The sequence below is a fragment of the Chenopodium quinoa genome, unplaced genomic scaffold, assembly GCF_001683475.1.
Source record: "Chenopodium quinoa cultivar QQ74 unplaced genomic scaffold, ASM168347v1, whole genome shotgun sequence".
Classification (NCBI taxonomy): domain Eukaryota; kingdom Viridiplantae; phylum Streptophyta; class Magnoliopsida; order Caryophyllales; family Amaranthaceae; genus Chenopodium; species Chenopodium quinoa.
Genome location: NW_018742808.1, coordinates 188,414 through 260,502, shown reverse-complemented (window position 1 = coordinate 260,502; position 72,089 = coordinate 188,414). Strand labels below are relative to the sequence as shown.

Genomic DNA, 72,089 nt, shown 5'->3' with positions numbered 1-72,089 from the left:
ACCTCCAAGAAAAGTACTCCAAGCATCTTAAGTATCAAAACGATTTGCATACCTTTAAGGCCGTTTATGACATTGGAATTAACATTGAAGACGACCTTGCTAAACAAAAAGCTGCTAATAATAATAACTCCAATAGTGGCCGGAAAGGTAAGAAGAACGACAATCCTTCTTCTTCTAAAACCACCAACTCAAACAATGTTAGCACCTTTAATTTAAGTGAAGTCATTGCCATGAACAATCAAGGACAAAAGAAACCATTTAGGAGAAACTTTACTCCTATTGGTATGAGTTATAACACCGCATTTGACAGACTACATGCAAAAGGTCTTATAACTCCCATTGGACCATTTGGGGATCCACCTGTCAAAAAGAGGACAACTAACTGGAATCCCAATGCACAGTGTAAATATCATCAAGGTAGGGGCCACCTCACTGAGAACTGTTGGAAGTTTAAGGAAGCTATCCAAGACTTAATTGATAACAATAAACTTCCATTGCCCCCTGCAAGTAAAAAGCCAAGTATCAATAATGCACTACTTTCTGATTCTTTGGCTATTTCTGATGAGGAAGACCATGGTGATCTCTCATCCCTCATCAAACCAGTTGAACAGATTCATGCTATCTAAGAAGAGGAGGAAACCTTTTTCGATGCCATGAGTGATTTCCCTCCCAGACAAGAACCTGCAACTAGAGAAGAAGTATGGATCCTCATACGATCAATGTGGGAAGGAATATACTTGTTGCGTGAGGCTTTCGAGTTTGCAAAGAAATAAGAAAAGGTGGTCCAAAGCAAACATGTCAAAGTTCACCCATGGAGAAGAAGCCATTTTCTCTCCAAGTAATTGACACACCCAAGAAGAGTAATAAGCTTTACACTCCAATTGGGACTTCCTATGCTAATGTGTTCAAAATTCTCTCTGAGATTGGTAAGATTAAACCTCTCGAACTGAGACCGTTTGAATCATTAAAGAGGACAGATAGGTTTTACTGTCCATATCATCAATCAGGAGGACATACCATTGAGCATTGCTTTAAATTTGAAGATTTAATCCAAAAACTGATTGTTGACAAGAAACTAGTCCAAATTCCACAAGAACAAGATGCTAACATCAATGGGATTTGGGACAGTGATGACGAGGACGTCTATCTTAAGGATATGGAAGAACCTCCACTTTCAATTAAATATCCAGTAAGTGACTTTTGAGATGTAGAAGATTCACACATAGACGTTCTCACAAGATCTGGGAGAATGCAACCTCCAATAACCACACAACCTATTCCCACTACTCAATAAGTTCCCATTCCGATTATAAAGGACAACGATGTTGTCAAACAATTCAAAAAGACCAAGGTCGAGATGAAGGTATGGAAACTTCTAGCTACATCCCGAGAACATAGGTTGGCGGTAATGAATGCCTTGGACAAGATAGGGATAGACTACGAAACTACTCCTGAGGGGTTAGCTAACTTTCTCATGAGTGATCTCCCTAGTCCCATCAACCTAATCACTTTTTCCGACAAGGATCTACCTCCAGAAGGTGACAAACATTACAAGGATCTAAACCTCAGAGTAGTCTGTAAGAGAATGAATGTCCAAATGACTCTTGTAGATAATGAATCGGCAATCAATGTTTGTCCACTTAGAACTGCGAGGATGCTAGAAATAAAGGATGAAGAATTAACCCCGTCAATGCAAGGAATAAGAGCCTACGACAATACTCGTCGCCAAGCTCTTGGAAAGATTACCATGAATGTAACGGCGGGAGCAATAGAACATGCCACTACCTTTCAAGTATTGGATATTAAAGCTTCCTTTAATTTATAGTTGGGACTCCCTTGGCTTCATGACCTTAAGGGCGTCCCTTCATCCCTTCATCAACAATTAAAGGCTATAGTTGGAGGGATCCCTATTACAATCAATTCTTCACCTATGAGGATTAAAGCTGTTGAAAATCAAATTATTAATGTGGAGCACGACGAGAATGATGAAGATTTGTGGGGCTTTAATGAAGAGGTCTCCTTAATCGAGGAAGATGAAAGGACCCCTCTTTGCTACGACCTCCACTCCAATATGACGGTAAATGCTATTCTTAGAAAACTAGGACACTTTCCTGGAATGACTCTTGGAAAGAAAAAGAAGATAGCAAAACAAATGGAACTAGTTGGCCTCCCTAAATTAGATAATTTTGGAATTGGTTTCGAACCGATTCTAGAAGATCTAAAGCGAGCCTAAGAAAAGTCCATGGCGCGAAAGAACGCTCGTACCCAAAAGAAAGCAATCCCAATGGACCAATATCCTCTTATTCTCAATGTACAATTTATAAGAGAAGGAGAGGACTATCCATGCCACGAATTTCCCGAACCCTTTGTTGTAAATGGCATAAGGCAACTTGGGTTTGAAATCTTTCTGGATTTCTGCTTTTTAGATGAGATCCCAACTCCTATTCACAAGGAGAAAGTACCCCCATGCTTTGACTTTAACATCATAGGAATCCTCTTTGGACGCGAGAAGAATGAGCAAAAATATACAGAGGACAACTCCTCGCTCATTCAAACGGTCTTACAAAGTGAAAACTTTAACCCCTCGAAGCTCATCACTCCAACAGAGGGTTTAGTGCAAGGATGGCGCAAGACAGTCAAAGTGACTACTCCAACTGGAAGAAAGATCTCCATAACAGTAGGGAATATTTCAAGCATTACCCATAGCTTGAACCCCACTGTGATCATACACTAAAGTACGGTGGCATCCAAAGGGAAAGAAGATATAGCAAAAGAGTCGCCAACAATTTTTAGGAACTTGTAAACCGTTCATAGGGTGAAGGTTACACCCCTTAACGATCCAAGAGATCGTTAACTCCAATAGGTCTTGAACCATGACTGATAGTTCGGGGATGAAGTCCAACCTAAAAGATATTCAACCTGCCCTAATAATAGGCCTCTACTTTATTCTGATCGTATTCATGTGCGCTTTCTGACTAACATGCAATCAATAGGATTAACCCTAAACTTGTTTATCTATGTTGGTTGAATATTAATGCACAAATAAAACTATTATTGGCGACCACTTGAATTATAATCAAATTAACCCTAAACAAGATTATTAATTATCTTATTAAGCGTGATTACAAGTACCAATTCCCTTTAAACACGCATAAAAGGTGTGATCAAGCAATAACAATAAATATATAGCAACATAATAAATAATCAAAATAATAATAATTATAACAATAATCATGATAAAGCATAATAGCAAGATCCTAGGCATGATACTAACAAGATTAATAACAAACCCTAGCATGTCACTAAACATCAAAGATCAAAGCTTTAGCCCTAACATGATACTAACAATTATAAATATTAGGAAGAACATAGGAAGCATCATACTTTTCATCATACTTGATATTAAAGTTACCATTAGACATGATACTAGGAATCAAAATAACAATCTAAACATGATAACATCAATAAAAACCATTAAAGTACTTACTTGGATGCCTCGTACCTCTTTCTAATAACAAAATACACACATTAGTAACTTCAAGAAAAATAATAAAATCAAAGAATTAAATTAAATAATTAAAAGAGAGATTTGGGACCAAACCCTCATAAATTAAAACCTTTCACGTCTAGGGTGAAGGCAACTTCGAATTTGGCTAGGTATCTCTAGGTCTTGTGAATGAGGAATTTTGTTTGTAAAAAGCTAAGCTTAGAAAGAGAGAGAGAAAGTAATCAAGAGATTCTTGAAGAGAATTGGTGAAAACTGATGAATCAAAATGGAGTTTTTAGAAGGCTATTTATAGAGAAAATCAGCCAAAAAGATAGAAAATCGAAACAGAGTTCTGACGCGCAAAAATAAGGTTAGCGCCAGACGCTAACATTAGCGCCAGGCGCTAACACTAGCGCCAGGCACCAGGCGCTAATAACTGGCGTTTGGCGCTGATTAAATTTTTAATGCGTTTTCTAAAATCAGATAAAAATTAACCGTACAGGAGGATAAAATCGTATTTTCCTCAAAAACATTCTTTTATTCTAATTAAAACTCTAAAAAGTCAACAAAAGTCAATTTATCAATGCTAATTGAATTAGGAATGAAAAGAACCTTCTAGAAGAAGCTAGAAGACTAAAACCATTCCTAATTGCATTAGGAATGATAAATCTATATTAGGCCCTCCCCTAGATCATTTGGCCGCACATAAGGCTCAAACTGGGCCCAGTTTAGTAATTTGGCCATAACTTCCTCAATATTCATCGGAATTGGGCTTATAATATATCGTTGGAGAGCTCTTTTCAAACCCTATCCAACTACAATACTATTGGACCCATATCATGGACCAACCAAACTGGATTGGCTGTTTTCTTAAAATAGATTTTCAAAAATAGAGAGAAGAGAAAATAAATTAAAACTATCCGCAACACTAGACTTTCCACACTTTCACTTCATTCGATTGTGATTCGATGTGAAAGGTACTCATCACCGGGTTTGGTTTTGGGGAGACACAAATGGGTGTCTACAGAAGCCCCCACTTTGACTAAGTTTGGAGAAACACAGGTTTCGAAAACAAAAGTCAAAGTATCGATAGGGACAGAGAATGATTCAGAACGTTCTGCGATCCTAAATCACTCTTGTATAGCCGATACCTGCAAACTAGAGTTAGTTAAACAGATAAAAGAGTTAAGAAACGTGTATCTTGCACCGTCGAGCACACGTCTCCGGAGGTAACCGATTTGCTACTATATTGTTGTTGTGACAACTTTCCACAATCTAGGGAACGCCCTCTTGCTGTTTGTTTTGACGATCTTCCGCAATCTAGGGAACGCCGTCGATCAATGCTGCTACATCTCGAGCCTCTTTCTGAATCATAGTGACAACCTTTTCAATCATAGCAAAGTCGTCGAAGACCGCCTCATCACGAACCGTCCTTCTCAAATCTCGGTGACAACCTCCACAATCTTAGCGAATGCTGTCTAAGACCGCCCATCTCGTGCTATCTTCTCAAATCTTGATGACAACCTCCACAATCTTAGCGAATGCTGTCGAAAATAACCTCTCTTGAAGTCATCCTCAGTTGTTGCGATAATATTCCAAAGAAAACTACCAAAGACCAACGCTCGTCGATCTTAAAGCTCGCTTGAACTTTGCTTTAGCCGGTGCGTTGGCACTTCTTCTTCTTGTAACTAGTATGTCAGTACTTTGAATTGTGAACCTGTGTGTCGGTGTTGTGAACCATTACGTCGGTGCTTCTAAACCAGTATGTTGGTGCCTTTGTGATGAGCCAATGTTTAGGCGCTTTAAGATAAGTGAGACGATGTTTCATCAGGTCGATCACTTATTTGCGGTCGTAATCAAATCGACTACTCAATCATGTCAAATTGCTTATAGGGGCTAACTGGCGTACTAAGGAACCCGAAATTGCTGTTTTGAGAGGCTTCGAGCTCTGTCGCTGCTGAAATATGTCCGGCACCGCGATTTTGCTCTGTCGCCAGACGGTGGGATCTAGCGCCAGGCGCTGAAATCTATTGCCAGACGCTGGATGTTGTCGTCTGGCGCTGGAGTCGGGCCTTCCCTATTCTGCTTTTTCTGCCGTTGTTCATTGCTCAATTTCGCTTCGAACTTTGAACTTGGTCGTTTCCTTTCAACCAAATCCGCTCAAGTCTTTTGCAAATTAAAGCTCTTCATCTCCAATTTACCGATCAATGTAATTCCTCTTATCTTCGAAAAAATCCGGGAATGTCCCCGCTTGCTAGGATGCACCTGCATTTATATCTTTGACTATAGGACTTTGCTTATCTTTCTTTAGGGTTGACCTAAGAATTATTGTTGCTTGACTTATTCACTAGACATGACTCAAGGTATAAACTTGACTCACTATGATTGATTCGAGGTTGACTCGACTCGATGTGACTCGTGTGTGCGTAGTGTTGACTCATGAAACTCGATATGTACATGATCCAAAAATCAAAATGAAGAAAAACAAAAATATCCGTCATTTTTGTGGAGGGTACCGACTTTCTCTCGAAAAAGAAAGACACGAAAAAGTAAAAAGCAAAGTTTTTGAAGGTGCATATTGAATGAGCTTAGTCAAATGTTTTTTTTCACGATACAAGGATTGTAACATCTTAGACTATCCTAGTTGACTTGATAATGAAAGTATTTAGGTAACTTAGGCGCGGAGGCTAAGTACTTTATACTTTGTGATGCAATGATGATTTTTATTGATGAGTGATTTGGATAAGGCATGCTTCAACGTTGTGTTAAGATTTCATGACAAAGGGTTCCTAAGGGAAGTATATTTAGTCATGTATTTGTGCAGTGTGTGAAAGTGACACTAAAGTTAGGCCGCAAGGGCTAAGTGTGTAAGAAAAATATTATTTTTTAAAAGAGTCAAATGGTGGTGACTCTTAGGTTAGGTAAGCTAATGATGTAGGGATCAAGCCCCCAAGTCTAGCTCTAAGTAGGTAAGGATGAGAATAGGAGATCCTTTGATATGATCATGATGTGTAAATGTGAATGTGAATATGAATTCATGTTTATTACGGTCGCACCTCGATGCGAGGTTGCCTACGTATCCGTTAGGAATCAGGCCGAACGTAGCTCTAGTCGAACCTCGCACAAGTGTATGTATACCTCAAAAAGGTCTTTTTAAGGGTTGTAACGTGGTTAGGCTAAAGGCTTGAAGAAGAGGGGGATAAAGGCTCAAGAACCTAGATAAGCCCCCAAGGTATTCAACCTCGCTTTTGAATCTTTATATTTTTATGCTTGAGGATTTTTACTCTTTTTTAGCTCTCTCTTTTATTTTAGCATTTTTTTTATAAGTGTGGGCAATCCCAATCATGCGGTCTATCACTCACTTGGCATTCATGTTTCTCAGGCACGGTACCGAGCACTCGATAAGAAACGCAATCTGAGACGTGTTCATATCAAAGACATGTTTTCATATCAAAGACATTGGAACACTTGTCCTTTTGTACACTTTTATTTATTTTTGCTATTTTGTTCTTTTGAAATTACTCAAGCTTTTAAAATTGAATAAGTTACACACCATCCCATCCAAAGGTTAGGTAGATATGGGTTGAAAAATGAAAGGGTCTATCGTTAGACGAGGCTCAAAGTGGTTTACCAACAAAGGATTGCATATTTGAAGGGTGAAAAGTGATATGATGTGGTTACAAGGGGTGCCTCAAATCATTGGTATACCTTGTGCTTAGTTCGACATGGATTTTTTTTTATTTTTTATTTTTTTTAATGCAATGTAATGAAATGATCATACGCAAGAAAATAAATGCTCATTTTATTAAAAGGAAAAAAGAAAGAATCTACAAAATTAATCTAAGGGGAATAAAAAGGTGCCTATGCTAGACTTATAGGGGAAAGGGTAAAAAAGAAATAGAAAAAAAGAGGTCACCAAATCTTGTCGTTGAAGCTCGCCTCTTATCTTGTGTTGTTTGCTTTATCATCACTCGCTCTTCTTGTTAACTGGAGGCATGGGAAGCTTGTTATTATCAATCAAATGTTAGATAGCCTCCTTTAGCTTCAAACAGCTCTCAGTAGCATGACCCCTACCTTGATGGTACTTGCAGTGTTTATCTGGATTCCAACTAGGAAATCTCTTTTCAGGTGCGGGATCTTGAATAGGTCCAATGGGAGTAATGAGTCCTTTAGCATGGAGTCGATCGTAGGCAGTATCGTAGCTCATCCCAATGGGGGTGAAGTCATTCCTTAGTTGCTTCTTAAATCCTTGGTTATCCACGGCTAAAACTTCACTGAGATCAAAGGTACTAACATTGTTACTAGAGTGGGCGTTTTCGGAAGAAGAAGGATTGTCGTTCTTTTTTCCTTTCCAGCCACCGTGGTTACTATTTTTAGTAGCTTTTTGCTTTGCAAGGTTGTCTTCGATCTCGATACCTATGTCATAGATGGCTCTGAAGGTATTCAAATTGTGTTGATATTTTAAGTGCTTTGAATACTTTTCTTAGAGATTCTTGATAAACATCCTCACAGACTCTTTTTCGGTGGGGACCTCAATCATCTTAGCGGAAGTTTACCTCCACTTATTGAAGAAAGAAGTAAAGCCTTCATTCTCTTTTTGTCTTAGCATTTCAAGTTGTCTATAATCAGTTTTGACTTAGATATTGCATTTATACCTATCAATGAAAGCGTTTACCATCGATTCCCAGGTAGAGGTTTTCTCATTGTCCAGGGAGAAGAACCATTGTTGACAAACGATTTCAAGAGATAAGGAAAACAAGGAATGAAAGACTTTCTTATCAATCCCCTTAATGTTCATCATAGTTTCAAAGGCTCTTAAGTGAAGGTAAGGATTATCTGTCGCCTTGAATTTTGGGATGTTGTTGGTATTGAACTTATGCGGAAGAAGTTCTTTGCCCACCAAGACCCCTTGTTAACTAATGCCTTGAAACTTGTAATCACTAGATAGCTTGCTCAAGCTTTCTTGCATGAGGTCTATCTGTTGTTGCTTCATAGGGTCATTGATTTTGAGAATTAAAACCTTCAATGCCTCAGTCACGGTAGTCAATTGATTCTTGAGTTCGTTGACTTCTTCTTGAGTTGCCATTATCTTTTTAGCTTTCCTCTTTTGACGAATCGATTTATCAAAAAGTAAGACTTGAATAAAGAGGTTGTCCTTGATTAATCGCCCTTCTCTCCTCGACCAAGTACTGTGGAAAAGGAATTTGGGGATATTCATTGTTAATTATTTGACTCAAACTCTATTCATTATGCAATGGATGGAGGAAGTGAAGAAAGATGATTGTGATGTGAAGAAAAATGATGTAGATGGAGAGATATGAAGAAATTAGGAATAGAATGTACCCCCAACTCGAACGACGGAAAAAACTGACTCTTGCATGAACCTAAGACATGGTCATGGTGACATATACTCAAAGTGTGTGCTAAGACTAGTGAGTGTAGATGACATGTTAAGACTCTTGTCATGACCATGTGGCTAGACTATGTGACTAGATTCAAGCAAATACTTAACGAGGCATTATTATTACTAAAAATAATCGAATTAATTAGCAAACTGTTCAATTAGACACAAAGTGATGACTCGAGCAATATACTGAATTGTCGCCAAGAAGACAGGACTAGCGCCGCACTATGTAGTGTAGCGCCAAAAGACAGAGCTGTTGCCAGGCGATACACTCCACATAGTGGCGCTGCGGTCCAAATCTCGGTGCCAGTGCTGGAACGTTGATCTGGAACTGCTTTCGGTATTATTACTCTACAGGATATGCCTAAAGTCGTACTAAGTCAACTCTGATTAAATTATTAGAATCTATTTACCAAAATTAATTAATTAATTAATTAATTAAGCAAATTCCTTTTAGCCATTAAGAAGTTTATTTTGTCTTAACACAAGTCAAACAAACGAATAGGAAAAAAGACATAGAGAATGCACAATAAAAAATGCATAATTAGTCAAGTAGGCACAGCATGATGCAATGAGTTTGCAACCTAACCATGGCTCTAGTTCTCTAAAGTTCGGGACATGGGTTAGTCAATAGAGGGTCCATGGTTAATTGTCGAGATGCACCGCGCGGAAGCCTAACCGTGAAGGGTTGGCGCGAGTGGATAGGACACCGCAAATTTAGAAAAACTCGCTTCCATGGTTTGGTAAATTCAACATTCTCGGATGTACCCTTTGTTTCTCAGAGCGTTCAATCAGGTAGATGGAGCATAAATTCCCAGAGGGTTATGTCCATATGTAGAACACATATGGGTTTCAGAAAAGTGAGAAAAACTCAATCAGGAAGTAGGACCGAGCAAACAGTGCTAAAAACTGGTCGAAATTAGAACGCATATTTCTGGCTCAGTATTGGAAGAACTTGGCGCCAACAAACAGAGGCCAGCGCCACTTTTTGGCTTAAGCGCCTGGCGACAGAAGTTTTCGCCTGGCGTTAAGGTCAAATAATTGGCGCTAGAATTTGTACCCTGACGCTAGTTCCTACATGCCTAAGCAGCTTTCTGTGCTCGATAAAATTTTCCAGTTTTGCGTAGCATTATTTCGATCCTAGTTGTGAAAGATATTCCTCAAATTTCCTACGTGTAAAAATCCTATGTTTTAACTCATTACGGATGGTCTTTCCAATGAGATCTTTTTTATGCATATGACAATAATGTTAATCAAAATTACGCACATGAAGTACTTAGAACTTTTCGAGTCTCATCCACTCAATCTAAATCATTGCCGAAATAAATTTCAGGAATTAAAATAGAAATCCTCCCCAGTGGAGTCGCCAAAAACTGTAGGGAATATTTCAAGCATTACCCCTAGCTTGAACCCCACTGTGATCATACACTAAAGTACGGTGGCATCCAAAGGGAAAGAAGATATAGCAAAAGAGTCGCCAACAAGTTTTAGGAACTTGTAAACCGTTCATAGGGTGAAGGTTACACCCCTTAACGATCCAAGAGATCGTTAACTCCAATAGGTCTTGAACCATGACTGATAGTTCGGGGATGAAGTCCAACCTAAAAGATATTCAACCTGCCCTAATAATAGGCCTCTACTTTATTCTGATCGTATTCATGTGCGCTTTCTGACTAACATGCAATCAATAGGATTAACCCTAAACTTGTTTATCTATGTTGGTTGAATATTAATGCACAAATAAAACTATTATTGGCGACCACTTGAATTATAATCAAATTAACCCTAAACAAGATTATTAATTATCTTATTAAGCGTGATTACAAGTACCAATTCCCTTTAAACACGCATAAAAGGTGTGATCAAGCAATAACAATAAATATATAGCAACATAATAAATAATCAAAATAATAATAATTATAACAATAATCATGATAAAGCATAATAGCAAGATCCTAGGCATGATACTAACAAGATTAATAACAAACCCTAGCATGTCACTAAACATCAAAGATCAAAGCTTTAGCCCTAACATGATACTAACAATTATAAATATTAGGAAGAACATAGGAAGCATCATACTTTTCATCATACTTGATATTAAAGTTACCATTAGACATGATACTAGGAATCAAAATAACAATCTAAACATGATAACATCAATAAAAACCATTAAAGTACTTACTTGGATGCCTCGTACCTCTTTCTAATAACAAAATACACACATTAGTAACTTCAAGAAAAATAATAAAATCAAAGAATTAAATTAAATAATTAAAAGAGAGATTTGGGACCAAACCCTCATAAATTAAAACCTTTCACGTCTAGGGTGAAGGCAACTTCGAATTTGGCTAGGTATCTCTAGGTCTTGTGAATGAGGAATTTTGTTTGTAAAAAGCTAAGCTTAGAAAGAGAGAGAGAAAGTAATCAAGAGATTCTTGAAGAGAATTGGTGAAAACTGATGAATCAAAATGGAGTTTTTAGAAGGCTATTTATAGAGAAAATCAGCCAAAAAGATAGAAAATCGAAACAGAGTTCTGACGCGCAAAAATAAGGTTAGCGCCAGACGCTAACATTAGCGCCAGGCGCTAACACTAGCGCCAGGCACCAGGCGCTAATAACTGGCGTTTGGCGCTGATTAAATTTTTAATGCGTTTTCTAAAATCAGATAAAAATTAACCGTACAGGAGGATAAAATCGTATTTTCCTCAAAAACATTCTTTTATTCTAATTAAAACTCTAAAAAGTCAACAAAAGTCAATTTATCAATGCTAATTGAATTAGGAATGAAAAGAACCTTCTAGAAGAAGCTAGAAGACTAAAACCATTCCTAATTGCATTAGGAATGATAAATCTATATTAGGCCCTCCCCTAGATCATTTGGCCGCACATAAGGCTCAAACTGGGCCCAGTTTAGTAATTTGGCCATAACTTCCTCAATATTCATCGGAATTGGGCTTATAATATATCGTTGGAGAGCTCTTTTCAAACCCTATCCAACTACAATACTATTGGACCCATATCATGGACCAACCAAACTGGATTGGCTGTTTTCTTAAAATAGATTTTCAAAAATAGAGAGAAGAGAAAATAAATTAAAACTATCCGCAACACTAGACTTTCCACACTTTCACTTCATTCGATTGTGATTCGATGTGAAAGGTACTCATCACCGGGTTTGGTTTTGGGGAGACACAAATGGGTGTCTACAGAAGCCCCCACTTTGACTAAGTTTGGAGAAACACAGGTTTCGAAAACAAAAGTCAAAGTATCGATAGGGACAGAGAATGATTCAGAACGTTCTGCGATCCTAAATCACTCTTGTATAGCCGATACCTGCAAACTAGAGTTAGTTAAACAGATAAAAGAGTTAAGAAACGTGTATCTTGCACCGTCGAGCACACGTCTCCGGAGGTAACCGATTTGCTACTATATTGTTGTTGTGACAACTTTCCACAATCTAGGGAACGCCCTCTTGCTGTTTGTTTTGACGATCTTCCGCAATCTAGGGAACGCCGTCGATCAATGCTGCTACATCTCGAGCCTCTTTCTGAATCATAGTGACAACCTTTTCAATCATAGCAAAGTCGTCGAAGACCGCCTCATCACGAACCGTCCTTCTCAAATCTTGGTGACAACCTCCACAATCTTAGCGAATGTCGTCGAAGACCGCCCATCTCGTGCTATCTTCTCAAATCTCGGTGACAACCTCCACAATCTTAGCGAATGCTGTCTAAGACCGCCCATCTCGTGCTATCTTCTCAAATCTTGATGACAACCTCCACAATCTTAGCGAATGCTGTCAAAAATAACCTCTCTTGAAGTCATCCTCAGTTGTTGCGATAATATTCCAAAGAAAACTACCAAAGACCAACGCTCGTCGATCTTAAAGCTCGCTTGAACTTTGCTTTAGCCGGTGCGTTGGCACTTCTTCTTCTTGTAACTAGTATGTCAGTACTTTGAATTGTGAACCTGTGTGTCGGTGTTGTGAACCATTACGTCGGTGCTTCTAAACCAGTATGTTGGTGCCTTTGTGATGAGCCAATGTTTAGGCGCTTTAAGATAAGTGAGACGATGTTTCATCAGGTCGATCACTTATTTGCGGTCGTAATCAAATCGACTACTCAATCATGTCAAATTGCTTATAGGGGCTAACTGGCGTACTAAGGAACCCGAAATTGCTGTTTTGAGAGGCTTCGAGCTCTGTCGCTGCTGAAATATGTCCGGCACCGCGATTTTGCTCTGTCGCCAGACGGTGGGATCTAGCGCCAGGCGCTGAAATCTATTGCCAGACGCTGGATGTTGTCGTCTGGCGCTGGAGTCGGGCCTTCCCTATTCTGCTTTTTCTGCCGCTGTTCATTGCTCAATTTCGCTTCGAACTTTGAACTTGGTCGTTTCCTTTCAACCAAATCCGCTCAAGTCTTTTGCAAATTAAAGCTCTTCATCTCCAATTTACCGATCAATGTAATTCCTCTTATCTTCGAAAAAATCCGGGAATGTCCCCGCTTGCTAGGATGCACCTGCATTTATATCTTTGACTATAGGACTTTGCTTATCTTTCTTTAGGGTTGACCTAAGAATTATTGTTGCTTGACTTATTCACTAGACATGACTCAAGGTATAAACTTGACTCACTATGATTGATTCGAGGTTGACTCGACTCGATGTGACTCGTGTGTGCGTAGTGTTGACTCATGAAACTCGATATGTACATGATCCAAAAATCAAAATGCAGAAAAACAAAAATATCCGTCATTTTTGTGGAGGGCACCGACTTTCTCTCGAAAAAGAAAGACACGAAAAAGTAAAAAGCAAAGTTTTTGAAGGTGCATATTGAATGAGCTTAGTCAAATGTTGTTTTTCACGATACAAGGATTGTAACATCTTAGACTATCCTAGTTGACTTGATAATGAAAGTATTTAGGTAACTTAGGCGCGGAGGCTAAGTACTTTATACTTTGTGATGCAATGATGATTTTTATTGATGAGTGATTTTGATAAGGCATGCTTCAACGTTGTGTTAAGATTTCATGACAAAGGGTTCCTAAGGGAAGTATATTTAGTCATGTATTTGTGCAGTGTGTGAAAGTGACACTAAAGTTAGGCCGCAAGGGCTAAGTGTGTAAGAAAAATATTATTTTTTAAAAGAGTCAAATGGTGGTGACTCTTAGGTTAGGTAAGCTAATGATGTAGGGATCAAGCCCCCAAGTCTAGCTCTAAGTAGGTAAGGATGAGAATAGGAGATCCTTTGATATGATCATGATGTGTAAATGTGAATGTGAATATGAATGCATGTTTATTACGGTCGCACCTCGATGCGAGGTTGCCTACGTATCCGTTAGGAATCAGGCCGAACGTAGCTCTAGTCGAACCTCGCACAAGTGTATGTATACCTCAAAAAGGTCTTTTTAAGGGTTGTAACGTGGTTAGGCTAAAGGCTTGAAGAAGAGGGGGATAAAGGCTCAAGAACCTAGATAAGCCCCCAAGGTATTCAACCTCGCTTTTGAATCTTTATATTTTTATGCTTGAGGATTTTTACTCTTTTTTAGCTCTCTCTTTTATTTTAGCATTTTTTTTATAAGTGTGGGCAATCCCAATCATGCGGTCTATCACTCACTTGGCATTCATGTTTCTCAGGCACGGTACCGAGCACTCGATAAGAAACGCAATCTGAGACGTGTTCATATCAAAGACATGTTTTCATATCAAAGACATTGGAACACTTGCCCTTTTGTACACTTTTATTTATTTTTGCTATTTTGTTCTTTTGAAATTACTCAAGCTTTTAAAATTGAATAAGTTACACACCATCCCATCCAAAGGTTAGGTAGATATGGGTTGAAAAATGAAAGGGTCTATCGTTAGACGAGGCTCAAAGTGGTTTACCAACAAAGGATTGCATATTTGAAGGGTGAAAAGTGATATGATGTGGTTACAAGGGGTGCCTCAAATCATTGGTATACCTTGTGCTTAGTTCGACATGGATTTTTTTTTATTTTTTATTTTTTTTAATGCAATGTAATGAAATGATCATACGCAAGAAAATAAATGCTCATTTTATTAAAAGGAAAAAAGAAAGAATCTACAAAATTAATCTAAGGGGAATAAAAAGGTGCCTATGCTAGACTTATAGGGGAAAGGGTAAAAAAGAAATAGAAAAAAAGAGGTCACCAAATCTTGTCGTTGAAGCTCGCCTCTTATCTTGTGTTGTTTGCTTTATCATCACTCGCTCTTCTTGTTAACTGGAGGCATGGGAAGCTTGTTATTATCAATCAAATGTTAGATAGCCTCCTTTAGCTTCAAACAGCTCTCAGTAGCATGACCCCTACCTTGATGGTACTTGCAGTGTTTATCTGGATTCCAACTAGGAAATCTCTTTTCAGGTGCGGGATCTTGAATAGGTCCAATGGGAGTAATGAGTCCTTTAGCATGGAGTCGATCGTAGGCAGTATCGTAGCTCATCCCAATGGGGGTGAAGTCATTCCTTAGTTGCTTCTTAAATCCTTGGTTATCCACGGCTAAAACTTCACTGAGATCAAAGGTACTAACATTGTTACTAGAGTGGGCGTTTTCGGAAGAAGAAGGATTGTCGTTCTTTTTTCCTTTCCAGCCACCGTGGTTACTATTTTTAGTAGCTTTTTGCTTTGCAAGGTTGTCTTTGATCTCGATACCTATGTCATAGATGGCTCTGAAGGTATTCAAATTGTGTTGATATTTTAAGTGCTTTGAATACTTTTCTTAGAGATTCTTGATAAACATCCTCACAGACTCTTTTTCGGTGGGGACCTCAATCATCTTAGCGGAAGTTTACCTCCACTTATTGAAGAAAGAAGTAAAGCCTTCATTCTCTTTTTGTCTTAGCATTTCAAGTTGTCTATAATCAGTTTTGACTTAGATATTGCATTTATACCTATCAATGAAAGCGTTTACCATCGATTCCCAGGTAGAGGTTTTCTCATTGTCCAGGGAGAAGAACCATTGTTGACAAACGATTTCAAGAGATAAGGAAAACAAGGAATGAAAGACTTTCTTATCAATCCCCTTAATGTTCATCATAGTTTCAAAGGCTCTTAAGTGAAGGTAAGGATTATCTGTCGCCTTGAATTTTGGGATGTTGTTGGTATTGAACTTATGCGGAAGAAGTTCTTTGCCCACCAAGACCCCTTGTTAACTAATGCCTTGAAACTTGTAATCACTAGATAGCTTGCTCAAGCTTTCTTGCATGAGGTCTATCTGTTGTTGCTTCATAGGGTCATTGATTTTGAGAATTAAAACCTTCAATGCCTCAGTCACGGTAGTCAATTGATTCTTGAGTTCGTTGACTTCTTCTTGAGTTGCCATTATCTTTTTAGCTTTCCTCTTTTGACGAATCGATTTATCAAAAAGTAAGACTTGAATAAAGAGGTTGTCCTTGATTAATCGCCCTTCTCTCCTCGACCAAGTACTGTGGAAAAGGAATTTGGGGATATTCATTGTTAATTATTTGACTCAAACTCTATTCATTATGCAATGGATGGAGGAAGTGAAGAAAGATGATTGTGATGTGAAGAAAAATGATGTAGATGGAGAGATATGAAGAAATTAGGAATAGAATGTACCCCCAACTCGAACGACGGAAAAAACTGACTCTTGCATGAACCTAAGACATGGTCATGGTGACATATACTCAAAGTGTGTGCTAAGACTAGTGAGTGTAGATGACATGTTAAGACTCTTGTCATGACCATGTGGCTAGACTATGTGACTAGATTCAAGCAAAGACTTAACGAGGCATTATTATTACTAAAAATAATCGAATTAATTAGCAAACTGTTCAATTAGACACAAAGTGATGACTCGAGCAATATACCGAATTGTCGCCAAGAAGACAGGACTAGCGCCGCACTATGTAGTGTAGCGCCAAAAGACAGAGCTGTTGCCAGGCGATACACTCCACATAGTGGCGCTGCGGTCCAAATCTCGGTGCCAGTGCTGGAACGTTGATCTGGAACTGCTTTCGGTATTATTACTCTACAGGATATGCCTAAAGTCGTACTAAGTCAACTCTGATTAAATTATTAGAATCTATTTACCAAAATTAATTAATTAATTAATTAATTAAGCAAATTCCTTTTAGCCATTAAGAAGTTTATTTTGTCTTAACACAAGTCAAACAAACGAATAGGAAAAAAGACATAGAGAATGCACAATAAAAAATGCATAATTAGTCAAGTAGGCACAGCATGATGCAATGAGTTTGCAACCTAACCATGGCTCTAGTTCTCTAAAGTTCGGGACATGGGTTAGTCAATAGAGGGTCCATGGTTAATTGTCGAGATGCACCGCGCGGAAGCCTAACCGTGAAGGGTTGGCGCGAGTGGATAGGACACCGCAAATTTAGAAAAACTCGCTTCCATGGTTTGGTAAATTCAACATTCTCGGATGTACCCTTTGTTTCTCAGAGCGTTCAATCAGGTAGATGGAGCATAAATTCCCAGAGGGTTATGTCCATATGTAGAACACATATGGGTTTCAGAAAAGTGAGAAAAACTCAATCAGGAAGTAGGATCGAGCAAACAGTGCTAAAAACTGGTCGAAATTAGAACGCATATTTCTGGCTCAGTATTGGAAGAACTTGGCGCCAACAAACAGAGGCCAGCGCCACTTTTTGGCTTAAGCGCCTGGCGACAGAAGTTTTCGCCTGGCGTTAAGGTCAAATAATTGGCGCTAGAATTTGTACCCTGACGCTAGTTCCTACATGCCTAAGCAGCTTTCTGTGCTCGATAAAATTTTCCAGTTTTGCGTAGCATTATTTCGATCCTAGTTGTGAAAGATATTCCTCAAATTTCCTACGTGTAAAAATCCTATGTTTTAACTCATTACGGATGGTCTTTCCAATGAGATCTTTTTTATGCATATGACAATAATGTTAATCAAAATTACGCACATGAAGTACTTAGAACTTTTCGAGTCTCATCCACTCAATCTAAATCATTGCCGAAATAAATTTCAGGAATTAAAATAGAAATCCTCCCCAGTGGAGTCGCCAAAAACTGTAGGGAATATTTCAAGCATTACCCCTAGCTTGAACCCCACTGTGATCATACACTAAAGTACGGTGGCATCCAAAGGGAAAGAAGATATAGCAAAAGAGTCGCCAACAAGTTTTAGGAACTTGTAAACCGTTCATAGGGTGAAGGTTACACCCCTTAACGATCCAAGAGATCGTTAACTCCAATAGGTCTTGAACCATGACTGATAGTTCGGGGATGAAGTCCAACCTAAAAGATATTCAACCTGCCCTAATAATAGGCCTCTACTTTATTCTGATCGTATTCATGTGCGCTTTCTGACTAACATGCAATCAATAGGATTAACCCTAAACTTGTTTATCTATGTTGGTTGAATATTAATGCACAAATAAAACTATTATTGGCGACCACTTGAATTATAATCAAATTAACCCTAAACAAGATTATTAATTATCTTATTAAGCGTGATTACAAGTACCAATTCCCTTTAAACACGCATAAAAGGTGTGATCAAGCAATAACAATAAATATATAGCAACATAATAAATAATCAAAATTGTTATAATTTATATATATATATATATATATATATATATATATATATATATATATATATATATATATATATATATATATATATATATATATATATATATATATATATATATATAGAGTGAGAGAGAGAGAGAGCAAAGGAAGTATTTTACTATCTGTAATATTATTGCACTACAGATGAAAATGAGAAAATGGGGGGAATATGCAAATGCATTTCACCGTGTATTTATAGTAGAAGCATGCTACTTATACTAGATATGCACAAGTCATACATAGATTACTAGGTTTGGAAAATATTGCCTATGCATTTAATGGTGTTGTCTAAAAGATCAATAATTGTGTGGCATTCACACAATGATACAAGTTACTTCATAACACTCCCCCTTGAATGTCCACACAAAGTTGAGTAAATGTTTTATTATTAAAATCTTGCTAGGGAAAAGAAAAACAATATTCTATTATATGTTGTAGTTTACTGCCTCATTAAAAACCTTGTCATGAAAAACCCATTGGGATAAAAACCTGATCGAAGGGAAAAAGAGTGCAGTGCATATAATACTCCCCTTGATTTTAATGTAACTTATGAAGATGACGCATTCCAATCTTGTGAACCAACCGCTCAAAACTCTTTGAAGGTAAGGACTTTGTAAAAAAGTCAGCAAAATTATCACATGATTGGATATGTTGGACATTTATCTTCCCTTCCTTCTGTAAATCGTGTGAAGAACAATTTTGGTGATAGATGTTTTGTCCTATCACCTTTGATGTACTCGTCGATCACTTGCGCGATGCATGCAGTATTGTCTTCGTAAATGATGGTTGGATTTTCAGTTACTTCTTTCATCCCACATTCTTTTTGAATATTGCCGATCATTAACCTTAGCCATACACACTCACTTCCTGCTTCATAAAGGGCAATCAACTCAACATGATTTGATGATGTCGCAGTCAAGGTTTGCTTTGTTGATTTCCAAGAAACTGCAGTTCCACCATAGCCAGATATCCAGTTTGTGAGTTGGCATTTTGTGGGTCTGATAGATATCCAGCATCTGCATATCTGATGAGGGTGACATCTTGCCTTGATTGATAAAACAAACCAATATCTTTCGTTCCTCGTAGATATCGCAATAAGTGTTTTACTCCTTTCCAGTGTCTCTTCGTTGGTGCGTTGCTAAACTTGGCTAACAAATTCACATAAAAAGCTATGTCTGGTCTAGTATTGTTAGCTAGATACATTAGAGCCCCAATTGCACTTAGATATGGTACTTCAGGACCAAGGACATCCTCGTTTTCTTCTCGAGGTCTAAATGGATCATATTTCATATTCAAAGACCGAACAATCATCGGGGTGTTTGTTGAGGTCTTTTTGTCCATGAAAAAACGTTTTAACACTCTTTCAGTGTAACGTAGTTAGGCTGATGGACAAAAATACCATTATTTAAGTGCTCAATTTTCAATCCAAGACAAAATTTAGTTTGTCCAAGGTCTTTCATCTCTGATTCTTTCATCAAGTATTTTGCAGTTCTTTCAAGTTCATTTGGAGTTCCAATGATATTCAAGTCATCAACATAAACTGCAACAATTGCAAACCCTGATTATGATCTCTTAATGAAATCACAAGGACTAATTTGATTATTCTTGAACTCTTCTTTCATAAGGTATTCACTAAGACGATTATACCACATCCTTCCAGACTATTTTAATCCATAAAGTGACCTTTTTAATTTTATGGAAAGCAAATGTCTAGGCTTATGGTTTTCTGGTAATTTTAGTCCATTTGGGACTTTCATATAAATGTATGTGTCGAGTGACCCATATAAATATGCGGTCACTACATCCATTAATCGCATCTTTAGTCCTTCTAAGACTGTCAAGCTTACCAGAAATCTTAACGTAGTTGCATCAACTACAGGAGAATATGTCTCCTCATAATCAATCCCTGGAATTTGAGAAAAACCTTGGGCCACAAGTCTTGCCTTGTACCTAACAATTTCATTTTTCTCATTTCGTTTTCTCACAAATACCCATTTGTATCCAACTGGCTTTACACCTTCTGGTGTAAGGGTTATTTTGCCAAATACTTCTCGTTTTTCGAGTGACTTTAACTTTACCTGCATTGCCTCTTTCCACTTTGGCTAATCATGCCTGCAATGACATTCTTCCACTGTTCCTGGTTCACTATCATTTTCATCAGATGCCATTTCAATTGCAATGGAATATGCAAATATATCATTTACGATAACATCATATCTATTCCAATAATTCCTGGTAGAAACAAAATTTATTGAAGTTTCATTGTTATCGATGTCATGGTCATCTTGTTCATCCCCTTTCAGATTATCATCTTTTTCTTTATTCTCATCTGTATTTTGTCTTTCTTGATCTTTCGTAAGGAGAATATTGTTGATCTCATCAGATCTTTTAAGTTTTCTTGATTTAGTATCTTTTGAACCAAGTGGTCTTCCACGCTTTCGGCGTGCAAGAGATTCATTTTCAGTGATCTTATCACCAGATGGAATTTCGATTCCTGCAGGGGCATTTTCAGCTGGTATATGTGATTTTGTCACTTTCTTTGTATCTATAAATGCACCAGGCAACTGATTTGCAATGCTTTGTAAATGAACAATTTTCTGAACTTCTTGTTCACACATATTTGTTCGTGGATCAAACATTGACAATTGTGTTGCATTCCAAATGAGTTCTATTTCTTTCTTTTGTGGGTCCACTTTCTCTCCCCCTAAGGCTAGGAATAGTGTCTCATTGAAATGGCAGTAGGCAAATCTAGCCGTAAATAAATCACCGGTCATTGGTTCAAGATATTTAATTATGGAGGGTGATTCAAACCCAACATAAATTCCCAGCCTTCTTTGTGGACCCATCTTCGTTCGTTGGGGTGGAGCAATAGGAACATACACCGTAGAACCAAAAAATTTTAGATGTTAGACATTAGGTTCACGACTAAAAACAAATTGTAGTGGTGAGAACTTATGATAAGCAGTTGGTCTCAATCTAATTAGAGTTGCCGCATGTATTATGGCATGACCCCAAGCAGATGAAGGCAATTTTGATCTCATCAATAATGGCCTTGCAATCAATTGTAGCCTCTTAATTAACAACTCAGCAAGGCCATTTTGTGTATGAACATGAGCTACTGGATGTTCTACAACAATTCCAATTGACATATAATAATCATTAAATGTTTGGGATGTGAATTCCCCAGCATTGTCAAGCCTTATTCTTTTTATTGTATGGTCTGGAAATTGTGCCCTTAATTTAATAATTTGAGCAATAAGTTTTGCAAAAGCAACATTTCTACTGGAAAAAAGACTTACATGTGACCATCGAGTTGAGGCATCAATTAATACCATAAAATATCGGAATGGTCCACATGCAGGATTAATTGGTCCACAAATGTCTCCTTGAATCCTCTCTAAAAATGTTGGAGATTCAGTAGCAATTTTGTTCATAGATGGCCTTATTATTAATTTGCCAAGTGAACATGCAGAGCATGTTAATTCATCTGATCGAGGGATTTTGACATTCCTAATTGAATGTCCTAATGAATTTGCTATTATCTTGTGCATCATCCCTGTACCAGGATGACCCAAACGATCATGCCATAAAGTTAGCAGATTCTTATTATCTAAATTCTGGTTAGATATCGAATTTATTTCAACTGGTCGTATATCTATATGATATAACCCTGAAGAATATGCTGGCAATTTTTTATACACATGTTTCTTGCCATGTTTTTCTGCCGTGAGGCATAAATATTCCTTTTGATCCACTATCATTGTTTCTAAATGAAAACCATTTTGACGCACATCTTTAAAGCTTAGGAAAAATTAGAAAAAATAATCCCAACTTTCATCAATTTTGGTGGAATAATCCCAACTTTAATTTATTCTGGAATAATCCGAATTTTGGAGGGTCTTTTTTTTCTTCAATCCCAAATACCGGTTACCGGTTGAATGGGTTATTTATTTTTTTTAATTAAAGTGACACGTGTCACGAACCAATTGGCTAAAAAAATTTAAAAAAAATTAAAAAAATAACAAAAAAAAACCAAATTAAGAACAAAACCCACCAGCCAAAGCCCAACCACCTAGCCAATCCGGCAACCGCCCATGCTAGCCACCTACATTGCCGGACCTCCGGCCTTCCCCCACCCCTAGAGTCGTCGCTCCGAGCCAAACCACCATCCCCTCCCCCGAAACTCCAACGCCACCAATCAAACCCCAAAAAACCACCACCCCACTCTCGAAAACCTCAAAAACCACCCATCCCAACTCTCGAAATTCCCTCAAAGACACCAGCCCACTCCCGAAAACTACCAAAAACTACCCCCTTCGCCGTTGATTCCCCCTCCCCCTTGCGCTGCTGATTCCCCCTTCATCTCTTTTTCGTTTTCCGGTGACACTTGAAACCCTTGAAATCTCTTCCTCCACTCGAAACACCCTTAAAACCACCTCCCTCACTCTCGAAAACCACCAAAAACGCCTCCACCACCATTGAAAACCCTATCCGCAAGGGTTTCTAAGTGGTGGGAGGAGCGATCTGGGATTTTTGAAAGTGGGGAGGGATTTCATAGGTGGTTTCGTGGAGGAATGGGGGTGGAGGTGGAGGTGGGTCGCAACAACACCAGGGGTTTGGGGGGTAATGGCGCACTGTTGGGGCAAGGGAAGGGATGGGTACGCGCGGCCGGAAGTGGCAGGTGGTGGTGGTGGGGGGGTTATGGTGTTCAGATAGATATAAGGGTTTTCTGGGTTTTTTTTTAAAAATATTGTTTTTCATTTTTCTTTTTTAGGACCAATTGCATCTTGACACGTGGCACATGACCTGCTATAACAATTCATTGACTGGTTTGGGATTGAAGAAAAATAAGACCCCCTAAAGTTGGGATTATTCCAGAATAAATGAAAGTTGGGATTATTCCACCAAAATTGATGAAAGTTAAGATTATTTTTTCTGATTTTTCCTAAAGCTTATAAGATTTCTTCGAGATTTACTCGAATATAAAGCGTCATTAATGATTAATTTTGTTCCATTTGGGAGTATTACACAAGCTTTTCCAGAACCTTCTATTAGCTTGGCTGACCCAGAAATGGTATTAACACTTGCTTGAAACAATATTAACTTTAAAAAATATTTTCTATCCTTCAGAATAGTGTGTGTTGTTCCACTGTCCAAAAGGCATTGAAATTTGGAACTAACTTCGGGCAGATCCATATCTTCATAAAATAATAAGTATAAGATTAGTTTAAGATAATTAAACTGGACTTACTTTATTAATAATGAAAAGTTAAAAGTACATAACTCGAACATGAAGAACATAAAAGAAAAGTACATAAAGAAAACATAATACATATCATAGTAATTGATGAATTATCTAAACATGATTATTCTCTCCAAAGGTAAATTCACCACCAGATTCACCATTGTTTATGAGGAAATCAGACACATCAAGGCTAGTTCCAAGGACATTTTCTTCATTAACGTAATTTGCTTCGGCATGTTTTTATTTCCCTTTAATGGAAGCCTGGTAAAGTTCTACCAACTTTTTGGCCGTACGACAAGTACGTCCCCAATGTCCAGTCATGCCACATCTATAACATGTGTCCTTTCCTTTTGTAGTGGCTTGATTTTTGTTTCCTTGTTGATGCCCCCTTTGAGTGTTGTTTCTGGGGGAGAAATGGCCTCTACCACGGCCATGACCACATCCACGGCCACGTCCGCGGAAATTTCCATGACCTCTGCCACGGTTATTATATTTTCCACGTCCACCTCTATGAGCAACATTTGTCTCGGGTGGATTTGAGCTTTCTACAGCATTTGTCTCATTGAATGCTTGAGACCCAGTTGGTCTTAGGTTGTGATTCTTCAACAGAAGATCATTATTCTTTTCAACAACCAATAATGTAGAAATAATCTCTTAATATTTTACAAAGCCTCTTTCACGGTATTGCTGTTGCAATACAATGTTGTTAGCATGGAATGTAGAGAGTGTTTTCTCTATCATTTGCACTTCAGTGACTGGTTGATCACAGTATCTCAATATTGATACAATTTTATATAGTGATGAATTATAATCACTGACAGATTTAAAATCCTGAAATCTCAAGTTTGTCCACTCAAACTGTGCTGAAGGAAGTAGTACCCTTTTGTGGTGGTCATATCTTCCTTTCAGGCTATCCCATAGTTCTTTGGGATTTTCCACCATTAAATACTCAGTTTTTAAACTGTTATGTAAATGATGCCTGAGAACTATAGCTTTTGCTTTCTCTTGATCAGTAGGAACTTTAACTTGAGCAGGGACATCTTTTTCGTTTCCTGGGATGGTAATTTCTTTGATTGTATGTTCCAATTCCTGAGCCTTTAAATTCATTTGGGCATCAACTGTCCATTCAAGATAATTATGTCCAGACAAGTCTAATACGTCAAATTGTCTTTTCATCAAGTCTCCCATTTTAACTGCAATCAAATAGATAATTATTATTAAGCCAATTAAGCAAGTGATAAGTAGAGTAATCATATTATAATCATAATAATAAGCCATTTAAAACATATTTTGCTTCTCCCCCTTGGGTTATTATTATGATCTACATAAAATTAAGCTAAAATAAAGCATGATAATTACGTTAGTTAAACAACAACAACAATAATAACAATAATAAAGATAATATTAACAACAAATACTACTACTATTCCTACCTCACCGACAACAATAACGACAATAATAATAATAATAATAATAATAATAATAATAATAATAATAACAATAATATTAATGACATACATTAATTATAAGACAAAAGGAACATTTATTATAACAAAATGCACTTATAATCTACCTAGAAGACAAAAAACTTGAAGTACTACGGAGATTACATGCATTAATTCCCTTTGTCGAAAAACCGAGCGCTACTTATGTAAAATGATGAAAATCATCATTGCCATTAATAAAACTACTAGGGCCATAATTAAAACTAAGTATAGCTTTAATTTCCTTAAATCTTCTTCAAAGGTAAAGGGGTGTGGTGGTTGTCGGTTGTCAACGGGGAACATGGGTCGTGGCCGGAGTGAATGTAGGAAGAAGAAGAGGAAATAATCTGGGTAAAGTTTAAGGAGGGGATAAGGTTTGTATGGTGAAATAAGGAGGGTGTAATCCGCTTTTATAGGAGGGTGAATTATCCATTGTAGTTTTACACAACTGTAAAAAATATCACACAATGTTCTAGTAGACTGGTAAAATAATTGTAATCAAACTATTAATATTTATAAACGGAATTAAGTATCACACTGGGATGCAAGCCGTAGTGGTCCAAGAACCCTAATATATTCATGAGATCAAGGGTTCGAAACTGAAAGAAACATAAAAAGTGTGTAATCTAAAATTAAATAAATACTTCGTATAAAGGCTGCATCATTTTTTTCATTTTAGTAATTATGCATAAGTATGTAAGTATGAACATGATTTGTGTGGCCATCAAATTTACTCTATTAACATGCATACAACAATTATTTCCACATGCAAAAGTAATTATATGTTACATTCTATAACCATGCATGAGAGTTACCAACCTAAATATCATAAATACAGTATGTATTGATATCCTCATTTTTATCAACATGGTTAATTATGTAAAGTAATTTTGTGGAGAAATATATTGTGAGTTTCTAGTATAGAGGATCCCATATGGGCAACTATAAAGCATACTCCTCAAAATATATTTTGTGAAAGAAATTGAAATCTTTCTAAAATTGGATAATCGGTATAAGTATACCTGATTGAAGATCGTGCTGATAACGTGTTATAACTTTTATATATATATATATATATATATATATATATATATATATATAGAGAGAGAGAGAGAGAGAGAGAGAGAGAGAGAGAGCAAAGGAAGTATTTTACTATCTGTAATATTATTGCACTACAGATGAAAATGAGAAAATGGGGGTGAACATGCAAATGCATTTCACCGTGTATTTATAGTAGAAGCATGCTACTTCTACTAGATATACACAAGTCATACATAGATTACTAGGTTTGGAAAATATTGCCTATGCATTTAATGGTGTTGTCTAAAAGATCAATAATTGTGTGGCATTCACACAATGATACAAGTTACTTTGTAACAAAAAAAATAATAATTATAACAATAATCATAATAAAGCATAATAGCAAGATCCTAGGCATGATACTAACAAGATTAATAACAAACCCTAGCATGTCACTAAACATCAAAGATCAAATCTTTAGCCCTAACATGATACTAACAATCATAAATATTAGGAAGAACATAGGAAGCATCATACTTTTAATCATACTTGATATTAAAGTTACCCTAAACATGATACTAGGAATCAAAATATCAATCTAAGCATGATAACATCAATAAAAACCATTAAAGTACTTACTTGGATGCCTCGTACCTCTTTCTAATAACAAAATATACACGTTAGTAACTTCAAGGAAAATAATAAAATCAAAGAATTAAATTAAATAATTAAAAGAGAGATTTGGGACCAAACCCTCAGAAATTAAAACCTTTCACGTCTAGGGCAAAGTCAACTTCGAATTTTGCTAGGTGTCTCTAGGTCTTGTGAATTCGGAATTTTGTTTGTAAAAAGCTAGGCTTAGAAAGAGAGAAAGAAAGTAATCAAGAGATTCTTTATGAGAATTGGTGAGAATTGGTGAAAACAGATGAATCAAAACGGAGTTTTTAGAAGGCTATTTATAGAGAAAATCAGCCAAAAAGATAGAAAATCAAAACAGAGTTCTGACGCGGAAAAACAAGGTTAGCGCCAGACGCTGACATTAGCGCCAGGCGCTAACACTAGCGTTAGGCGCCAGGCTTAGCGCCAGGCGCTAATAACTGGCGTTTGGCGCTGATTAACTTTCTAATGCGTTTTCTAAAATCAGATAAAAATTAACCGTACAGGAGGATAAAAACGTATTTTCCTCAAAAACATTCTTTTATTCTGATTAAAACTGTAAAAAGTCAACAAAAGTCAATTTATCAATGCTAATTGAATTAGGAATGAAAAGAACCTTTTAGAAGAATCTAGAAGCGTAAAACCATTCCTAATTGCATTAGGAATGATAAATCTATATTAGGCCTTCCCCTATATCATTGGGCCGCACAAAAGGCTCAAACCGGGCCCAGTTTAGTAATTTGGCCATAACTTCCTCAATATTCATCGAAATTGAGCTTATAATATATCATTGGAGAGCTCTTTTCAAACCCTATCCAACTACACTACTATTGGACCCATATCATGGACCAACCAAACTGGATTAGCTTTTTTCTTAAAATAGATTTTCAAAATCAAAGAGAAGAGAAAAGAAATTAAAACTATCCGCAACACTAGACTTTCCACACTTTCACTTCATTCGATTATGATTCGATGTGAAAGGTACTCATCATCGGGTTTGGTTTTTGGGAGACAAAAATGGGTGTCTACAATAACAAATGGACAAGGACCAATGTTTGAAGAGTCGTTTGACTCTGAGTCAGACTCAGAGTCTTCCCCTATAGAGTCTTCTAAGTCTTTAGTTGTAGCACCTCCTCCCTCTTCTATTTCAGCATCTACTCCTAGGATAGTTAGTAATCAAGTCCCAAAGGACATTTCCTCATTTGATGTAATGATTTTCGAGTTCAATAATATGTCTTCTTCCTCTTACTCCTTGTGTTATTCTCTAACCCAAGATGACGAACATTGCTTAACTAACAATGAAAATGAAAAAGAAATCATTAAAGCAATGGAAACACTTGAAAATAAAACACCGGTAATTGAGGATACTGAAACGGTTGATATCTCAAACGCTCCAACCATTAAAAGAAAAGTTAAAATCGGACTAACACTTAATGAAGATGAAAGAACCGATTTAATTAATCTACTTAAAGAATTTATCGATGTATTTGCTTGGTCATACGAAGATATGCCAGGCATTAACAGAGAAATACCTCAACACACTATACCACTAATTCTAGGAATGAAAACTGTAAAACAAAAGTTGCGTCGAATGAAACCCAACGTAGCTCTTAAAAAAAAGAAGAAGTTCAAAAGAAAATAACTGCAGGTTTTATCAGGGTATCCAAATACCCCGAATGGGTCGCAAATGTGGTCCTAGTTCCGAAGAAGGATGGAAGGGTAAGAATGTGTGTCGACTATCGAGACGTAAATAAGGCAAGTCCAAAGGACAACTTCCCTTTACCACACATCGACATCTTTATAGATAATACACCGAATCACGTGCTTCTCTCGTTTATGGATGGGTACGCAAGGTACAACCAGATACTCATGGCGGAAGAAGACATGGAGAAAACAGCAATCATAACACCTTGGGGTACTTACTGTTACACGGTAATGCCATTCGGGTTAAAAAATGCGGGTGCCACTTACCAACGAGCAGCAACTTCCCTACTCCATGACATGATGCACAAAGAAGTTGAGGTCTACGTAGATGATATGATTGTAAAATCAAAAGATCGCCCAGGACATCAAGTTGCCTTAAGAAAATTCTATGAAAGGCTAAGGAAATACAACATGAGGTTGAATCCATCCAAGTGTGCTTTTGGAGTCACCTCAGGCAAACTCTTGGGATATGTCATAAGCTCTAGAGGAATAAAGATAGACATAACCAAGATCAAAGCAATTATGTTAATGCCACTGCCCAAAACCGAGAAACAAATTTGAGGATTTATTGGCCACATAAGTAGGTTTATATCAGAGCTAACAACAATATGTGAACCAATATTCAAGAAACTCAAAAAGAATGTCCCTGTAATATGGGATGATGAGTGTCAAAAATCCTTTGAAAAGATCAAATCCTATCTCGCAAATCCTCCCGCATTAGCACTAGCGCTTCCAGGGATTCCTCTTAGGTTGTACTTAACAGTCACCAAAGAGACAATGGGGGCTATGCTCGCACAAGAAGTAGAAGGAAAAGAAGACGCAATATACTATCTAAGCAAGAAGATGCTCGAGTATGAAGTACGCTACACACCACTTGAGAAATTGTGTCTCGCATTAGTGTGGGCCACAACCAAGTTGAGACATTACATGCTCGTGCATACAATCTTTGTAGTATCCCGAATGGATCCACTGAAATACTTATTTGAAAAATCTACACTTAATGGGCGCATATCAAGGAGGATAGTCAACCTAGCCCAATTTGATGTAAGGTTCATGCCTCAAAAGGCTATAAAAGGATCCTTGGTATCGGACTTCTTAGCGGATTTTCCAATAGAAGATTCGACGCCAATACATGATAACGAATTTCCAGATGAAGGCTTGATGGTCATAGAAGATGATACTTGGACTTTATACTTCGACGAAGCCTCAAACCAAAAAGGATGTGGCATTGGAGTACTATTAGTATCACCTAAAGAAGAACATGTTCCAATCTCCATAAAGTTAGATTTCTACATTACCAACAACGCTGCAGAATACGAAACATGCGTGGTAGGCCTCGAAAAAGCTTTGGCATTGGGAGTAAAGAAACTTCGAATATTCAGAGATTCTTCTTTGAACATCAACCAAATCTCTAAAAGATGGAAAGTAAGGAGTGAAATTTTAGCCCCTTACCAAACTTATCTGGAAACTCTCACCAACCAGTTGGAAAAGGTGGAATACACATATCTACCTAGAGAGGAAAACCAATTTGCTGATTGATTCGGGATGAGGTAGGTCGTTAAACTACTACCCTAATCAAATTAATCATTTATAATCCTAAACTACCTTAATACATGTATAGGGGCATGTAAAGGGTCAAACCACTAAGGAAGCTCACTCATTCAACATCAATTCATTAATGCAAGAGTAAAAAGGGGAGTGTTTTTGTTGGTTTTTGAATAAAGAGCACTAAAACTACAAATAAGCAAAGATAATGATGATTAAAATCAAGAGAGAACGACGCTAGGGATGCGGGGGTGTCAAACATGATTAGAAAGAGGGGAACAATAATGGTTATCATGATGAACATGCCAATAAACACAAGATTCCACCTAAACAATTCATTCTCATGCAATAGTCTAGGCAAATCAATGAAAAAGGTCTACACTAATTAGGATCATTCTCATGCATCCAATTAGTTACAATCAAATCAAGAGAATAAAGAAGCACAATCCATAAAACTCCACTTTAATACCTCATTCTCATGCAATCATTAAAATAGAGATGATCTTAATGTAGTTCAAATCACTTTCATGCATTTAAACTAGAAAACATCAAATAAAGTGCTACAATAATCTCAAGCTATCAAAAATCATGTATTTCATCAATTTATGGCATGAGTTCAATCCAACCATCATCATTCATCCAATATCAACACATATTTTCCACCCCTTCCCCTAGCTAAGAAAGTAGCCTAGAGAAGGGAGATTAAACATAATAGCAAAACTAAACATGAATTCAAGAAGCACAAAACTAAGCATGATTAAGAACAATAAAACAATACCAATATCAACTAGTTCAACTAAAAGATGAATGAAAATAATCAACAATAAAGCAAATAAATAAAGCTAAAAGAAGGGATTATAAATTACTAAAGATGAACTTGATTAAAGATGAAAACTTGGAAGAATTGCTTGATTAAAGATTAAACTTGACCAAAGTTGAATACAATAAAGGAAACTTGAGTAATAATCTACTTTCTCTTTCTAAAATTATCTGATCTAATCCTAAGAGAGAGAAGCTCTCCTCAAACTCATTATGAAAATAGAATAGTAGATCCTTTCCTAATTACCCCCAAAAGATGGGTATTTATACTAACTTAATAAAATAAAAGAGAAAAAGAAAAAAAATAAAGAAATCAAAAAAGGGAAAAAAAATAATAAAAGGAAAAGGAAAATAATCAACCCATAAATTTCCAAACCGTCAGCCTCCTAATCTTCTTCTATTTCGATTTGGCTGCTCTTGAATCATCATCACCACCGCACATCAACAACATCAATGGCTATGATCGACCAGCTTCTTTGATCTCCAATCACCACCGTTCGATCTCACTAAATGTCATGCGCGAAGCCCGTGAAGTGTTTCGATCGAACCGAGGGTGGGTTCGACCAAACTTTGGGATGGTTCGATCGAACAATGGGTGGTTCGACCACACCTCTTCAAATGAGAAAACTTCGAACAATTCTGACTGTTTTTGCAGTTTTACTTCGACCGAACTTTTCAACGATTTGCCCGAACCCGATTGAAATTGGATTTGCTCTAATTTAGGGTTGTTGCTGTGCAATTTGTTGTGAAGCTGGAGATGGGAGGTTGTTTCAGGTACGGCGCGATGAAGGGCAACTACAATTGAGGGTGATTGGTGGTGATTGGAGACAGTAGCGGTGGCTAGAGAAGTGGAGATGCGGGCTGCTCTAGTTTTGGTGGTGTTGCTTTGCACGAAAGGTGATTGGCGTGGGTTTTGGGTGCGAAGGTGGAGTTGCGGGAGGAGGCGTTGCGGCTGGTCAGCGGGAAAATGGCTGCTATTGAGAGGTGGTAAGGGGTGCGGTTATGATTGGTGGTGTTTTGGTGGAATATGGGAGCAGGGGAGCTATTGTTGATGCGGTTTGCGTGAATTGTTGGGAAAGGTGAATTGGTAGGCTAATTTGGGGTTATTGGTGGGCTGCTGATGCGAATTGGCGAAGGGGAATTTGCTGGTGTTGTTGTGGTGAAGGATAAGGGAAAGGTAGGGTGGTAAATAATGGTGGCAGCAAGGTGTTTGGTGGCTGCGGGAGTTTGAGGGGCTTGATGACAGTTTTCGGTTGTAATTGGATGGCTCGGCTTGAACCTTGAACTCAAACCTACACACAAACAAACCCGAGGATGAAACCGAGACGAATAAAACAAAATAAAACGAAGTAAAATAAAATGCTGAACTAAAATAAATAAGAAAAAGAGAGAAGCTAGAAATTTATTATATAACAAGAACTAAAAATTTAAAATATAAATTTAGAAAATAAGAGAATTTAAATAAATTAAGAAAATAAGCTAAAAACGAGTTAAAACTACTAAAATACATGAAATAAAGATCAAATAAGGAAACCAAGAAAAAGAGAGAAATAAAGCGTAAAACAAGAGAAATAATTAGAAACTAAACTGGAAAATAAGCATAAAAATACCCTAAAAGTGACATAAAAGTCACTTATCACTGATGCCTTTTCAAGACTAGCCTCATTGGTTAGAATTCCCACAGAAATCGAGCAAATGCCTTTAACCATAGAAAACAGGCATAAACCGGCTTACATTCAAGCCATAGAAGACGATGAAGTGGTCCAAGATGAAGAAGAAGAAGAAGAAGAAGAACCATGGTATAATGATATAATCAACTATGTCACCAAAAGAGAATTGAGCCCCAAGTTGGGTTCGGTTGGGCCACTTTCTTTTGGCCCGTGTCCATGACCCGTCACCCGAGTCCACGACCCCCTTGCTACCATGGCTCGCTGCCAACGTGGCCGCAGCACGCTGCCACATGGCGTGCTGCCACTTGGTAGCAGCCACCAAGTGGCTGCCACGTGTGCTGCCATGTGTGCTGCCACATGGCAAGCTCCTATTTGGCGTGCTTCCCTTGTTTTTGAGTGGCTAGGGTTTTTGCTTGTTACTTGAAGCATTTTTCCGTCTCACCAATTCCTAAATTTTGGCTCGACATTTGAGATTCTCCAACGCTCGGTTTTGACACTCCAAGCTTGAATTTCCGACGTCTAAATATATTACTCGGTCGATTCATTAATTCCTTCCGAATTAATTTGTCGCTTCAGTTCGTTGACTGCTTAGGTGTGACCCGAAGGGTTCAGTCAAGATTAAGCTGTAATATTAATTATGCATTAATATTACTGATCGGAAGCGGCCTCCACCCAGGCATTCCGAAAACTTGACCTTACTGAATATATTAGCTTTCTAATAATTCTGAACCCACTATCAGAATAATACATTTGTTCGAAGGACACTTGTTCGATGATGCTCTAAATCTTTTTAACATGACTGTGGAGACTGACCTTATGAGTAACCCTATGTGAGATCGCTGCCCCCAAGCTCCTGAAAAGACTGGCACATATGTATTTCACGAAGGTCACTGCATCTGCAGATTCCACTTTCTCATTATCTCCAAGTCAAGTTGCATTATGGAATTCCCAACAGGGGGATCACCCTTCGGCCTGGTTGCGAACGGTCCCGATATCAGGTTTGGGTCAGACTATGAATGGTAAGACTTACCGTAGTGTTCTTTGCTACCGGTTGGGTATTCCTTAGTTCTCCGTTTCAACACCGTGTTCTGTTTGCTCAAGGGTTTTTGATGGAGATATTTATGGGGATCATGTAGTGTCTTGTGCTGGGATGGTGGATATTAAACATCGACACAACGTTGTTCGTGACACCCTTGTTAATATTTGTTTTCGGTCTAGGATTTCTCCTCGAAAGGAGGTTAACGTTGGGTTGACTGGAGGGAACGACGGGGCTCTTCGACCAGCATATGTGTTGCTTTATTCCTAGGATAGAGGCCTTGATGTATGTGTTGACTTGACGGGGTCTTCACCTTTGACACAATCGGGGTTGTTTGACTTCGTTCCTGGTCGTGTTGTGTCGGCGGCGGCTCAACGGAAGCGGAACAAGTATGGGGCACGTTGTAGGGGCTATTGGCTATGGTTTTCTTTCTTTCTCCTTTTCTTCGTTGGAGGAATTAGAGAAGGATGCTATTGCATTAATGAAGCAGGTCCAGGCATTCACGAAGACTCAAGATATTGGTGCTCGGATTCGCTATAGTTAGAGGGGTGGGGGCCCAGATTGTATCTCGGCTCCTAGCAATTTCTTGTAAATTGATTGACTTTGTAGGTTTTTTTAATAATAATAATTATTATTATTACTATTATTATTATTATTATTATTATTATAAAAATTACAAAAAACCTACAAAGTCAATCAATTTACAAGAAATTGGTGGGGAGCCGAGAGACAATCTGGGCCCCCACCCCTCTAGCTATAGCAAACCCGATCCTGCTGAAAATGTGAGCAGCTGCACGATAACCAATATCCTGAGTCTTAGCGAACACCTGTACCCGCTTCAGCAACGCAATAACATCCTTCTCTAATTCCCCCAACAAAGAAAAGGAGAAAGGATGAAAACCATAGCCAATAGCCCTGCAATGCGCCCCATACTTGTCCCGCTTCCGCTAAACCGCCAACGACACAATACGACCAAGAACGAAATCAGACAACCCCGATTGCGTCAAAGGTGAAGACCCCGTCAAATCAACACATACATCAAGGCCTCTATCCCAGGAATAAAGCAGCACATTTGCTGGTCGTAGAGCCCCGTCGTTCCTTCCAGACAACCCAACGTTAACCTCCTTTCGAGCAGAAATCCCAGACCAAAAACAAATATCAACAAGGGTGTCACGAACAACGTTGTGCCGATAGTTAATACCCCCAATCCCAGCACAAGACACTGCATGAGCCCCAAAAATATCCCCATCAAAAACCCTTCAGCAAGCAGAGCACGGTGTTTAAACGGAGAATAAAGGAACACCCAGCCAGTAGCAAAGAACATTGCGGTAAGTCTTATCATTCATAGTCTAACCCAAACCCGATATCGGGACCGTCCGCAACATGGCCGAAGAGTGATCCCCCTGTTGGAACTTCCATAAGGCAACCTGACACGAAGATAAGGAGAAAGTGGATTCCACAAATGCAGTGACCTACGTGAAATATATATCTGTCAATTTTTTCATAAGGCTAGGGGCATCGATCTCACTAGGGTTACTCATAAGATCAGCCTCCACAGTCCTATTATAAAGACTAAGAGTATTTACGAAGAGTTGGGTACCAACCTTTACGAGTAGTCAACTACTCGGCCCATGACCCGACCTGCGAAGTCCAGGTACCCGTCTATCGGGTACTCGGATTTCACAGGTCGGGTCATCGGGTACCCGTTTAAAATCAAATTAAAATTTATTTCTTTTGTAGAAAAATTTAAATTAAAATAATGTTGTTATTATTATTATTATTACTACGAAGAGTTGGGTACCAGCCTTTGCAGGTAGTCAACTACTCGGCCCATGACCCGATCTGCGAAGTCCAGGTACCCACCTATCGGGTACTCGGATTTCACGGGTCAGGTCATTGGGTACCCGTTTAAAATCAAATTAAAATTTATTTCTTTTATAGAAAAAATTAAATTAAAATAATAATATATTAACATAGATTATGGATAAAATTATACATTATACTGAATGTTTTTTTTTTTTTTTGAGAAAAAACAGGAAGGGGGGGATCTTTATTAAAATAAAAACCAATATTCCCATTTCTCTTGATATGAGCAGAAGAACAAGTCTCAAGCTCCTTCATTTTCTCACGGATGTCATCACTCATCAGCTTCACAACGGAAAAGGAATTGAACCCCAGCCTTGCTGCCATAGCTTCCGCCAACTGGACATCCATCTGCCTAGGAACCCTTTGAACAACAACCGCAAGAACCTCACCATCTACACCTCGAACCACCGCTCCATATTGAAATTATTACAAATCATGTACTAAAATACGTAGATTTCGCCGTGAAAGCCTGAGAAATTAGAGTTGAGAGATGCGGAGGCCGCTTGGCTGGTGTATCTTTGAGTGTTTGGGAATTGGGAGTTTGGTGAGATGAATGAGAGAGAAAACTTTTGTGTGTAAATTGTGTTATGCGGCTACTGCTTGAGTATTTTGTTATTGTGTAAACCCTAAAGGAGTAATGGGGTTTTTTAGAAAAAAAAAAAAAAAACTAGAAATAAATAAATAACCGGGTATTTAACGAGTACCCGAGGAGCTGATAGTGCGGCCCATTACTCGACCCGAGATTTGAATTTTTTGACGGGTTGGGTACCCGACCCGCAAGATTGGGAAAAAAAATTAAAATTACCCGTCAGGTACTTTGCGGGTAATCGGGTCGAGTCAACCGGGTCGGGTTTTTTTTACAGCCCTACCGACAATCCCCCTCCCCTTTGCCCCGCAGGCCGGTGACCCCACTCTGACACCCTAGACATACATTCCGCCACCTTTGCTTTCTTCTCCCTCACACATTAGTTGTGCTTTTCCGAAGATAAACTTTCATCACTCTATACTTACTCTAAAACTATACCCCTCTTCATTTTCTCTCTCTTCCATTGTCGTTCACCATTTCTGCTTCTTCAACTTTCATTTCCCAAATTCACTGTTGATTACAAATTAATAGACCTAACATGTAGAAGCTGCCATTTATGTTAACTAAGTGTGCATGTCCTAAGGATGATTGTGGGGTTAGTGGGTGATATTCTAGTATAATACTGCAGATAATGGTAAATTGGTCCATAAGTAAATAGTGAAAATTTATAGCACCTTCAAAAAATTTATACAGAAGAGTAAGGACATTGCAGATGGTTTGAGAAGGTAGCAGCTGTTCATGTTACAACAAGCAATCAAAATTACATAGTGAGGATAACTAGTACGTGTTTTGTGGGTCAAATCTTCTCCTCCTTTCACGCGTGTAGTACGGAGTTTGATCTATTGTTCTCCTCACATAATCGATGAAGGGCTGTGGAGTCTGAGGGGATCGTTCAGTTTCAGAATCATGGCTTCTACGTTCAGGAGTCTGAGGCGTGGTAACATTTTGGGCCGGGGGAGCAATAGATGAGCGAGTACTTTTAGGTTTGTCAAGGAAAAATATAAAGATGACAACAGATAGTATCAATAATATGAGCCCGGTTACCCCTGCCCATAGTGTTATATCAGAAGTTGATGTCTTTTCCTCGCCTACTTCATAGTTGACATATAGTTCTACTTTCTGTCCTGTTAAATCAGAATCAAATATTAATAAGTTGGACAAAATGCAAAAACTAGAAGAAAGATTAACTCTTCAGATTATGTGCAAGATATGGAGGCATATGAAAACCATAGACATGCTTACCATTGGCTGGAAGAGAAAATGTAAGCTTGTCCTTAAAAGGCTTCGATTTTAGAATTTCGACCTGAATGTAAGCAAAGAGGCAGAACAATAACATTATTAACAGAATTTAACAGCATATCTTCTACACTATGTTCAGCAATCTAGATGTCAAAACAAATCTGTAAGTTTCATTGTTATCACTGTCATGTTTTTTCAATTTTGCTAATTTTTTTCACCATCTCCAATTCTCCACTACGTACAAAATATTGCTGAAAATTGGTAGAGGTTTCTATTACCTCATATTGTGCACGCCCACCAATGCCATAACCTTCTTTAAACAATGTCTTAACCATCAACAGATCTCGGTTGAACCAGTGGATGCTTACATCTGTTAAATTTACAGACTGGTTCATCAGTACCCATAAAAACTTGCAAAGGAAAAAAAAAACACGCACACATACGATTATTATGCACATACACATATCATAAATTAATCTATGCAAAAAAGTTTGAAGAAAACTAAGCAGAGCTGTGGGGTTGAAACAAACAAAATTCTTATTATCACTTTACATTTGTATATAAAAAAGTACATAATACATTACTAGATTAGAGTATTGTGTTCACCTTATTTAAGACTTGCTTTTGCAAATGATCAATGGCAAGGGTCACAAGTTGACAAGCAATAACAGACTTAGAATGATTAAAAGAGTAAACAGAATGATAGTGTCTCAGATTCTGACCTCTCTTTGATCTTACAGATGAGAAATACTATGACGACTAGGAAAAAACCTACGGAAGTTGGAAGTATATATATTATGCTTAAAAAAACACACACATAATGAGCCAAGGCCCAAACATAAAATTGAAGCCCACGACAAATAGTCACTTCATTACTCAACAAGCTTGTCTCTGCCACAAGAACCTTGAAGCCGAGTTATAGCTCACTAGCCCAACCTATGTCTATATTTCACGCAAGAGTTAAAGCTCACTCGTCTGGAGCTATAGCTCCACCACTGCGATTCTCCGACGGCCTTCAGAAATTAGCTCACTCTTCCACAAGCTATTCCTCAAACCCTTCCGTGCATTGTTCCCCTAACAGCTACACACCTGCTCGTTCACGACTATAACATATTCAAGGAATATTTCAACATTATTATTACATCTTGGAGTGTTCATTGTCCCTGAATGTTCTTTCAACTTTAAGAGACTTGTCTCTTTAGAAGCACTCTTTTTTTTTTAAAGCTCTTTCGAAGTACTTCTTGTACAACTCAAAACTCCTATAAATTTGAGCAACCATGCTATCAACTTATGTTAAATTAACCCATAAGTGTTTGAGTACCAATATACGCATTCTAATACATGTGTTCCCAATACACAATTTGTGTGGGGCAACCTCTTGAGGCTCCTTAATCCTTACAATCATCGCTATTCAAAAAAAAAAAAAAAAATCCTTACATCCATCCTGATCCTCCATACCCTATCCACCAAGTTTTAGGCTCAACAAGGCCCATTTTTACATAGCAAACAAATAGCTGTTCACTAAAAATGCTTAGAGTTTCCAAAAAAAAATAATAAATAAAAACTCCAATGGGAAAACCAGAAAAGGATATGCAAGGTACCCACCTATGTCACCACTATGCCCACACAAACATTGATACTAGCATTGGAGACCAAATGGTTAAATACACTATGAGGAAGGTTAAGAGGTTAAAGAAGAGAGAAATTTTAATCACACTTTATTTTCCACGTTTCAAACCTACAGGTGTAATTTACCATACATGCCATACACTAATTAATCATCATAGTCCTGATCATAGTGAACAATAATTGTGGTACTGTCGCCTTAGCTTAAATTATTTTCTAATTTGGTCCTACCCCACACAAGCACAGACAAACAAACATGTAATATTAATTCACATATAGCATGTGGAATATTTTAAGGCATATGTTCAGGGAAGAGCAACACTTGATTGTATTTTATTCTTTTCCTCAGCATACACATATCTCAATAATTTCAGTATTGTTTCCTGGCCTTCACTTTTCAAGTTTCTTTCCGTTTTTCTTTAGCTTTACAATAGAATTTGTATATTCAAACATTAAAAAATTTCTATCCTCACATATATTAACAATCCCCTCCACCTAAATATAAAATTCATCTATGATATTCGAAGATGACCGGAAATATTACCATTTTATACAAAATAGAAAGAGATACCATAGAACTTCCAAATATACCCCAACTTAAATTGACTTGTAGGGAAAAAAAAAATTAAAACAAAAAGAATAGGAAAATTACCTGTATTGCCCACTACTGTGATAATGCTTCTATTGAAGTTTCGCGTCAAATTTAACTGCAAAGATTCCTGATCTCATTAAGGTTAGTATATTTTGTATTACTTTTGAAGAAAACTTAGTAAAGATGCACAAAAAAGCTAGAAAAAACAAAATTTAGAGGGCACTGCTGACATTTTTCTTCCTGGGATTACAATGAGCCAGATCAAAAGTTTCAAAACAGTCTCTGATCTTCTCTATTAGGAAACTTAGCTTCTAGCTCAAGAGTCAAATGGAAAGACACTAATTGCAATGGTAGGAGAAGGGATAGAAGTGCCTTCATTGCATGGGTAGCAATGTATACCTTTTAATTTCCTTAACCCATCTTTAGAAGGAACCCTTACCCATTCAATGCAACATTGCTATTAATCAAGACAAGAAGGCACTGCTTTTGGTCCTTATCTTTCTCCTCCATATGCACAATACAATATAAAATTTCAACTGACAAAACTAATTACCTTATCCATATCCAATATTGAAAATCCACCAAGAAATAGTGCAGATGCAGAGCTTGACACATCAGCTACATCTCTCAGTTTAGCGAAGATTGAGATGGATATATCTCGTCTCTTATCCTTCAATTTGGGTGCCGTATGCATCAAATGTTCAGGAGAGTAAGGGAAGAAAAGACAATATGTATCACCAGTATCAAGATCCTTCCATGGCTTAGCATGCCTGCAAGAATTTTATTTATTTCTTTTAATTTAAAGAGAAGGAGCTTTGAAAGTGACGAAGTCCATCAGGGTGGGAGAGGGGGGGGGGGGGGGAAGGGCGAAGAAGGATCAGGATCATACCCTATAAAAGTAGGCTCCACTTCACATTCAAAAGGAAGGTCCACATTTTTGCTAGGACCTCCCAATCCATTGTTACTGCAATATTACATGTTAGAAAAATTAAAACTATACACAATAGTCATTAGACATTCTAAAGTCACGTGAAGGAAATATTATAACACAGCAACAAGTACCATAACAAAATCCCAATCTAGGTAAAGGGCTAACAAGCCTCGGCAAAGAGTGCAGATGATGCAATTCTTTTAATTCTAAAGTTGAGGCGTTGACTTTCTCTCTTCTCTCTTCTCCATGGTTCTTCATCTTCGATTGGTTTCTTTATCAATTTTGGATTTCAATGGCTAAGAAGAAGCAGGCTATTTCTACACCTCAAGTAGCGCAACAAAAGACTGCTCATGAAGCTTTTGATTCGATATTGCAGAATTTGAGAAACTCAGGCACATCTTTCGTTCCTAGTCCGATTCAAGAGGTGGATGAATTGGTTACTCCGGCGCCGGCGTTAATGCATCCAGCTTGTGGAGCTATTCCCAGAAGTGATGCTGAGACCATTGCTCTCTTTGCTAAAGCTACTGCTAGGCCGGATTTAAGACAATCCAATGGAACAGTACCTAGGGTTTCTGGGTTTACTGTTCCATTGGATGCTGGTGGATTTGAGCATCGTGCTGAGCCAGGAAGTCATCCTCGCCATTCCTCACCCTCTCTGGAGCAGAACGCGCACAAGAATAGTGAGGATCGGGCTGCTTCTTCCCTGCTCTGGAGCTGAGTTCGCGCAAGATCAATGAGGATCGAGCTGCTCCTTTTACTGGAAAATTGGCTGCTAAAGGGGCTTCTTTATCCTTTGTTGCTCCAAAAGTGCAGGAAGGGAAACAAATTGCTGAGCTACAGGCAGCCGAGCTTGAGGCAGGTAATCAAAAATGGGCTAATGCTTTAGTTTTCTATGTGGTTGGCTTTTACCCCACTATTGCTGCTGTTCTTCGTTTTTTTGCTCAACAATGGAATGATATGCAAAAACCAGATGTTTATTGGCATGATGATGGGTACTTTATCGTTAATCTCTATTCTAGTGATGATAAAGATACTATACTTTGTTCTGGTCCTCATATGTTCCTTGGAAAACCAGCGATAGTGAAGCCTTGGTGTCCTAATTTTGATTTTAATGCTGAAATTCTTAGAACTGTTCCTCTCTGGGTTAAGTTCCCTAATCTCCCACTTAATTGTTGGGGATCTGACACTCTTAGCCGCATTGGTAGTTTGCTTGGAGTGCCAATTTGTGCTGATGAATGTACTACTAGACAACTTAGAGTGTCTTTTGCTAGGGTTCCAATTGAAATTGATGTTACAAAGCCTATGCCTAATTCTGTATGGGTTGAGAGTCCTTCAAAGGAACTATTGGAGCTCAAGGTAGTGTATGAGTGGGCCCCTCCTTTTTGTTCTAAGTGCAACAAGGTTGGTCATGATTGCTCTGTTGCCTGCTATGTCTAAGCAGGCTCCTAAGCAGCCGGCTCCTGTTCCTCCTAAGCAAAAGCAGGTCTGGGTTCCTAAGCCTAGCCAAGCCCGTGCTCCTGCTGTTGATGTTGGTGCTTCTGTTCATGGACAATCTATTATTACTCCACAGGTTCATACTTCTCAGAATTCAGATGAGGGGTGGAGAATAGTTGGAAGGAAGACAAAAAGCCAACAAACTAGACTTCTACCTCTAATGCTTTTGTTGCTTTATTTGCAAATGGAATGGATGATGCAGGTGGTTTCACTATAAATCCAAGCGGGGGTGAGGTTAATCCCCCTTTGGTGTCATGATTTACTCTATTTGGAATGTCAGGGGGTCATCCCTGGCAAAGTTGCCTCTGTAAAGAGGTTGCTTCATTCTCATTCAGTTGATGTTGTTGGTTTGCTTGAAACAAAAATCAAATTGAAAAATGTTCTCACTTATCAAAGGAAGTTTGGCTCTTCTTGGCTTTGGTTGTGTAATTATGACCATTCTCCCAAAGGGATGATTTGGCTTGGTTGGAATGCAGATAGAGTAACTGTTAATGTCTTGAAGGTTCATGAACAGTTCATTCATTGTAGTGTTTCTTCTAAGGACCTCTCTACTCAAATTCATCTTACTGTTGTTTATGGGCTTCACTCCATTCATGATAGGCTTCCTTTGTGGAAAGGTCTTAGAAGCATCTCTATTCAGCATTCTCCTTGGCTTTGTGCTAGTGACTATAACTCTGTCCTTCATACTTCAGATAAGCTTCATGGTACTGATGTTACTGATTATGAGACTAGAGATTTTCAGAGTCTGGTTGATGATTTGGACCTCTCTGAGATTAAGAGCAAAGGAGCTTTCTACTCTTGGTCAAATAAGGCTCACACTGGTCCTATAACTCTTTCTAGGATTGATAGAGTCTTTGGTAACCAAGCTTGGCTGGCCTCTCATGGGCATGTTGAGACTGTCTATCTCCTCTCCTCCTTATCTGATCATAGTCCAGTCCAGTTCTGTTGGATGTTTGTTCTGGGAGAGGTAGGCCTTTCAGGTTTCTAAACTGTATTGCTGATCACCCTGATTTTCTTGATACTGTTTCTCATTGGGGTTTTGGTTGTTTTGTTTGGCAGAAGCTTAATTCTGTGAAGGCTAGTATTAAGTCTCTTAATAGCAAGCAGTTTGGAAACATTGAGGAAAAGATTGATCAAGCTAATATTGAGCTTTCTGGAATTCAGAACTTAATGGCTCAGAATCCTGATGATTTGGATCTTTATGTTAAAGAATCTGATGCTATTAAGGTTGTCAAACACTGGAATGATATTCAAGAAAGCATCTTCAAATAAAAATCAAGGATCAATTGGATTAAGCTTGGAGATGGAAACTCTCATTATTTCTTCTCTGTGATGAAGAGTAGACAAGCAAGGAATAGAATTGACTCCATTATTTATTCTAATCAGGTGTTGCTCAAGGATCCGGATGCTATTTCTCATGAAATTATCTCCTTCTATAAGTCTCTTTTAGGGACTCAGGCTCCTTGGCTCCCTGCTGTTGACCTTGTCACTATGAGGAGGGGTAAGCAGCTTAGCTTTGCTGCTCAGAGCTATCTTATTAGGCCTATTTCTCATGATGAAATTGATGCTGCCCTTAAGAGAATTGATAACACTAAAGCTCCTGGTATTGATGGCTTTAACTCCCTTTTCTTTAAGAGAGCTTGGCATATTGTGAAAGATGATATTTATGCTAGTGTTATTGATTTTTTCACTAAAGGGACCTTGCCTAAGCAATGGAATTGTACAACCATCACTCTTGTTCCTAAAATCCCTAATGCTTCTCATGTTAAGGATTTTAGACCTATAGCTTGTTGTACGGTGGTTTATAAGCTCATTTCTAAAATCATAACTGCTAGGCTTGCTGCTATCATTGGTGAGGTGATTGATGATGCTCAGCCAGGGTTCATTCCAGGCAAGCACATTGGTGACAATATCCTTCTTGCAACTGAATTGATCAAAGGCTATGATCACAAATTTATCTCTCCTAGATGCATGGTTAAGGTGGATTTGAAGAAAGCCTATGATTCAGTTGAGTGGGGATTTTTTATCACTGTTATGCAGGAGCTTGGTTTCCCTCAAAGATTTGTTAGCTGGATCTGGACTTGTCTTACTTCTGTCTCCTATTCTATTCTTATTAATGGTTTCCCTGCTCCTCCCTTTGAAGTTAAGAAAGGCCTAAGGCAAGGTGACCCTATGTCTCCCTATCTTTTTGCTATTGATATGGAATACCTCTCCAGATGCCTTGATGAGCTTAGGTTAACTCCTGATTTCAACTTTCATCCTAGATGTGAAAAGTTAAACCTAACTCACATGATGTTTGCTGATGATCTTTTGATGTTCACTAGAGCTGATAGTGTTTCTGTTAAGCTCCTCTTCCAAGCATTCTTAAAATTCTCAGCTGCTAATCTTGATAAAAGTGAAGTCTATTTTGGAGGAGTTCCTATTGATGTTCAGACAGAGCTGAGGGAGCTTCTTGGTGTTTCTCAAGGTACTATCCCTTTTAGGTATCTTGGGGTCCCTCTTTCTTCCAAGAAGCTTACTATTGCTCAGTGTAAGCCTTTGGTGGAGAAGGTGACTACTAGAATCCAAGGGTGGATGGCTAAACACTTGTCTTATGCTGAGAGGCTTCAGTTGGTGAAGAGTGTGTTGTTTGGTATTCAGACATATTGGGCTCAAATTTTCATCTTACCAAAGAAAATTTTGAAAAAGGTCGAGGCTAGATTCAGATGCTTTCTTTGGACTGGTTGCCCTGCTAAAAAATCTTTGGTGGCTTGGAATAATGTATGTCTCCCTAAAGTTTGTGGTGGCTGGAATTTGTTGTCTCTTCCTGAATGGAATAAAACAGCTGTCACTAAGTTACTTTGGGATATTGCTCACAAGGCTGATAATCTTTGGGTTAAGTGGGTCCATATCTATTACTTCAAGCATAGAGATTGTTGGACCACCCCTACCCCTGCTAAATGCTCTTGGTTCTTGAAGAAGATTCTGAGCTGTAGAGATGTTGTGAATGATCAAGGGGGATGGGATGGTTTCATGCAGGGCAACAAAGTGAAAATCAAGAAGCTTTATGCTGCTATTAGACCCCAAGTCCCTAAGGTTCCTTGGAAGAGAGTCATTTGTCATAACTTGGCAACTCCTAAGAGTGTTTTTATCTTGTGGCTAGCTTTGTGGAATAGGCTTGTCACTAAGGATAGGTTGCTCCAATGGAACATTTCTTGTGATCCAAGGTGCTTCTTGTGTTTCAATAGCAATGAAAGTGTTCAACATCTATTCTTTGATTGTGAATACTCTAGACAGGTTTGGAACAAGGTTTTGGGTATTTTACATGTTTCCAAGCCTGTTCAGCAGTTTAGTGATGAGATTGATTGGATGAAGAAAATTTGTAGAAGTTCCAGATTGAAAAACAAAGTGATCCATGTAGCCTTTACTGAAACGGTTTATGGTATATGGATTCAGAGAAATGCAGTCTTGTTTACTGGGTGCTGCAAATCTGTTGATGCCCTTGTTAGGGATATTATCTTTCATTCAGTCTGTAGAATCCCGGCGGGAAGCAAATTTTTGATTGTTTAGGGCTGCTTCTGCTTCTCTGGTTTTCTGGTGTTGTTGCTGGTTCTTCATATTTCTGATTCCTAGTTTCTGAGTGCTGGTTTCTAGTGTTGGGTTTGTTTTTGCTGGTTTTGCTTTCGTTGCTCTTTTGGGTTTTGAGTGCGGTGTTGTTGCTGCTGGTTTGATCTTTGAAGCTATTTTCAGTTTTAAAATTTATATAATGCTGCTGGCTGCTGCTTCTCTACTACTGCTTTTGCCCTGCTGGTTTGTTGCCTTGCTTCTGGCTGCTTCTGAGTTTCTGTTGCCCAGCTGCTCTGGTGCTGTGCTGCAGGCTGCTGCTGCTTTTCTGCTGCTGTTGCCTTGCTGCTCTGCTGCTTTGCTGCTGTTGGTGCACTGTTGTGCTGCTACTGTTCAGTGGCTCTGTTGATGTCCTGTGCTGTTGCTCCTCAGCTGCTGTTGATTGTTATGCTGCTGTGATAGTCAGCAGCTGGTCTGCTGTTGCTGCTCTGTTGCCTGCTGCTGAACTGTTGTGAAGTTGATGCTCTGGCCTGGTTCTGTTGCTGTACTGCTGGTTTTGTTCTTTTTGCTGCTGCAGTGCTGTGTTGGTTTTGTTGCTGTTGCAGTTGTTTGCAGTTGCTGTTATGGTTTCTGCTAGAGCTGCTGGTCTGGTTTGGTTGCTGCTGTTTTGGCAGGTGGTGCAGCTTATTTGCGTCTGGTCTTTTGGCTAGGGTGGCAGCTGGTTCTGCTCTTGGGTTGGTGTTGTTCTTGTTGTTGTTTGCTGGCTCTGGGTGGCAGCTAGTCTGGTGCATGCTAGGTGCTGCTGTTCTGGGTTTGGCAGAGGTTTCAAGTTTGCAGTCTGCTTGTTGTTGCCTTGTCTCTAATAGAAATCCTTTGTATTTTTAGGCTTTTGTTGTTTTGGTGGTTTTTTAGTTGTTTGCCTTGTAGTTTGCTGCTTGTGTTGTTGTCTGGTCCTGGTTTCCAGAACCCTTCCTAGAAGGTGGCTGGAAATCTGAGTCCAGTTTGTTCTAGACCTTTCCTAGAACCCTTCCTAGAAGGTGGCTAGGATAGGATCTAGAACTGGTTTTTGGGGTTTGGCCTGTTTTACAGGTCTTGTGGTGTTCTGGTGGTAGTTATAACTTTGCTCTTGTAAGTTGTAACTTTCTCTCTTTGGTAATAAAATCTTATTTTCCAAAAAAAAAAAAAAATCCCAATCTAGGTCTCATGTCCACTTCTACCTAAAGACAAATTTGAATACAGAATTTTTTATAAATACCTCTATTGAATACAGACAAGTATGAAATTTCCATAAAAGAATATCCTATGTTACTTCCTTATTCTAAAACGGAAACAGTAAGCACTTTAGTAGAACTTCCAAATTGGAGTTGCCCAAAGAACACCAGATCATATTTTCAGATGTTTAGGAATCCAGTAAGGTATTTTCAGTGTTACAACTAAGTTGCTTTTAACTGTATTAACCCTTAAAATATCAGGATTGAAGATAGAACCATATGCTTTATGAAATTTTACACCCAAGAATAGGCATAGACAGAAAATGATACTCTTGATGTGAAGTGGGAGGCAGATACATCCCTAAACTGAGTGTTTCCCATATTATGTGTGTTACCCTAAACTGTTTGTTTTCCTCAATCTAACTTTTCAAATAAACACTGAAAAATATTTCAACATTCATACGCCTTGCAAATATTTTATTCCCTGAAAAGATGATATTGTTGCATATATTGACGACTACCCGGGCCATGATTCACATTGAAATTAAACATTACAAGTAGTCACAAAGAACAAATTATCAATCACATCATACCATTACCATCATCATATGTACTAAAGTACAGACTTATTTCTACAATAACAGAGAGACTTTTCTGACAGACCCTTACTTGAAAAGCAACTCGATCACTAGCTACCTTACTACAAGCAAGAAGAAAAGGACAGCACATTGATACGTTTTATTCAACTATAACCTACAATTTAATCCAGTAATGAATCTCACACTATTTGTTGGAATTGGATGACAAATTATCAAATCTATTCAAGTAAACCAATATTTTTTTTCTATCTCTACCTTTTAAAAAGTTTGAGATAACTCTTATGAATAGTGTTTGGACAGTTATACTCTTTAAAATGTTATTTACTTATTTTCCCTCATTTATGTCAATTGGCTCATTATTTTAACTCATAAGAATAGTGTAGGACATTTATAACCCTAAAAATATTTGTTTACATATTTTCTCTCATTAATGCCCCAACTTAAGTTGTAACATAAGGCCAAACCGAAAGAGCTTCTTGGACATGGCTAGCTATGGCACGCGTAAGCCGCCCTATTTCTATGAAAGTATTTCAACTTTTATCTGCGGTTGTGAGAGAGATAGTGTATATTTGTCAAGATCAAAGGCTAACTGATCAACCTAATCAAATAAACATGGGTGAAAAGAGAATCAGAGATCAACTGGTCAAAAGCAGGAGAAAAAAGAGAAATAGCTAGAGATAGTGAAAGGTAAAAATTAAATATTAAAGTGTGATAAAAATAAATTACTACCTCTGTTTATTTAGTAGACACCTTTTTTTTTCATGCTTGCCAATGCACAATTTTACCAATATTGTTAATAATTAACATTGTAAAATTATAAAAAGTGAATTTTAATTGAACTTACATTGAGACAATTGAAACAAGATACCACATCACTATGTTTTATTGCATCTATAAATCACAAAACCTAGTCAAAGTGTGTCAACTAAGAAAAAAAAAAAAACAGAAGAGGTAATACATTTGCATTGGAGTCTTTGCAGAAAACTAGAGACAATTTCACAAACCTGAATTTCACTGAGAATTTATATCCTCCCGGGGAAATATGAATATTGGTTAAGAAGTCTGTTGGAGTATCAACATATATGAGATCTCCATTCAGCACTCTTACAGTAGTTTGCAATTCCAAGCTTGAACTTCGAAATGTAACTGTTCACATTATAGATCTTTAAATATAGGTCAAATGAATCTACTTAAATAAATGCAAAGTCTTCATGCTTAAAATCTTAGGACAACTTGCAGCATTATGAATCAATAATTACCTGACACTGTACCCTTCCCAATTGCCACAGCTTTACCCGAAAGTGAGTCCACATAAACAACAGTTTCATCACCACTTGACCATTGTCCTAATTCTTGACCATTTAGTCCTAACAAAGAAACTCAGCAAGATTGGTTGACAGAGGATCTCAAATCAGGAAATAAAATGCAGCACCAAGAAACTATGATCTTCAGTCAGGAAGAATTCCCTTCAATTATGGTAAATTGCTACTACCTGAGAAAATCAGCTAAGAAATCCAGTTTTGCATACATAAAAGCAAAGTAGATTTCTACCTAAAGTGTACTTGGACAAGGGATTTTTTGTTTTTTGTTTTTTTTTTTGGGGGGGATGAGAGATGAGTTTACAAAATACCAAATTATTTGAACTGAACTAAAATTATTTGAACTGAACTAAGAAGAATTAGCCGCTTTTACCTTCTACACTGAAGTTCAAATTGCTTCCAGGGTGAAGAATTGGATCTTGTGGATTGATATGAGCTCCCACAGAAACCTAAACATACCAAAGACTAATTCACAAGAAAAATATATATAACATAATACTATAAGAATCATAATGCAAAGAGAAGGAAGAGAAAACATCATCTTTAATCTTTTGATTAACACATAAAATTTAGTCATAAAAAAAAAGGGAGATTATATAAGGTAATCATGTTGAATATTGTTGAGAAGTCTGTTATTGACTTGTTGGAGAGCACCTTCCTCTCGAAAGAAGGCATTGTATTGTTGAACAATCAGTTTGATAATACAACTTATCCCTCTTAGCTATCCTTTTCTATCTAATTAGCTTTGCTTATTACTGTTTGGGAGCTAATTCCTAGCATATTCATATGCTAGAACAATGATCCCTGTTAAACAAACTTGTGCATAAGTTTATTAAGTATAAGGTGTGATACATATTATAGGATTAAAGAACATTTTAATTTTTTAGTACTAAGTTTCATAGAGGGATCAATCCCATCCTAGTCAAAAAGCTAAGGAAAACATCTCTGTTCATGTATCATGGAGAGTTTCTTTTCCGAAACACGTCAAACTAAGATCCTTTGTGTGTCTATCTTCCCCCAACGGATGGCATGACCTTCCCCTGCATCCTCCTCCCCCCTCCATCCAAATTTATATAATAAGAAAATATAAACATCGTGAGAATGGAAATTAAACTTTTGATGATATTCTTATTGTTAAACTTCACTCTTAACTTCTTAAGAATCAAGAAAATGCAAAGATGAGAGACCTGAGATAAACAATTACCATCACATAGTCTGACTTCTGCAGATTTTCACCAAATCTCACACGAACAAGAGCTCTGCCATGTTGCACTGCCTTTGACACAACCAATATAGAAAAATCATATATAATAAGATCATTAACCCAAGTCAAGTTACTTTATGATCCAAAAAAAAAAAAAAAAATACGCCTTACACTGTCTGGATAGAGAGAAATGAAGGGAAAGGAAGAGAAGAGAAAGGGAGGGATGCATCATACTTTGTTTGGGTATCTAATGTAAGGAGTGAAGGGGAGGGAATTGAAAGGAAAATGGAAGTTTACCTTCTCCCTCCCCTCACCTCCCCTTCCCCTTCACTATTGTTATCCAAACGTGGTGTAAGTCCTAAAATGATTTGGGGTCAGCTAATATCAACCGTCATAAGAAACCCCCCCAAAAAAAAAAAAAAAAAAAAAAGGGACAAAAATCCAACTGATGACAAAATGAGTTAAATGTTACAAAGATTGGTCAAGCTAAGAGTACTTCGAATGAAATATGTTATAATATTACGGCAAGTAACTGAACCTTCATTCTCTGAGTAGGTAAGATAGTTAACATGAATACCTTGATTATAGCACTTCCATTTTTCTGATTAACATTATCAATAGCAACAACGTCCTTGAAGTTAGTCTCAATGTCAAACACCACAACATCAGGAGCTTCAAGAAAGGGATTTCCTGCTCAAAGGAATTTTAAACATCGTAAGTTTCAAGAAAGAGATTTCCTTCTCAAAAGGAATTTTAACGTTTCATTTTTTTTAAAGATAATATCTTATCAATGATTAGCAAGTATGAATTAAAGTGCTATGTAGAATACCCAAATTGTCAAATAAATAAACAGGGAGTTCAAGTTCAGCGCCAACAGCAAGGTGGAATGTTAATTTCCTCGGGAATCTGATTTGAGCAACCTGGATTAGAAAGACAGTATGAACAAGGTAACAATGATTAGTCATGAAGATTAAGAAAACAAATCATCAAATAAGCAGACTGTAGCTCAATTGACCAAACCATATGCCACTGAGTGTCTATAATAGTACCTCAGCCACCCTCACACAAGAGGCAACCTCAATTCTCCCGATACTGAGGTCTTTGGCCTGGATACAAGCAAGATTGTTGCTCTCGGTTGTTGTAATACTATGGCCAGAAATAGAAATAACACCTTCAACGTTTTTTCCAGAACATCCCAATAAAGAGTAAGCTACTGTTTGACTCTGATTATCTTTAGTTTTTTGTGAATTTGAATAAGGAGGTAAGAGATCTGATGTGGTATAATGCGGAGGAAGAACCCAAGTAATTGGAATCCCTTGAGCAAGAGGAGGATCAGGCACAACCCTTATGAGTAGGGAAGCGCTGTAAGCCTTTGGATGTAAGTTAAAACCGGGAGACGAGAAGTCACAAGTGAATGTAAGTGCAATTTCGCTTCTCCCACCAGACCTGAGTTGAAAAAAAAAAAGTACATTAAGAAAAGTACTAACTATTTTAACTGTATTTTACCACCTAAAAAACCTGGTTTTTGATTCAACCACCAAAAATAATTCTATTTTATTTACCACCTCATTAAAAGAAAAGCTATTGATTTGACCACTAAGTGCCTGCCTGGTGAGGAATTCGACTGTAGGGCCCGCGTAATAGTTAGTTTGACCTTTTGAACACCTTTTCCCTTGAATTTTTCCTATGAACTAACCACCTAATATTATAGACTAATTTTCTTACAAATTTTGGGAGAGGAATTTAATGTTTGGAGGTTGAAGCAGTTGATTATGGAGGCTGAAGTAAGTTAAGAGTAACCAATGATGGTGAAATCATGGAAAAAGTGAGAATTTGAGCCCACAGCCGGAATCCTCACTGGACTCAGGGAACAGAGGTAAAATCAAATTTTAGTTTAGGTGGTTAAATCTAAAACTGGGTTATTTCAGGTGGTAAAACACAAAAAATACCTTATTAAATTGGCAAAATTATAGAAATTGCATGATTTTTACAAGGAATTTTTGTATTTTACCACCCTTAAAATGCCCACTTTTTAATTCAACCACCTTTTTTTTTAAATTTAACCACCTAAAAAAGACAAAAATCTAGATTTCACATGAATGCAGACTTTCCCAGTGAAGCACTGAAGCACAAACATCCAGGTCCCATATGAAAACAGGGCCATTCCACATGAATGCAGATTTGCTAAGTGATGCACAAAAATCTGGAGCAGATGATTTCTCTGCTATTTTTTGTAAAGAACTCATGGTTACAGCCCAAAATAAAGTGTCCTAGTGTCCCACAAGTCAGAATATTAAGGTATAATATGAAGAGTCCAAGTAACATTGCTTTAAACACAACAGTAACTAAACCAAGAATCCTGCGAAAGTAACCTAGGTTAGTCAAATCAAGGTCTATTTAAAAGTCTTAGTCAAAGCATCAAATCAAAGCTCTGAGAAAGGCCTAACAAGGTGAATTCAATGAGGTGCAGAAAGGCATAGTGGCTGTATTAATTTTATCTTTACAACCTTTTGATTCTATAAATTTTTGCTTCACTTCGATGAGATGCACACATCAAACCTGAGCTTTAGCCCTAGGCACAAGTTTTACATAATTTGCTTTATTCCAACTTTAGCCTTTTTCAGACACAGGTTTTACATAATTCTTTAATCATCACAATTCCTCAATCCGGAAACTATGTTTGGGTATGCACGTGCTGTATCACAAATTGTTGGGTACCAGTTCAAGGTGGTTCTCAATCTAGTAAACGATGATACACAAATCACAAACATTAATCACGCGGGACCTTAGCAGCAAACAAAACTCTTTTAATACAGTACCTTTATTCAAGCTGTTAAACTATGGATCCTAATAAGTTGACACACAAGAAAAGCTCATTTAGCCAAATCTCTCTACAATTTTATGCTATACATATCAGCAAACAAAACTCTTTTAATACAGTACCTTTATTCAAGCTGTTAAACTATGGATCCTAATAAGTTGACACACAAGAAAAGCTCATTTAGCCAAATCTCTCTACAATTTTATGCTATACATATCTCTTAACATACCTTCCAGTTAGAATCTTTATAAAATTGATTTCCTCCTCATACCCATAGCTGCTCAGCTCCAAATTTGGCCGTTTGTAGTTGAAATCACTCTTATGCTCGGCATGGTGGAAATCCAGTACCTAGTTATGAGTATCAGATCCATTTAGCACAGGAATTAGCATGAACTTATCAGTACAGCACTATATATAGGTGGTTATTTTCAAGAATCACAAATAATCTAACCTTTTCGTTGTCAGTAGTCCACTCGTAATTCTTGCAAAGCTCGTAAAATGAAAACAAGTCTCCCTAAATAAGTCAAGAATATCAGTAAAATTTAGAAAGAAAGGACGATAAACATATAGACATGTATCTGACTTCTCTTACCTCGACTAAGACAGGAAAAATAGGCATCTCACGTCCAACAGCCAACTGCTGACTCTGTACATTCAAAATTGCTGCAGATGGAATCCCTACTCTGACTATACCATATGCTTGACAAAGGACTGTTCTTCCACTTCCATAAAAGGTAGAAACTATGGTCTGGCAAGGGGAAAAAAAATTAGTAAAAACAGTATAAATACATCAGTTTGACAGCAATTCATGCACTATGATACAAGAAGAAAACAAGAGTATTATCATTCTCTTACAGCATTTCCCAGTGCTATTGTATATAGTTGTCCCACAGAAGCATGAACTGCCACAGAACTATCATTCATACTTGTATACTCAATGAAGACACCAATCCTTGGTCCTCCCTTCACAGTAAGCTAAAGAAGATGTTAGAAGCATGTCATGGAGATGGAACAAAAACAAATGTTCCTGAAAATATAGTTCAATTTAATATTCTGAATCAATTATATCCCTGCCAAGTAATTTACATAAGGCAGGACAACACAACTCATTTTGACAATGGTACAGAAAACACCATTTTAATTGGGAGTAGAGAAGATAAGCTTTTTTCCCAGCAGCGCACAATCTTCTCATACACGTAGTACCTTTTTTTTTTTTTTTTTATAATAACAAAATACACGTAGTACTTTGAAAGTTGCAATTCACTTTCAAAGGATATTCTCTTGAACTGAATTGAGCAAAGTGGAGGCAATATTTCTCTCTTGCACCAAGTATCCAATTTTAACTTAACGAAATGAGCTGGTAGAATACAAGGGGATAATACAAACATCATGTTGAAACATTCATTATAAATGGTTGAATTTAAATTATAAAAACTACCTGTACTATATCTAAATTATATATTTCTTGTACATAAGGAATTCCTTGTACATTGCATTATAATTTTAACAAAATGAGAATGATACCGTACACGACTCTTATAAGTTAAACAATATAAGGACCTACCCATTCAAGACCTTCCCGTATAATGACATTCATTGTACGTGACTAATTAAAAAGATAAAGGTCAAAAACGGGCAAATGATATATTTGAGACATATTGAAAGAGCAAACATGACACACGATTAAGAGACCTACAAAATTTTGTGTCCCAAATATACTGCAAATCTTTACTTACAGAATAAACTCAAAAAGACATAAGTAGAAGGTACTCTGTCTTGCTTAGATCTAACATTTTAATTAGAAAGTTTAAATTGTTGTTTACATCTATAGTACTATATAAAGAGAAAAGACCTTTTGGTTGATAAATTTTGCTTTTCCTAAAATACCCTTCTACATTTTAAAAAATACATTTTTACCAAAAAGAAGTGCAATTAAAAATAAAATAAAATAAAAACTCTACTATCATAATTCATGACTACCTCTCTCATTTTTGTCTACAAAAACTACCATCTTACAAAAAAATACCATCCTTAAAATAAAACAAAAAATAAAAAGAATAAAAAAAACACCACCATTAAGAAAAAAATTTATCTAAAAAAAACAGAAAATTGATCTTGATAGATTACTGATATGCACATCTCTTAGCTTGTATGTATAATATTAGGACAAGATTTTCATATACTTTAATATCACAAGTTTCACTGCTGTCAGAAATACAAGTTAAGGGAGAGTAACTGTCATGCAGGCTTTTATCACAGCTAAAATACCAATTGCCTAGTGCAAATAGATTATTGAGCAGTTATACTTGATAATATTATGATCAGATACTAACCACATAAGATGCACCAGGAACCAAAAATAAATCACTAGGGTGTACCAAAGGTTGAGCATAAACTTCAATCGTGATGTTTCCACTGTATATTTCTCTACCTGACTGCTGTCTAGAAGTAACCTGAAATATAATTTTAGCAAAAAGGATTAATTAATTAAAAAAAATAAGGATAAAAAATCCGTAATTTTTTAAAAAGAAAAAAAAGTTATTTCTACCAAGAAAAAAAGAATAAAAAAAATAAAAAAAAGTTATCAATAATAGAATTTTCAATGTATGTATACTTACATAAAGAGAGGTTACTCCAGCCGATCTTCCATATATTGTGAAGTTGGAGGTATTAATATATCCGTCACCAATAGGTATATTATCACCATCTACAAGGTTGACTATATGTTCCTTTATGAATACTTGAATTTTCATGAAAGCATACTGCCAAAAGCAAAAATGAACTTAGAAGGATAAATTAGAGACAAAGGGAAATTGTCATATTTCATTGTATTTAATATGTGCCATTCAACTTAATAAAATGTTGCTTTCTCACATTACAAAGTCGGGGAAAGAAAATTATTTGGCACAATAAAAGTAACAACAATGTTTCATATATATCAAGATATTTTAAACCAATCTTATTCTTTACAATTTTAAAAGAAAAGGAGTAACTATTATATTGCCAATTGTAACCTGGAAAACAGGCTGAAGCCGCTTATTTCCCTTAATAAATTGGTTATTAATGATAGTTCATAAGCAGATATGAAATTTATATCTTCTTCCGGATGTAAAAATGAATGTTTGGAAGACAGCCCCTCATACGTGATACTGGATTCACAATAGAGGAATGAAGAGAGAAATCAAACCTGAGAAGACTTAAATAAGTTCCCGTCATCTGTTCCAGCAAGAAGGTCAATAGAGATTAAGCTTCCCTCCTGCACGTCCCCAAGGCAGCTTGTTAATCCATTTAAAACTACAATAATCCAAATTCAATATAAACTTACCATCAGGCTTATTCCTTTCTCTGGAATAATCTTGAGCCAGTCCACCTCTGCAACTTTTACCTAATATTTAAGCAAGAGAATTTTAAACAAAACCCATGTAATAGTTTTGATTTCAGACTGACATACTTTACAGCCAGAATTTGCTTCATTCTACAAGACAGATGCTTTAAAAGGATACAGAAACTGCAGCTCATTATAGAGTTTAAAGGTTACTTCTTTACAGTCTACAGTAACATATAGTTTGATCACCGACAAATCAATTTGTATGTGGAAAACTTCACGGACAATAAAAATCATTTTTTTTTAAAAAAAAAAATATATATATATATATAAAAAAATAAAAAAATAAAAAAATAAAAAAAAACTCTGCTTGGTTAGGAGAGTTACCATTGAAGCAGCCAAAAGTGTAGGAGAAAGCCCTACATCAGTTACATCTACCACTGTAGTTCCCACACCTCTAGGAACTAAAGTCAATGGTGAACACTGTAAACCTGTTGCAGGCTGCATAACTTCCAGAACTCTAGAATCTTTCACATAAACCTTCAGAAAACAACTTCCTCCAACAACTGAAAGATTCATCTGAAATAAACAACATTTACATTTGCAGCTTGAATGAACATCAGGAATATGAAATTTAACTAGCATGCAATTTAATCAACCTACTTCAAGAAAGTTTCTGCTACACATTAATGCATTATCAATGCAAATATAGGATACAATTACAAAAGGGGAAACAGAGACGAAATTTGAAAACAGAAATGTACACTTTCACTCTCCTCATTTCTTTGGTAAGTGTTGCAACAGGAAGTGGAAAGAACTTAAGGGAACACAGGGGGTAAGAGTTAAATACTTATATATGAAAGGGAGGTTGCCCCATACTCAAACCTGTAGTTAGGTGGATGTAGTATTAACTCCATTTTTAAAATAAAATATGGACTAATAGAGAGAGAGAGAAAAAAAAAAAAAAAAAAAAACCCCTCCTTTGCCTAAGCCATAGTTTCATTTTACATAGTAGACGACTTTCCCTATGCATTTTTCAAACTAATTTGCCTCAGTTCCCTTTGTGCAGCTCGAAAAATAGTTTGGCAAATCAATTCACTTAGCCCTTAGAGCAAAGGTGAAACTTTCCAATATACATTTGAATAATAATAACTGAATAGAACAGCTACCTTTGCATCAGGATTGAAGAAAAGCACGCTGAATTCAGGAAATACTTGTAGTGTAGAGACAACCTGCATTTTGTGAGAAATGTAAAGCTCATTATAATAGGAGTTCCTAATTTTAAATAATGTTTGAATGGAAAACTCTTGTTCTGCACTGTTGCGAAGATAACTTCTGGAGGAAATTGTTTCGTCCTCATTTTACAGAAATAATCTATGTTGCAGAACATACCTGAAGAAGAACAGCATCTCGAAGATCTGAAGCATCAAGTTGTGATAAAGGAGAGCCATTATTGAAATGACTCTTAACCACAGCATGAACAGTGCACTAGAAACCAAATAAAACATGCTAGATAAGGATAACAAGATATGATTTAACACTATAGCACCAGACAAGTATAATCAAGGTAAATAAAACAAGATAACATTACAGAAACCTAGCACCAGAGGAAGCATAAACTCCTTGATTAACGGTGCAAAACATTCAAAAACAATAAATTACTAAAGCAAGTAATTAAAACCTATGGTTTCCATTGATGGGTGTATTTTTCCAAACCATGGAAATAGAAGTCACATAAAAAATAAAAATAAAAAAAATAAAAAAAAAAACAAAAATGACCAAGTCCAAAGCAAAATTAAAATATTAAAACATATAACAATACCATCATGCTAAGTTAGAGCTCAGTATGATGAACTTACTTAAACAAGAAATTTTGGTAGCAAGCATGATCTAGTTAGAACATGTTATAAAAAGAATTTTAAAATAAAAAATAAAATAAATAAATAAATAAATAAAAATAAAAAAATAAAAAAATAAAAAAAAAAAAAAAAAGTGTGATGAAGAGCTAATTGCTTTTATTTTATTTTTATTCACAGAAGATAAATTCAAAAACAAAAGAAGTTCAAAAGATGAAAATTGAAGCAAAGGATTATTCTAAATAAAGGTCCCAAAGATAGAGAGATCATTAAAAAGTTACAAACGCTGAACGCATCAACCACATCAAGCATAGAGACCGGACAACAATCATCACCAAGCTTAGCTTTTTCAGCAGTACCTGTCCTGATTTATTTTCCAGACGTAGGTATCTTTCCCAACTGGATACGGACAGTTGAGAATTATAAGCTTCATCCCAAGTTGCAAGCTCCTGACAGTTGTTCAATTCCCATCTTAAGGGGACAGAAGATGAGTTGGCAAAAGCATTTCTAGAATTACTGATCCCAACTGCTGATAGTCTAATGGTCCGCCCATTTGCCACAGCTTTAGGCATGGAGCGAATGCGACCAGGGTCACGATCAGCTTGAATAGCATATTGTATAATGTCCAACTTGTTCACTGAAATAATATGCAAAAACACGAATAGTTGGAAACCCTTACACAAAAATTTTTCTTCTTGAATAACTCTCGAGAGTGGATTCTGGGTTTTTACAAAGATTGTATTGGGCAATTCTGCATCATAGTTAATTTTGGACAGGATTGGAATCCCTTACACATGGAGTTTCAAAAAAGATCAGTTTTAGCTGAGTTATCTATTCTCTTTAATAGAAGATTAGATGTGATGTAAATTAAATAATTGATGTTTGATAGGGTCATACCAAAAAAAAAAAAGGAAGCCTTAGAATTATTCAAGGACAGATGAGAATGGAAATTGTTCAAACTATTCTAGACAAAAGAAGCATCCCATAATGTTTCCTAAGGAGTCTATCTTTCAAATATTCAGCTTGAATGTGATTGGAAGCACATCGTTTATTATGAAACAGTTTTGTTATTGTGTTTCAGAACTTAGAGGACTAGTTATTTTCTGCATAATACTAAGGATTTTCAATTTTTATCAATTTTCAGGAGTTAGAACAGAAATTGGATAAAGAATTAGGAAACAAACCAGGTCCATCGGCTAGAACTACAATTGAACTAGGAAAGCTGCAACCAAGTCGCAATTTTGCCTCTGCAACCACAGGTTGCAGATGGTCATCTCCAACCAAATTTCCACGTTTGAAAACAAGTGTCTGAACATTAAAACAGGAAAGAAAGTAAGATCCCAAATCACCAAGATAAGATATACTTCTGCAGAAAATATTATCTGTAAAGAATAAAGTAAGAACAGCTAGACTTACAAAGTTACCAAGCACTTTGCATAAAACTGTGTATCCATTTCCTTCTGAACTTTGGACTTCATGGACAAGGACTCCATCCTTAGGAAGGGAACAAGTTTCATCAAGAACTTCTACAGTTTGAATATAATCAACTTCTTTCTTCCATCTTTCGGGTCCTCCAGCAAGTGCAACATTTAAATGGGATCCAAGGGCTAGATATAAATAGTTCAAATTCTCCCATCCATCACGCATTTGTTTTTCCTCCAAATCAAACCAATAACCACCAAACTTATTGCCATCTCCAGCTTGATGTAGAATAAGTGGTAAAAACGATGCAATAGAAGCAGATGCTTTTAACAATATCTGCTTGTTAAAATCAGTGTTTGTATGCATAGAAAAGGCTGCATGTAGAACAGTACGACCAGGACCAGTAGCTCTAAGGTGGGTCCAAGCACAAGTAGGACCTAGTTTAGATCGTTTGCTCTTCATGAGTTCATTCTTCATAGATGCCTCAATAGTAGAATTAACAATTATAAAAATTTCACTTCCAGTAGACCACTTTATGCGTGAACTAAAAGCATCGCAACGGTAAAAAAACACACCTGCCATCAACAAGAATTCATGAAATCAGACCCTAACATTTCAGTTAACTAAGAGCTAAATGAAACAAAACTCAGTGAGTTTTACCATTTGATGCTTTCATAGACACAGCGGCTTGAAGATGTGACCCAACAACAGTCTCTACCGGATAGTCTGGCAACATAACTATTGAAGAAGGTAGAGCAACTTCAATGTGCACCTATATCACATAAAATTAAATAAGTACAGGATCACAGAATTAAAGAAAAGTATACAATTTTTGGTACATCAGATTCAATTACTGAAACATATTATATACCATATACCAAAGCATTAAATTTAATTTATTATGCAAATAATGATTCTTCCAAGAATTCAACAAGGACTTCTTGACAACATTTTTCCTTTACAGAATCAAGTCAAACCACCTTGATCTGATTTGAAGTTAATTTTCAATTGGCCTTTATCATGAAACAATGGAGTTGTAATAATTTGCAATCCTAGAGGCAATGGTGCGACCACATTATCCTGATTGATTTTCTCTTTCTTTTTAGAACATTATTTAAATGGACAAAAAGGAATGTCACCCGTTTATTTAAAGGAAGGCTAGCATCAATATATCAAGCTCTTAGCTGATTAAAACATCCATGTACAGAGAAATTCAGATAATCTTGAGCTATAAATAAATAATTCAAGATCAGATTAACAAATTAATGATGCTTAAGATGAAAGAGGTTTGTTGATTTGTTTTGTCAATCATTTCCCAAATCCAGTCCCTATATTACCTATAAACAGTGCTGGAATCAAAGAGAGGCTGGGGAAAGCAACAGTCCCTTCCCCGCCCCCCCCCCCCCCCCCACCCCCAAAAAAAAATTCAGCCCCTGTCTTACCTATAAATAGTTGTAGAAAAATACATTAGTTATAGCTAACTGAGTTAGTAATTTTTTTTTAAAAAAAAAAAAAGAAAACTGACTTAGTATTTAATCATAGTCAAAGATGTCCATTACTATGTTAGTAAATTAGATATGAATATACTACCTCCGTTAACGGTTATTTGCAACATATACTATAAATGGATGCTAACTATTATGTGCAACAAATGTTTTTTTTTTTCCTTTTTAGGTAATCATTTCTCTCTATCTCTCTCCTCATCACATGCACCCAACTTTTTCTCTCTCAATTTTACTCTCACAAACAAATTTTGCCTAGGAGTCCGCAAACACCCCCTTTGTTGCAAATAATAGTTAACGGAGGAAGTATAATAAACCACTAGCAATAAAAAGTGAACTAATTATGGCTCTGCCATTTCTTAAGTAGACTAGTCTATAACAACATTAACTTCCCAATAAGTTACCAAAAATATCAACATCTTATCTTCATATATGACATCCAAAGAGGCTAAGTGATGTAACATAGCCCATTGCTCAACAATGGTACTGTATTCAACCGACCAACTATTTTTTGTCCTTTGATACAATTGTTCAAATAAACTATTATAGTACTATTTGGAAACCATCTGCTAAGCAGCTAAGGTTTACTATCATTTTAGATAGACAAATTTTTCCAATTATAAAAACAAGGGAAACCAGAGAAAAAAAATAATAATAACAATAAATTTAATAACAAGCAAACAGTTGTTACCTCATCAAAATTGAGATCATCAAAAATAGAAACAGCTTTAACAGTGGCTTTACCAAGCCTTTTGGCCTGAACAACACCGGTTGCTGATACAGATAAAATACTATTATCAGAGGATAGCCACCTATAATCAGCAGGTGAATTTGCACAACCTACAAGACCACCAATAAAAAAACATAGTTAGAGAGTCATAAAGTAGTATAACATAGGTGGTAACCAATTAAGCCAGGCAGGATAAGGATACATACCTCCCGCGGCATTTAGTTGTGCTTCCTGGTAGATATCTGGTGACCACGGAAGCAGAAGGGGTGACAATGAAATGTTCTTTCCTTCTCCTTTAACCCTCACTGGGTCACAGACCATAACTTCTTGAACAACCTTCAAAACCTATAGCAGAATCCACTTACATTAACACCCTCATACAACAAGATTTTGTGTTAGTTTTAGATACTGTTACTATCAGGGATCCATCTGTGACTTGATGGTGTATACTATATCGACTAATTCACAAAAGCCTAACATCAAATGAATGGGAGTCCATTCCACCAATAATTCAAATACTCAAACCTTGGAGGATCAATAGAGCAATATGCACAACAATAGAGAAGCTGCGTCTCTCTCATAAATTTGATAGCTTGCTCACCAGTCATCATGGCAAGCGGAATAGTACATATAACCTGCTGCTATTTGCATCACTGAGAAAGCAGCAGTATATAGAGAATTAAATAGGCTCTATGCAGATTATTATGGAGCAGCTCTTTATTATGTTTAAAAGAGTTTATGAGAAAGTTCAAAGCTACAGAAGGACTTTCCCATAAATATGCTATCTTAATTAGTCTAGAAAGCTCACATTGCTCAGTAGAAAATGTGTCATCCCAATATTGCTGGAGGATGGAAATCCATTGCTTCAGGTGCTTGTAATAAGAATTATATGATAAAGTTTCAATGGGCTTCTGCACAAGATCAGGACAGGTTATGGTTTAATGGATTTGTGCTCATTACATATGAGGCCCAGAGGCAGAGACTTGTGGACGTTGCAAAGTTCAAGCAATATGTACTGGGTCGTGTAAGAAAGTTGAGCTGCGGAGAGGTAGTTACAGCTTATGTTACTCGGACTCTTCATTTCACCTCACGTACCCGTGTCGACCCTCGACACTCGGACATGGGTATGACACCCGAACACTTCACTTTTAGTTAAAATCATGCAATATTTTCACAAAATAGCCGAGTCGGACGCTTGGACACGTACCCGTGTCGGACATGGGTACCCGAGTCCAAGTAACATAGGACTTACAGCTAATGATGGTTAAACTTAGATGCAAACTAGTGTGAAATTTGTATGATCTGGGGCTCCGTAATTGTGTAATCAAGTGATCAACAATATAATTATGCGGAAATTATAGACTGGAAGCAAAGAAGAGCAATAAAGAGCACAAGAAGAATTTTACATGGAAACCCTTCTCTTTCCCAAAGGGAATCAAAAACCACGAACTTTGCACTAGGACTTTAATCAATGTATGAGATGATGATACAAGGGTCTAAAGATCTCTCAATCTAAGCCTAAACACAAATTCTCTCTCTTAGACTTGTCTAACCTCTCTAATCTGATAATTACACAGAATACCCAGTGAGTGTTATGTTCTTAAATGGCTTAATAAGCTATTTATAGGGTACAATAGTCTCCTAAGTCCTAACCCTAGTAGATTAACCCCATGTTTCAGGAGATATAGGGCCACAAGGTCATGTAGTGTAGTCCTCTTGTGACTTGTTTTAGCATCAGGGTACACGGTCGTGACTCGTGGCCTACACGATCGTGTAACTCAGCCTACACGGGCATGTAGTCAGCTTCCATCCTTAGACAAGCTCCCAACGCCTCAAACTCTCATGGTATCAAATCCCATAATTGTTTCTTTCTCCAAACAATCCTCCTAATTAAACCATTTCCACAAATCCAACAAAATTATCCATCAAAAATCAATCATCTGCTAAAGGGGAGATTTGCTAAGATTTAAATGGAAAAGGATAGTTTGAAACAATCAGTTCAGAGGATATATTGGTGATATGAAAACCTTGTTAGATGTGAGCTTGTTTAGTCCTTTTGTGTGTGAAGAGACTTCCCTCCAACCATAACTAGGAAGGGCTATTTGCTGATGCAGATTGCAGAATAAAGGATTGTTCTGACTTTTGAGGTTTTACATATCTGTTCTTCTATAATGTTAATAAAGAAATCAAAATTAATTTATCATCTTCCACAGTAAACAAACAGCCTAAATCAGAATCCCTTTTTCTATAGGTTTGGTTAAGAAAAAAAAAATTCACTTTTCAAAAGAAAAAGGATGCATATTAAATAGTAAATAGTTTAGAGCCAACTTCCAAAGTGGAAGAATTATCACATAAGACTATAAGAGTGACAAATGATTTCAGTAATAGTCAAGATCTTCAATGTTATATTAGTGAAACATTACCTCTTTTGCCTCAAGATGGTCAGTAGAGTAAGTTAAAGAAGCTGATAACTTTCCAAGTCCTTCTATAGTGGCCTCTAAAATTCTAGAATGCTGCCAACCAGACTTGACGGCAACACTTTCTGGTACGGGATAATTTCTCCAGAGTTCCGGCTGATCATAGTTCAATTTCACATCCTCATTCTGCGTTCAAGTAATCAAGTAAGAACTCACACAGTTCACATACACCAAAAACGTTCACATACACCAAAAAAAAAAATTGGGATTAAAAACAGGAAAATGAACGGTCACAATTTTGTTTTGTGAAAAAATATTACACATGAGAAATGAAGTATCTAAATCAAACCAACAACTTACTAATATGTTCATTCAGGGACTCAGGGTATATGCTCTTTGACATGAACTCAGGCACACTAGACTTAAAAAGTGGAAAAGAAAACTGTAGCAAATAATAAATTTCAAGAGATGGAGAATTTGTGTGCTAATATTGAGAAGACTCGGGTCAAATTTTCCAGGACTGAAAAGATAACTGGTATTACACAAGCTACTAATGTGGTTTGTTTCTAGAGTAGGATTTGCAGCACGCCACTAGTCCACTACCCTTCCATCTCTTTAATAGAAAATGATAGGGAAGAAAGGACCAAGCTTTGGGCTTTTTCAGGTTGCCAATAAAAATATAAATGGTAATTTTGTGTTATCAGAAAAAAAGAACAATGAAAATGGTTTGTGGGAATTCCTTTTTTTTCTGAAATTAGTTGATTATAAACAAAAAATATACAAATAAGGGGTTTTGTAATAAGTGGTTCTCAATCAATTATAACATCCTTTTTTTCTTAATAAGGACTACAGCATTTTTTTGTCCTACCAGCAGCCTATTCTTTTAAAACCAAGGTTCAACCAAACACCACAGAGATATACAGATGTTAAAGTACCTTTGTTAAACAGATTACTCGAGCATCAGGCCCTCGAGAGAAAACCTTTAAATCAATGAGATATTGTCGACCAGAGACAACATACCAACATGCACTGGGGGGTGTAGGTTTTACTCCCTCAAAAGGGTCACCAGATTTAGATAGAGGCAGCAAGTGTAAAGACATATAATCTGGCAGAACAACATTCAGAGATGACATCTGGACATGCCCAGCAACCCTGGTATCCTCCACTATGATACTGGTTTCACCTAGTTTTAATGCATAAACAAGACCCATCATAGCATCCACCTGAGCTGTTGAAGTATTCAGTGCAAACCAGCGGTGATATGGAGAGGGCAAAGGCACAACTGCAAGGACAAACGTAAATGCTATGAGCAATTTGAAATAAATGCTTGCCTGCACATCCAGTTGTTACAAATTATACAACGTTTTAAATAGTTTTTCAGCAGGTACAAACTGGGTCTGTGGCAATAAGAGTTTGTAAGCATCAATAGACTTTAATGGAGAATCTAAATATAAAGTTATAATGAACTTTTTGGCTGAACGGAGCTTGATTATGTAATATAAATAACTATTGACTATATTGTTAAGTTACTTTTGCGAGATTAAAAAAACAACTTTTGGAAGTAGAGAGTCGCAAAATCTCACAATCATGCACTCACTTCATTCGATTAATTTTATTTAAAATTATTTTTAAGCATAATACCTCCTACAGTAGTTATTTGTCCCCTTTTTACAATTTGGTAATTTGGGTGGAAAGGCTAAAAGAAGAGTAAAACAGTAGTGCTAGGCATGTGTGGTGCAGACATATACTCTTATTTCAAGAATCCAGCAAATAAAGAGGCCTTTATGATTATGATGCTTTTAATTTACCAATTTGTCACCAGACACCATAGATTTAAACAAAACAAAAAAAAAAAAGGCATGCAACAGCTTTATTATATAGGCTTTTATAACATTTGCATGAAAATATACAAGAACAAGCTAGGGGAAAAAAAACCTTGAGGAATGTTCCTCCTCATGACTTTAAGACTGTACTGCACTGTGCCACCAACAAGAACAAGAACTGGGGAAGGAGGATCCAATGACATGGCTTCTGCTACAGTCAAAACAATCTTATCTGTCATGTCATCAAATTGTGGCTCAAGCAAATGAACAGAGACAATTTCATGCCCAATGCCAACTCCCTTCACTAAAAAAAGGTCTGAAAACACTCCCTGCACATAAGATATTGATTAGACAAGCTGCATTTACACAATGAATTTAATACTGAACTTCTTATGAAATAGAACATACACTATCTTCAAGCTTTGTCTGAATATTTAAATCACCACAAAATCCACTGCAGTCACTTAAAGGAGAATCACCCAAAGGGACATGAACAAGGTGATGAGATGACTCGTCACTTTCAGGCATCAGTTGCCAAATGAACCTCAAACCCACTAATGAAGAGAAGACGTTATCTGCGTAACAGATCAAGAGTGAGCTTTATGCCATGAAATGAAGCTAATTCATAAACAGAGGCCAAGCAATAATCATAGCAAAAAATATCTTGAATTACTCAGAAGCTTCTTACTTATGTAAACCATGAGAACTTTTAGTGATCCCACAAGAAGTCGTGAATAGATAAGATAAAATATATATAACTGTGATGTTGATACACTATTGCATTGAAGACTATAATTAGGAACTCATGCATAATAGGATCATCACATGTCAGTAATTCAGTATGTCAGAAGCACATAAGTGCCACCAAAAATAAACCGGAAAAGGGAAATAAATCATACCTAGGAGCATAACCACTAAAAGAACAAATACATCAAATTCAGGAGAAAATGTCAAGATTAGTGTTGTAAATACCTTCTTTGTCAAAAGCACGGACCCGAAGAGTTGCAAGACCATCCAAGTCAAGTTTAACAGAGCTATGGAAAATTTGGATCTTGGAGAACATATCAATGTATACCTTACAACGAACTACAGTTCCTGTGCGAACATCAGCGGCATAAACAGCAGTCTCCTTTCTTCCAGTGTAAGGAGCAATTGATCGTAACCGAGCACTTGTTGAACAATGGTTACTCTCATTGTATTCAGGTACAACAGATAACACATCATGATGATCCCATGACCTACCAAGCCAAAACATAAAATAACATGATTACTAGCTAAAATTATACTCCTTTTACTCATTTACTTGCGAACAAGAGATGATTATGGCTGAGGGCAGTCATTACAATCAGAAGGAAGGATTCATGGTTTTCTTATTCCCATTATAAGAGAGGCTGACGGAAAGAAGCTTAGTTTGAACATCCCAATAAAAGAATGTAATACCTATACTTAACAGCCTCAACAACCTCACCTCAGCTACAATTTGTTGACATTTCACCTTCAACATTTCACCAACTACTTTATTGTTGTTAACATTTCACATGTTATTTATGGACCTCAAGACAAGCTTTCATTCTCCTATGGAAAATTCTCTAGGGCTTTTAACGCCTATCCATGGACTTCATTGACCGTAACTCCATAATTTCTCCGGACTAAACTAGATAAGATGCCATGAGAGCAAAGATCACCAAAATAATTATTGTTAGATTTTAATCAATCTCTTCGGTTCAACTTCTTACACATAATTTTTTGGCGTAACCACCTCATGTCTCTACATTTCATTATGACCATTCTTCTCCTCACAGTATCATTGGAAAGAGCTCAGTCAGGCTCACTTCAGTTGGCAATTCAACATACTTCTCATTAGACACAATTGTCCACCATATTTTATAATTTGTAAAGGGCACCGCTACAATAGATTAAATTGGGTTAACCCCCAATCTCTATAGCACCCGAAATCTTGCTCACATCTCAATTAAATATATATCCATTTGTCATTCTCACACAAATCTCTTAGATTCCTTCCTCTAACCTTTCAATATCCAGTGGGAAACCTTAACTTTTCTATTAATTCAAATTAGTAATTATATGGTCTCCATTTTCTAGACAGGGATGGTAAGGAGGGCAACACCTGCCTGTTCATAATTCATCATCTCAATCTTATTCTACAACATGCCATCACATCATGAAGGTAATGCCATAATGAATTGACTCACATCATATAAAGAATTAATGATGACTAGGATTCATTTCACTCTAAAGCCCTTATTTTACCTTGATATCGGAATATTTTTCCCATTAGTATTTATTCGTAATTGTTTGATTGAACCTTTTCCCATAACTTCAAAGTACTTCAATAATACTTCATTGGTTTCACTTGCATAGATATAAAGGGACATCTCTATGAATGTAACTCTCATATGTTGGTTGTTTGTGTTTTTGCCAAATGTATATGTTGACTTGAAATTGTGAAAGGCCCTTGTGATGGCATGTTTTTGACTTTCTAATGATGTATTGGAAGATACTCCCTCCATCCCTATTAGTTGACACAATTTCCTTATTACGTCGTCCTATATAGTTGACACACTTCTCTTTCTTTCTGCAATGTGAGACTTTCGGACCAGCTAGTAAGGAATATTCATGTTTTGGATGTTCAAAGAGTTAATTATTGTTTAACTATGTAGTTGATTCAATGAAAACAGATAATTGAAAACAGCATGGCCTAATTACTTTGGAACTTCATCACCCCCCCCCCCACCTCCCTTCCAAACATCATTTATCCGAAAAGACAAAAACCCCTCAACTTGATATATCATTGGAGTTGAAACACTACCCTAGATCAATTTATCTTGGTAAATTTAGCAATTACAACCAGTGTGGCTTATCCACTTAGCTTATTTTAGCTTCTTGCTCATTTAGTTATCGTTGTATCGCAACTCGCGACATATTTATTAGAAATATATCCAAATACAAAACCCTGGTAAATGTAAAATCACACCCAAGACCGTAGTAACTTTGAACTAACACCCGATTTCGCTTAAAATTTCATCCAACTTAAACAGGAGCAGTAGTATCAAAGGGTGAACAATATGTGAGCATAGTTCATCAAAATCAACCGATTGCAAACAGTTTGAAAGCAATGTCACAGCACAAAACAACTAACCAAAATATCATATTTCAGCTAATAATCCAAATAAAAACCTACCAAAAATATAAACCCACATCAAAAATTGATGAAGTAAAAGAGTGAAATTATTATCAACTGACCATTTGAAGCAGCCATCACTTCCAAGGAGACGATACTCAACAGGATGAGTCATTCTTGGTGGCAAAAGAATGTTAACATCAGCAATGTGGGGCCCAGAAATACATTGAACCCAGAAATTGTTTCCATTAAATAAGATTATAATAGCAAAAATAACGAACACATTGCTGAAATGAAGCAGCATGTTCAAAGAAAACACCCAAAAATCAGCAAAACGACATTGTCAAGAACAGAAGAACTGTTGGATATTGGAGGAGGTCAAGAGAGGGTTTAAAGAAGGAAGAAGAGGGGTTTAAGAAGTGAATAATTGAAGTTAAAAAGATTGTTGAAAGAGAATCTTTTGGATAAAAGAGATTTATGCATCAATTTTCAGGATGACACATTCGAGCACTACAGAGTATGTACGAGTATTTTGGAGTCCATCTAGGCGCATAGGAGCTATTTACAATCTTTTGTAAAGAGGTGTTCCAAACGGAGGGTTGCGAGATAATGAAATTATGTCTCACAAGGGCAATATAGGCATTTCAAATGTCATTTTAGAGATGTTTCATTCAGCTGTTAAATCATACCATTGGAACTTCAGTGGTACAAAATACACTCTCAGCGGTATAAAATGTAGTCTCAGTGGTACTCAAAAAGATTCAACTAGAGTTTCAGTTGAACAAAATATAGACTTAATGGTAGTGGTCCCGTTAAATTTTTGTCCGTTTTGCACGTGAAGTGGGGCCCACACTACCTTTTTCACTCTTCCTATCACTCTCCACATTTCTCTCTCTTCATTGTACCTTTTTAATTTTTTAATAGTTGTGAGACACTTTACTTTGTCTCACAACACTTCCTCCTTTGTAAATAGGGGCACAGGGGTAATTTGGCTAGCCGAGTCAATAAAATGCAATTTGTTTTCTTTTATTTATAGTGTTGACTTTAATATTGACTCCATTATATTTCGAAATGTAACAAGACATTTGAAAATATCCTTTTGACTTTTGTTTAACTTTCTCTCTCTTTCATTTAGTTATTTCTCTCTCTTCTAACTTATTTGTTTCTTTGACTCTTAAAGTTCTCTGGTTTCTTCTCTTCTCCTCTGTCGTCCTTCGTCTTTTGGGCTTCATCGGAGCATACCGTCGGGTTTTGTTAAGTGAAGTGAAGTAGTGAATTCCAGTCTTGTTAGGTAAGTCATTGAATTTTGCATTTTTCTGGGCTTTGTTGAATTTGTGGGTGTTTAACTTGGTCGGTGGTAGGGTGTGAGTTAGTATGATTTTGCGTTTGCGAGTGGTTTTCATGTCATTTTTGGTGAAATTGAGTATAATTTAATGTTATTTGCGATATATTACCTTTTAATTTTCGAAAAAGCAAGTCAGTTAGGGTTTGTGTGTAGTGGTGTTAATCTCGATTCCGTGAATGTCAGTTGTGGCAAAATTGTTTAGTGTGTAATGGTTTTTCCGTATTATTACCTTCTAACTTTGGGAAAATCTAGTCACCTAGTGTCTGTGATTAGGGTGTAACTCAAAAAAACTGAATTGTGTTGTGGATGTTAGATGAATGCGTTTTATACTGTGTTATTTAGTTATTCATGCATGAGGAGGTTGAAACCTTTAACTAGTTGTTTATACGTTGAAGGAATGTTGAGTATGGTAAATTCTGGGCTTATGAGTAGGGTAATGATGTCCTCCCTTATTCTGGATTTTGGTCATAGCTGTTTTCCAAACATTTTTTAAGCTATTGTTGAAGTGAGGATGAAATCACTGTGTAAATGAAGTTTATTGATTCCATTGGTTGTATGAAATTGGATGATTAAGTGCTTGTGTTAACATGGCATGATTGGATAATGACTAAGAGGAAATGTTCTGAAGCCGATGGAAGTGGTGTTTGTGGTAGAAAGGATGTGGTGAGTTGATGTGCTCGTGTTGACTGTGTTTTTTGTTTGTTTATGGTTTATGTAATTTTGTGTTAACACTGCTGTCTATTCTGAAATTTTTTGGGTTGTAAGGGAAATCAGTGAAGGTGAATGATGGGGTTAAATCCAAAGGTGCTAACAAAGGCAAGAAGAAGGTAATTTTTTTTATCATGATCCTGATTTTGAGCAAGAGGAGGATTCCAATACTGGGGACGGTTATGAAGATAAACGATCTAAAGAGGATGATTCAGAGTCATCAGATGGTGAGGGAGAGGATGGTGAGGGTGATGAACAAGAGGATGATACTCCTTCTGCTCAAAATAACAAGTGGCAGGAATTATGTATGCAGTTGCTGCAGGAACGACTTCAAAATGCAAAGAGGAAGGGTGGTAAATCAGTAAACAAAGCAGCCAAAAAGGCAAAGGTAATGGTTGTGATTCTTGTTGTATGCATAGTGTGTAAGTTTTGTGTAGTTAATTCATGGTAAAATCCTTGTTATGTTCAAAAAAACCGAGGTGATGTAGTGAAGGAGGAAGAGTTGATTGTTAAAACCCAATCTAGAAGGACTCAAAAGGTAATGTATCTAATCCGTGTTGACTCATGTGCTGGTGTAAGTACACTTAGAGAATGAATGATACATTTGAGGTAGTTGGAATGTACCATTAGTGTACTCAGTGGTTTTTTTATTAACATATTGTTGAAAGTGATTCCAAGTAATAATAATGGGAAAAGAAATGTATAAATGTACCATTATTGTAGTCAGTGGTGTTTTTTGATTAAAGTAATGTTGAAAATGATTCCAAGTAATACTAATGGCTAAAGAACTGTATTGTACAACCAATACTAAATTGATAGTGGATTTATTACATGTAGTGCTATGACTAGCTTAGATATGTTGCTTGAATATGTTTCAATCGTTTATGCATTTGAGGTAATCATGTGAAATTAAATTAAATGTACCACCATTATTAAAGTGATAGTGTATTGAAGTATTAGGACAAGCTTAGATATGTATCTGGAATGAGATCAATTTGATTATACATCTGTTTTGTATTGTGTGGGCCTTTAATTTGAATGGTGTAAAGGCATTTGGAAGTTTGGTTAAGCAGTTTGATAAGACGCGGAAGGATTTGGTCAATGAAATGGGGTTTGGT

At 36.9% G+C, this 72,089-nt stretch overlaps 2 protein-coding genes across 4 annotated transcripts; both read right to left on the bottom strand.

Annotated features, from left to right (window-relative positions):
• Window positions 1–23,975: 23,975 nt before the first annotated feature.
• On the bottom strand, window positions 23,976–24,923 carry LOC110725025. Its single transcript, XM_021904506.1, has 2 exons — window positions 24,402–24,923; window positions 23,976–24,356 (listed from the first exon to the last, which is right to left on the bottom strand). The coding sequence occupies exons 1-2, from the start codon at window positions 24,921–24,923 to the stop codon at window positions 23,976–23,978; spliced, it is 903 nt and encodes a 300-aa protein (XP_021760198.1).
• Window positions 24,924–36,739: 11,816 nt separating this feature from the next.
• LOC110725029 (nuclear pore complex protein GP210-like) lies at window positions 36,740–69,435 on the bottom strand. 3 transcript variants are annotated; one of them, XM_021904509.1, is made up of 36 exons: window positions 69,041–69,433; window positions 66,749–67,014; window positions 66,185–66,351; window positions 65,889–66,105; window positions 64,889–65,235; window positions 63,960–64,139; window positions 61,743–61,881; window positions 61,498–61,646; window positions 59,965–60,076; window positions 59,299–59,879; window positions 59,067–59,190; window positions 58,242–58,519; window positions 57,419–57,514; window positions 57,196–57,258; window positions 56,414–56,605; window positions 56,027–56,086; window positions 55,889–55,957; window positions 55,320–55,463; window positions 55,035–55,154; window positions 53,557–53,676; window positions 53,294–53,449; window positions 53,153–53,215; window positions 52,931–53,049; window positions 50,930–51,326; window positions 50,710–50,800; window positions 50,458–50,570; window positions 49,881–49,952; window positions 49,050–49,125; window positions 48,617–48,724; window positions 48,362–48,503; window positions 40,469–40,543; window positions 40,133–40,349; window positions 39,640–39,706; window positions 37,640–37,731; window positions 37,365–37,425; window positions 36,740–37,246 (listed from the first exon to the last, which is right to left on the bottom strand). In XM_021904509.1, exons 1-36 carry the CDS (start codon window positions 69,220–69,222, stop codon window positions 36,900–36,902), a joined length of 5,802 nt encoding a protein of 1,933 aa, XP_021760201.1. In that variant the 5' UTR covers window positions 69,223–69,433; the 3' UTR covers window positions 36,740–36,899. The 3 variants fall into 3 exon arrangements, 2 of the variants coding, with proteins under 2 accessions (XP_021760201.1, XP_021760202.1); XM_021904510.1 differs by having other exon boundaries at window positions 39,640–39,694; XR_002512120.1 differs by lacking the exons at window positions 36,740–37,246; window positions 37,365–37,425; window positions 40,133–40,349; window positions 40,469–40,543 and having other exon boundaries at window positions 37,648–37,731; window positions 69,041–69,435.
• Window positions 69,436–72,089: the final 2,654 nt, after the last annotated feature.

Bases quoted from the DNA above. Each gene is read 5' to 3' on its own strand.
- LOC110725025 (XM_021904506.1), bottom strand. From the start codon at position 24,923: ATGGGAGACTTGATGAAAAGACAATTTGACGTATTAGACTTGTCTGGA. The intron at 24,357-24,401 runs GTAAAATATTAA...GTTGTTGAAAAG, and splicing joins AATACCGTGAAAGAGGCTTT to AATAATGATCTTCTGTTGAA.
- LOC110725029 (XM_021904509.1), bottom strand. From the start codon at position 69,222: ATGCTGCTTCATTTCAGCAATGTGTTCGTTATTTTTGCTATTATAATC. The intron at 67,015-69,040 runs GTCAGTTGATAA...TTGGCTTGGTAG, and splicing joins AGTGATGGCTGCTTCAAATG to GTCATGGGATCATCATGATG. The intron at 55,958-56,026 runs GTAAGTTTATAT...GGGGACGTGCAG, and splicing joins AGAAAGGAATAAGCCTGATG to GAGGGAAGCTTAATCTCTAT.